This window comes from Arachis ipaensis, chromosome B3 (assembly GCF_059453495.1).
Source record: "Arachis ipaensis isolate K30076 ecotype BB chromosome B3, ASM5945349v1, whole genome shotgun sequence".
Classification (NCBI taxonomy): Eukaryota; Viridiplantae; Streptophyta; class Magnoliopsida; order Fabales; family Fabaceae; genus Arachis; species Arachis ipaensis.
In genome coordinates this window covers 95,575,262-95,647,350 of record NC_142438.1, presented here as the reverse complement: position 1 = coordinate 95,647,350, position 72,089 = coordinate 95,575,262, and the positions used below count along the sequence as shown (strand labels likewise).

General features: G+C 35.3%; 4 protein-coding genes across 4 annotated transcripts in view; all 4 read left to right on the top strand.

The window, feature by feature from the left end:
* The window catches only part of LOC107630661 (uncharacterized), a 9,745-nt gene extending 5,468 nt beyond the window's left edge, over window positions 1-4,277 (top strand). Inside the window, exons 4-10 of the mRNA XM_016333865.3 lie at window positions 1,079-1,779; window positions 1,912-2,150; window positions 2,237-2,440; window positions 2,529-2,621; window positions 2,712-2,816; window positions 2,933-3,334; window positions 4,065-4,277. Of these exons, the coding sequence (XP_016189351.1) occupies window positions 1,350-1,779; window positions 1,912-2,150; window positions 2,237-2,440; window positions 2,529-2,621; window positions 2,712-2,816; window positions 2,933-3,076 (1,215 nt within the window). The 5' untranslated portion in view covers window positions 1,079-1,349 and the 3' untranslated portion in view covers window positions 3,077-3,334; window positions 4,065-4,277. The remainder of the gene's footprint in view (window positions 1-1,078; window positions 1,780-1,911; window positions 2,151-2,236; window positions 2,441-2,528; window positions 2,622-2,711; window positions 2,817-2,932; window positions 3,335-4,064) is intronic.
* Window positions 4,278-13,832: 9,555 nt separating this feature from the next.
* On the top strand, window positions 13,833-16,221 carry LOC107633367 (putative methyltransferase PMT18). Its single transcript, XM_016337002.3, has 5 exons — window positions 13,833-14,519; window positions 14,598-14,808; window positions 15,021-15,318; window positions 15,420-15,884; window positions 15,987-16,221. Exons 1-5 carry the CDS (start codon window positions 13,833-13,835, stop codon window positions 16,219-16,221), a joined length of 1,896 nt encoding a protein of 631 aa, XP_016192488.3.
* A 16,244-nt stretch (window positions 16,222-32,465) lies between these two features.
* Window positions 32,466-44,952, top strand: LOC107630660 (SH3 domain-containing protein). The gene is made up of 27 exons (XM_016333864.3): window positions 32,466-32,672; window positions 32,765-33,028; window positions 33,344-33,403; window positions 33,511-33,603; window positions 33,814-34,042; window positions 35,481-35,587; window positions 35,863-35,928; window positions 36,225-36,325; window positions 36,819-36,913; window positions 37,057-37,077; window positions 37,825-37,920; window positions 38,010-38,130; window positions 38,250-38,387; window positions 38,500-38,690; window positions 39,036-39,310; window positions 39,951-40,052; window positions 40,250-40,426; window positions 40,613-40,801; window positions 41,051-41,292; window positions 41,376-41,522; window positions 42,711-42,930; window positions 43,177-43,305; window positions 43,395-43,526; window positions 43,861-43,917; window positions 43,997-44,176; window positions 44,261-44,320; window positions 44,472-44,952. The coding sequence occupies exons 1-27, from the start codon at window positions 32,667-32,669 to the stop codon at window positions 44,544-44,546; spliced, it is 3,573 nt and encodes a 1,190-aa protein (XP_016189350.1). The 5' UTR covers window positions 32,466-32,666; the 3' UTR covers window positions 44,547-44,952.
* A 1,874-nt stretch (window positions 44,953-46,826) lies between these two features.
* On the top strand, window positions 46,827-47,603 carry LOC148571655 (protein FAR1-RELATED SEQUENCE 5-like). The gene is made up of 3 exons (XM_088507303.1): window positions 46,827-47,119; window positions 47,222-47,284; window positions 47,369-47,603. Exons 1-3 carry the CDS (start codon window positions 46,827-46,829, stop codon window positions 47,601-47,603), a joined length of 591 nt encoding a protein of 196 aa, XP_088363429.1.
* The last annotated feature ends 24,486 nt before the right edge of the window (window positions 47,604-72,089 follow it).

Sequence of the window (72,089 nt, the reverse complement as noted above, 5' to 3'; positions counted from 1 at the left end):
GCGATAACGTGGAGCCTTACATGAGGTAAATTTGCACTTCTCATTAGTTCTATTCCTTAGACTAATCTTGGTAGTATTACATAATAATATACACTCCTTGTAGAGAACATTGTGAGCAACAAAAGCAAGACAAGCGGAAGCGGAAGTGGAACATCGTTAAAAATCAGAATGAAAACTTTATCGAGTGGTTTACGTGACGTGCCATGAAGGATGATGTTCCCGGTTGGATACGACAGCTGTCTAAGGGTCCAAATAAAGTTGCAAAATCATTTTCTGCTTATGTTGTCAACGGGTACAGATTTCATACTAAGCGGTGAGAAGTGATGCGGAAAACGCAAAATAGTGGTGTCACTGTGGTGGCTGAAACTACAAGCTTTGCGAGTGTTAAGGACAAAAAACCAATCAAGGCCAATATAAGATATTATGGTAGAATCATGGATATTATCGAGTTAGACTATTATAGCCAATTTAAAGTTGTGTTATTTAAGTGTGAGTGGTTTCTGGCTGAGGAAGATGATTATGGGTTGACATACGTTCATTTCAACAAAAGATGTTACCAAGATGAACCATTTGTGTTGGCAAGCCAAGCACACCAGTGCTTTTATGTGAAAGATCCATATATTCCCCAAAAGCATTATGTGATGAAAACGGTTCCCAGAGACTTGTTTAACATTGGTGTCCAATTACAGTTTGACCCTAATATAAGAGAGCCACATGAATCGGCGAATAGTCCGATACCCTTAAGTGATATTGGTGAGGTAGACTTGGTTAGACAGGGTGTGCGACCTACTATTGTTGATGTGACACCGAACAAGATCAAACCTAAAGACAAAGAAATAGTGTCTGATGATTTTGAAAGTGATGCTGAATTTGAGGTAGTGCACAAATTGTCCATGATGCTTTATTTTTTAACTTATTTTCTAATGCATTATCATGTTTATTTTCTAATGCATCACCACATGTTTGTTTACTTTATTTTCTAATGCGTTACAATGTTTCTTCTTTCTTTTAATTTTGGCAATGTTAGTATTGATGCTTTATTTGACTTCTTTTTTGTTTTTGTTTTTTTTTTATACAGTATGAACAATGAAGGAAATTTGAAAAGAAAAAGGTTAAGGACCCTGTCACAAATAGAGTCACAAAGAAGTCCCTTGAAGATGAGGAGTCCAGTCAAAAATTCAGGAAAAATTCAATTCACAAGTGCTTATTCCTTGCTAAAACAATTTTAAATAAAAAGGGAACATGTTTTAGCTGCATGTGGGGCTAATAGTAGTAAACATGAGACAAGGAAAAAGGGCAAGATACCAAAAAAGGTGCTGACAAGAGGTGACGATGAAGGTCAAAGCAAAATGGTAACCAAGAAGATAACAAACATCAGAGACGGTGAGGATCAAATCAAGATGCCAACAATGAACTCCAACGAAGAAAATCATTTAGTCAAGATGAAAGCCGTTGAACATGAGGATCAAGGTGGGAAGAAGCCGTCTAGGAAGAAGGTGCTAATGAAGAAATCAAAGGTGGAGGGTAATAAAGTCAAGATAAATACCAATGACGCTGAGGGTCAAAGCAAGAAGCCGACCAATAAGATGCCGATGAAGGAATCGAATGAAGAAGATGCCAACAAAGAAGAACATAAGATTGAGTCTCTTATCCCTGCTATGACTTTAGACGAATTTTTTGAAAAATATGGGATATCATTGGATGAAAATGATGAAAAATATGAATATGATTATGATGAGCTTAATCCAACCATTGGTGATAGTAGTGACAGTCAACTCGGTAATGCCTTTATCCCTTTCTTCAATAGCAAATAGTGAAAGGCACCAACCTAACTTTTATTCATTAGATTACTCTTTTATTCATTAGATTAGTATTTTTGTTAATATTTTCTAGTAACGACATTGGAAATAGGTACCAAAAAGAAAAAAGTTCGTGGTCCCACCCAACTCAAGCATATTCATGCTTTGGAGACACAAATAGAGTTAACATGGTACAATGGCAAACCCATAGGCCCAACAAAGACACAGGTTCAATTGTTTAGTCGGTTCTTGGGGACACTTGCAAGAAACTCTAATTTGGTCACATTGTTATATACTAATTGGCAAGCTGTGTCCATTGAGACTAAAACTTCAATGTTGGATTATGCAAAGGTGAGTCGATCATTCTCCTTTTTAAATTGTTTACAAATAGGCTTAGCATGTATGGTAAAATAACATTATTCGTTGTTTACTTGTAGTCTAAATATAACATTCCTAGTGATGCTGAGCCTTGGGTCATAGATACCATCGGAGAGGCATGGAAGCAATTTAAGAAACACATAAAGAAATATCACTATACACCGTACAACTCATTTAGAGAGATGATGAAAAATCGTCCAATGACTGTACCTGAACTGCATTTTCGAAAATTAGTTCAATTTTGGAGGCTTGATATCATCAAAGTAAGTTATTTTCACAACTCTCTTGGCTTTAATGATGGTATCGTGTATTTAACTAACTCTATTTAATTTTATATTGCAACAAATGTAGGTTATTTCTGACAAAAATCGTGAAAATAGATCCAAGCAAAAATGGAATCATCGAATGGGTCCAGTTAGTTTTGAATTAGTACGCGCTGAATTGGTATTTTTTTTGTGCTTTTTATTTCAAGTATTTTTGCATCTTTCATGTTATGTGTGTTTACTTAGTCACATGTTGGTGGTTTCTTTGTAGCGTGCAAAGAAGGAGGACAATGAAGATCCATCACAATCTGAGATGTTTGTTGTAACTCGTACGAGTAAAAAAGGAGAGACTGATTCAGGAACACAAGAGACAATTGTTAGTTTTTTAGTCTCTTAGAAAAGTACACCAAAAAAGAAATGTGTTAGCTATTTTTATTTATTCTAAAGCTGTTGGGTGCATGCATTTATTTTGATCCTATTTTTGTGTAATAGGAACATCTTCAAAATTTGAAAGAAGCAGGATACAATGATGATGAAGCAGTTCAAACAGTTTTCGGAAAGGAGAGACATGGAAGAGTTCGTTTCTATGGTCGATCAGTCACAAAATCCTCTCTTAAAAAGGAGAAGGAAATCTGACAAATGCAGCAACAACATAATGAAGTGGTTTCAACTATGGAGAAAAATCAAAATAACTTAACTTCCAAGTTGGACGGTTTAACAAACTTGATTAAAACATTGTTGCAACAAGTCAATCCTGGTATGAGTGCAGAACAAGTACAAGTAATGATAGAAGCTGCCCAACAATCTCCGCCTGACGCGAGTAGTGCACCAATTGATGTGCGGCGAAGCATTCCTCCTTCACTTGGATCGAACCATGTATCAAAGGATATGGAAGTAAGTACTGTTCAAAACTTCTAGTTAAATTAATAGTATGCTTTTGGTAAATGATATATCATGAATTTCAGTGGGATTGAGTTTACAAAGTTGAGTGGAATTAGTTTCTTCTGTTAAAAATTTCCTTTTGATTAAACTCCATGTTAGTGTTACTTGATTAGGTTGCTGTTTGACTAAGTTAGCTTAGTTGAATTAGGTGGTTAGGTAGTCAATTGATTTTGTAGTGGATTTAGGTTTGAACTCTGATATTTATTCTATCTGAAATTGGTTTTTCTGTGCTGGTAATGACTTGCCCTGTTCTAATTTAGTTTCCTGCTGCTGCTTCATTGATCTGCCCTGTGCTAAATTAGTTTGCTTCGTGCTGTTGATTAGGTTTAAACTGTTATTGATCCTATGTTGCTATTTCATTGTTTTACTTTTGTGCTAAACTGGTTTATATGATGCTGCTGCATAGTATTATTGCTGCCTTATTCTTGTGTTGGCTGCTGCTGGAATGTTTAAATTCTGAATTATTTGTGCAGTAGTGATAACTTTGATGAATTTATGAGTCTAAGCTATCACTACTGCTACATTCTTGCAATAGCTGCTGTTTGAAGTGAATGATGGTTGTGAAAAATTCTTGAGTCTTGTTGTGGATGAATGTTTCCCTTCTTTTGCTGCATATGTATTGCATTATCAAAACCATTTTTGCAAGATATCTAACATGTTTATTTCTTTTACGTACGTGCAGGAAGACATGATGTGATGAAGAAAATATGTCCCATACAAATATCACATAGGATGGGTCTTACAATGACCTTAGTTATGTAAATGTAATATTTTGATGTGTTATGTACTTTTTGAGGTATTACATATAATTGAAAAAATTTAACTCTATTTGGATTTGTGTTGTTTAGACTAAAGATTAAACATATCTATCTTATAATGAAACTTTTATGATTTAGATTTCTTGAATTTCTTATTTTTAGATTTATTTTGTGATTATTATCATTTTGGGATGTGATTATAATTTAAAAAAATTGAATCTCATAAACAACAACAGGCTATAGTCACCGTTTTAAAAAACCGTGACCATAGAGGCTATGGCCACGATGAAAAACTGTGACCATAGATAGGGCTATGGTCACGGTTTTAACAAGGGTGACCATAGACTCTATGGCCACCGTGAAAAACCGTGACCATAGATAGGGCTATGGTCACGGTTTTAAGGAGGGGTGACCATAGAGGCTATGGCCACGGTGAAAAACCGTGACCATAGATAGGCTATGGTCACGGTTTTAAGGAGGGTGACCATAGACTCTATGGCCACCGTGAAAAAGTGTGACTATAGATAGGGCTATGGTCACGGTTTTAAGGAGGGGTGACCATAGAGGCTATGGCCACGGAGAAAAACCGTGACCATAGATAGGCTATGGTCACGGTTTTAGGTGGGGTGACCATAGAGTCTATGGCCACGGAGAAAAACCGTGACCATAGATAGGGCTATGGTCACGGTTTTAAAGAGGGGTGACCATAGAGGCTATGGCCACGGTGAAAACCGTGACCATAGCCTTATCTATGGTCACGGTTTTAAGGAGGAGTGACCATAGAGGCTATGGTCACGGTAAAAAAACGTGGCCTAAAGTGTCAGATTTTGAAAATTGAAACCGTGACCATAGATCAAAAAACCGTGACCATAGACCTATGGCCACGAGAGAATAGGCCACGGTAAAAAATCGTGACCATAGGTCCAAAACCGTGACCATAGATCTATGGTCACTCTTTTTACTAGCTATGGTCACGGTTTTTTACCGTGACCATAGGCCTTTTTTTGTAGTGAGTGTTAGGTGGGAGACACCCCACCATGGTAAACTCTTTCCATTCTCTTGTAGATATAATCAATGAATAAATTGAGTTGCCATTGTAGGTAGTTTTTCTTAGTTTCTATACTCTTATACATTTTGTTTTGATTAATAGATTGCTTATTAGATTCATGATTTGTTTAGAATAGTTGTTGTTGAATAGTATTTTGCTTGGAGTGTAAGTTTTGTTTGTTTTGTTTTGGAAAATTTTTCAAAAACTTAAAGATTTTTGTTAAATTTGAATTTTAGTTGCTTTAGAATGTTTATATGTTAGAAGAGTGTTAAATTTTGTTTTTATGCTTCTAAAAAAAATTTCAATCTTAAGCATGCATGACGCTTACGCGTGGATTGCACTTCCGCAACTCCTGGTTCAAAAAACCCGAGAGTTGTGCAAGATTTGTGCTGGGAGCACAATCTCAATCCACGCGTAAGCATGCGTGACGCTTACGCGTGGATTGTCCCTGTTGCATCCACGCATAAGCATGGGTGACGCTTATGCGTGGATTCTCACCCTGTTTTTCTCCTTTCTTCTTCTTTCTTCTTTTCTTCTTCTTTCTTTCTACCTTTCTTCTTCTCTCTTCTTCCTTTCTTACTTCTTCTTTCTCTCTTCAAAAAAAACATATATATATATATATATATATATATATATATATATAAAATAAATAAATAAAATACTAAAAAAAAACTTTTTCTTTTCTTCCATTTTCTTTTATTGCATTTGCTTATTTTCATTCCTTGCATTTTAATTTTGTTTTTATAGCTTATTCTTATTTTATTTTCTAAGTTTCTTATTTTAATAAGGGTGTTGAATTCTCTTACTCAATTGTTGAGAATTTCTTGCACTGTTTTGGTACTTCGTGACTTGTTTAGCATTAATGGTCATACTTGTTCCACACAAAAGATTAGTGCTTTAGTCCTTTCTAATTCATTATTCTTTGTTTTTTGTACTTCATTATCATTGAGTTAGGATGGGACCAAATGCTTTCATACTTATCACTAATCTTGTTCGTGTCAATTCTCACGTGAACATGATGCAACATGCTCTTCATGTTATTCACTTATACTTTAACTTTCCTCTTGCATCAAGTATTAGTTGATATTCCCTTTGCCTATAATGCTTTCTCACTTACATGCGTAGCTAACATGTAGTGAGAAGCATAAAACACTAAATTCATCAATCAAAATTTTAAGAACTTAAAATTGTAAATATTGACAAAGCACTTGAACCAAAGGAAATGAGAGCAAAATTGATGTAATTAAAGAGGAATTAAAGAATACTTACAATTAGAGAAGCAAAATCCAAGATCAAACTTGCTATAAAATACTACAATGTAAATTGAAGTAAAAATCCTAAGAGAGAATTTGCTATCTACACTACTCCTACTCCTAATACTATGAATTACTACTATCTAAGTGAGCTCCCTTCTAATGTGTTGATATTCCCTTCATATAGCACCTCAATTTAGCCTCTAGCCTTCCAAAATTGGGCCAAAAGCCCTCAGAATTCACGCATCACGCGTTTCATTAATGAAACCACGTGCAGGGTCCTGTGCGTACGCACAGGTGCTTGTGCGCACGCACACTTTACTGTGTGTACTTTTCCTTGTTTTCTTCATGTATTCTCCCTTGTACATGCTTTCTTCCACTTCTGTCTAACCAATCTTGCCTAAATAACCTGAAATCACTCACAAAACATATCACAGCATCGAATGGCATGAAAGTAGAATTAAAATCACTAATTTAAGCACAAAAACGCATATTTTCACATTTAGATCCAAATTGGGAAAATAATACAAAAGTATGCTATTTTGGTACTTAAGTGTGAGTTTATGTAATGAAATTCATTCAAATCAAGTTAAAATATATCAAAAAATATGGACTCGTCAGTTATATTGAAACTAAATAAAACTTATTTAAATTCAAATAACACACCCTTAAAAACTAAAACAAAATTAAGTCCTAACATAAAAAACTAATTTAATGCTTTACCCATCTTGGAATATCTACTTTCTAAAATACATAAATTTTGGGAAGGTACAGTGATTTACTTGTAAAAAGAAAGTAATTCCTAAACCATGAGTTGGCTCAAAGGTGTTTAAACAACAATATCATTGAGGGAAGAGAAATCTGTGCCATTAATATATCGTAACGTATATAAACTAATTTACTCTAGCAATGAACAATGTATCTATCATTTTATATTATATTAAAACAATCTTATTAAATAATGTATTAGTTTTTAATATATGTTATTTATCATCGTTACTTCTGAAAAATAAAAGTAAACACTAGGTAGAAATTATGGTTAAAATATTTAAAAAATTGTTTTATAAATATCAAAAAATAATTATTAAATTAGTTATTATATAGTCACCAAAGAATTGTTATTATACATTTTATATATTTTAACAAGTGTAATAATTGAAAGTCCTAATTATTCTCATAATACTTAAAAAAATAATAAGTTCAAATATATGTGTTTTTTAAAGAATACAAAAGACAAACAATTCAAAACTTACTTTATTTAAAAATTAGGAAGATAACTAAAAAGATGAGTTAGAATTTTTAAATATTTTTCTTTTAACAAAATAAAAATCACTAGAATTAATAATATTTTATTAAAATAATTAAATTAATAATTAATTTTTAACAAAGTAATCTTTATTTAGTATTTTTAATAATTAATTTTTTAGTAATTAATTTGGGACTTAATTAATTATTTGTGTTGAGTTAGTGCTTACCTGCTTATTAGCAATTTCATGTTAATTAAAAAAGTAGAGAAGTGAATTATACTTATTGAATTTTTTACATTATTAAATTATATGCAAACTATTATACGCTCACAAAGTTTATGTATTTTAGGAAATAGGAATTGCATGTAAACCACTATGTCCTCCTAATAAGATTTATGTGTTATAGAAATTAGTTTAAAACCAAAATAATATTTATGTGTCATAGGAATTGCATGTAAACCACTATATTTACCCCTAGGCTTCAAAATTTGTGTTGTTTCTATTGTATGTAAATTTTGCTATTCTCTTTAGGTTAAAATTTCTTTACTAGTACATCATGCTAATCTCTTGCATTTTATGTGTATTTCTTGACATCCATAGAGTCTCCCACAATTTATATAGAATTAGTTTAAAACCAAAATGTAGTTATTTTCAAAAAATTATAATTAGATAATTTTAAGATAAAATTATGGGTAAAAAACCCAAATAAGCCAGGCTGAGAAACATATTACCCAAATCAGCCAAAATGAAAATTTTTTTAGCATTCAACCAAAGATCACTTTAATGTAATTCGAATCAATATAATTCGAACTACAATTGCAAGTAATTCGAATCAACTAGCTTCGAATTAAGAGCATAGAAATTTGCATGTAATTCGAATCAAGTTCTCTCGAATTACAATAGCATAATTCGAATCAAATCGATTCGAATTAGTAGGGAAAACGAGTTAAACATAATTCAATATATGTCGATTCGAATTAGTAAGAAAAATAAATCAAACCATAAAGTCTTTTTCTTATAGTTGCTAACATGGATAGCCCAACGCTGTCCCTGTCCCATATACTGATATACCTTCCATTAGTTTGAATAGTAAAACTTATTTTGAACAAAATAATAATAATAATAATAATAATAATAATAATAATAATAATAATAATAATGACGAGATTTTTTTTAAATATTAATGAGTTATTAATTTGAATTCCATACAATACACTTTTGTCCATTTTTAATAGCTCATAAATATTTTTTAATAAGCACAAGTACTATAAGTGTGTTTGGTAAAACAGCTTTTAAAAATTAAAAAAATATAATAAACATATTTATAACGAAGAATAATATTTTTTTTCAAATTTTAGAGACCAATAATTTAAATATTTATTTGATTTACTCTCTATATTAATAAAAATAGAGTTATCATTAGTCAATAATAAAACTTGTACTGATATGTTTATTACCCATTTATATATATTGACTCACTTATACAAATCACAAAAAATGAGACACATATCTCAAGTAAAATTATATGAAGATTGTGTTAGAATTTGTGAAGGTTAGGTTGAGAAATTAGAAATATATGAGGATTCCAATGGCAACATAATGACAGGAAATATGTGTAGAAAAATAAATGAAATATATTTTTAATTGTTTTGTATGGAATAAAATATTTTTTTAATTTCTAAATTATTAATGACTATATAGAGTACTTTATTTAAAATTTGAGTACCTAAGTCATTGGAACATTACAAATTTTTATAGTACTCCTAACATTTTTTAAGCCATTTTTTAAAATTTTTTTGCATAGAATAAAATATTTTTTGTAGTATAATTTAAATAAATTTATTGAAAAAATTTATTAAAAAATATTTATGAACTATTAAAATTGGACAAAAGTGTATTGTATGGAATTCGAATTCATTAATATTTTAAAGAAATCTCATTATTATTATTATTATTATTATTATTATTATTATTATTATTATTATTATTATTATTATTATTATGTTCAAAATAAATTTTACTATTCAAACTAATGGAAGGTATATCAGTATATGGGACAGGGACACAGCGTTGGGCTATCCATGTTAGCAACTATAAGAAAAAGACTTTAAGGTTTGATTTATTTTTCTTACTAATTCGAATCGACATATATCGAATTATGTTTAACTCGTTTTTCCCTACTAATTCGAATCGATTTGATTCGAATTATGCTATTGTAATTCGACAGAACTTGATTCGAATTACATGCAAATTTCTATGCTCTTAATTCGAAGCTAGTTGATTCAAATTACTTGCAATTGTAGTTCGAATTATATTGATTCGAATTACATTAAAGTGATCTTTGGTTAAATACTGAAAAAATTTTCATTTTGGCTGATTTGGGTAATATGTTTCTCAGCCTGGCTTATATGGATTTTTTTACCTAAAATTATTGTATATATGTAAATTGTCCGCAACAATATATACTTCCTTATGAATTATTGTTTCTAAGTAAATTTTAAACTTGTATTGATAATCATGAATAAACTATACAATTATACTATATACATATTTAAAATTAGTCACTAAATTAACTTTATACAAAATATATATTAAAAATATATAAAATAATATATATATATAATATTTTTATAATATATATTAATGTGTTCTGCACTTATATTAAGTGTTAGTAATATTAATAATTATAAATTAGTAATATATTATCTACATGAAGAGAAATACATAAAAGAAAGATTAGGGAGTTTTCTTGCAAATGTTACTGTGACATTGTTGTAAATATGATTTTTTTATTTTTTACCAGTCATTTTAATCTGTTCATCTTTTAAAATAAATTAATTGATATATTTATCAAATTATAAATTAATAGTTGACTTGAAGCATTAAAAATTAATATTTAAACCATTGCATATGTTTTTACTTTTTACCTCTTTAGCATGTTCTGGCGAATAAAAGTATTCCAACGAATAAGAGGTATTTTTTGTGAGATTTTTTAAACAATATGATATATAATAAAAAAGAATTTATTTTTTTTAAAGTGATAAAATTAATAAAGTGAAGAGTTAATCACTATTAAATTTATAATTTTTATAAAATATATTTTACTATTTTAATTTAAGAGTGATTAACTCCTCACTTGCTCACTTTACCAATTTTTTTTATTTTAAAAAGTTTTCATCCTTAATTCGAAAAGAGGCTGTGAGAGGATATGGGTCCGGAGGATGTGTCGGTTACTGGGTTGTAAAGAGGCTTCATTACCAGTCAGATATCTGGGCATTCTCCTGGGAGCAAATCCGAGACTGGTTAAGACATGAAAACCGGTGATTGATAAGGTGGAAGACAAACTGAGTTTGTGGAAAGCAAAAACTCTTAACAAAGCAGGTAAGCTGGTCCTAATTAAGGCGGTGCTTAGTAGCTTGCCGATTTACTACCTCAATTTATATAAGATGCCAAAGACAGTGGCAGAGAAGCTGATTTCCCTGCAACGACGGTTCCTGTGGAGTACTGAGGATGGGAGATACGGGGTATCGCTCGTGAAGTGGGAAGTGGTTATGGCTCCAAAGAAGGCAGGTGGGTTGGGAGTTGGGGATGCGGTGATTCGAAATACTGCATTGCTGTTTAAGTGGTGGTGGAGGTTCTCGAAAGAAGACTGTCCCTTATGGAAGAAAGTGGTGTGCTCTTGTAATAATATGCATCCTGCAAGAATGGTGGGAGGACAGCCTACTCCCACGCGAGGGGGTCCTTGGAAGGATATATGCCAGCTACAAGTTAGTAAGCCGGGGCTGAGAGATCAGATGATCAGTGGGTTGTCGATGGAGTTAGGGAATGGCAGAACAATCCGATTCTGGGAGGATAGATGGCTACCGGCTGGAGTATTGAAAGATATGTTTCCTAGGCTTTTCTCGGTCTCAACTCTTCATGAATCTGTGACAGCAGACTGTGGCTTTTGGGATGGGCTAGTGTGGATTTGGAGTTTCCAGTGGAGGAGAGAGTTGTTCCAATGGGAGTTGGACTTAGTACACCAGCTTCATGAGATCTTACAGTCATTCAAGCTTACAAATGGGAGGGAAGATAGTGTGGTATGAAAATTTGATAAAACAAGTGACTACTCAACAAAATCCTTTGTGCGAGTGATGCAGGAGGAAGTCCTACCGGAGGAGGTTACCAGCTATAGCTTCACTAGTGCTGTTTGGAAAGGATTTGTCCCCCCGAGAGTTGAACTCCTTTCTTGGTTTGCGTTAGTCGGAAGGGTCAACACAAAGGATCGACTGTGCAGATTACGGGTTATTGACCAGCAGGACAATAGGTGTCTTCTCTGTGGTAAGCCTGTGGAAACCGCGTATCATCTGTTTCTTAGTTGTGAGATTACATGGCAGGTGTGGTGTGCTTGACTAATGGCCTTTCAACAAAGGTGGAGCTTTCCGGGTACTTTGAAGGAACATTTTGAGAGTTGGACGAGCTTTCTAGGAAGGAAGGTAGATAGGAAGAGATGGTTCACTGGATTCTTTGCTGTTATCTGGACAATTTGGCTAGAAAGGAATGACAGGCTCTTCCGAAATAAGAGCTCAAGAGTAGGGGACATTATCAACAGATCGTTTACGTTCTACGAAGAATGGAGTGGTGCTGAGCCCTTTGGGTGTTGATGGCCGGGTCACAGTGTCTAGGAGTTGTATGTTATCTTGTTTTATTCTTACTATAACTTTGCTATCTGCTCCACTCTGCTGTGTTGAGCTCCCTTTGATTCAAAAAAAAAAAAGTTTTTATCCTAAAAAAATACTTTTACACCTAATCCATTCACTAAAAATTTGACCCATTAATATCTTATGAAACTGATGGTTGCTAACATTTTTATTATAAAAGAATTAGCTAAAATTAATTTAAAAATAAGATAAAAATAATGTTAATTACTAAAATTTTTTGTACAGTAATTTTTTTAATTACCCAAAATATATATATAAGAAAAACACCTATCAAATGGCTCTTCATCAAACTCTTGTTTAGCATGTCCTTCCATGTCAACACTTATTTGCAGAGCCATTTTTAAAGTTAGCGGATCTTATCTTTTTCTTTCTTACTAGAGGGTTGCATCTGTCATTTGATGAGGGACTACAAAACAAAAATTTTATTGACAATTTGATCGTACAAGTAACATTAAAATTCCAAAAAAGTACATGGTATACCCAATAAATTTTCTATAATATAACGATTTATATTGGTAGTTGACGTAAACATTTTGACACATTTTAGGAACAAGACAAGACAAGAGTGATCCGCAATCCATATAGAATGGGTGAAAGAAGAGTAATCTGAGGCTATAAAATCTCGTATTAACATTGTGTATATCTTTCTTTGCCATATTGACTAGATCCAACTTAACGTCTTTCTTTTCAAGCCATAACTTGTTTCATGTCTCTCGATCAACTACAAGTTAGGAAACATGCAAAAAATAAATATTAATAGATAACTGACTAACTCACTACACCTTCCTTTACTGTCTACCTTTTTTCCTTTTCAGTTTTATTATTATTTTTTTTTTCTTCTTCACAATCAATATCATCATATCCCTCTAACATTACGTCACTTTCTTTTTCTTTTCCGTTCAACCTTTACTTTTGAACATAAAAATTATCATGTATGAATGAGTGAAGATTACATTCAAGAGTGTAATTTCCACTTAAATCTGAGGTATTCCCTTTTTAATCACGTCTACTATGCTAATTAATTCACTGGTAATATTATGTCAAATGCATAGAACAGTGCATGGTTCGTGCAACTTGGGCATTACAACTTTATGGTTTTCCTCCCGAATTAAACTATGAGGAGTGCTAGGAGTAAGCAATTTTTATGATTTATAGCCAACAAACAACCATCAATGATAATTTTAATGGTGTGAGATTGGTGTGAGATTTCATCCAATAGCTCACTTTTCTTTGCTGGTTATATACTGACCAGAATTCAATGAAGTTGTTGGTCCCTAGACTTTTCTTTCAACTAGAGTATAATTGACGCATCTCAAATGCACGAAGAAAGAAAGAAAAAGATTATAGTTGTTGTAGCTTTCATCTGTCTAAAAGTTGTGAACATGGACTAATGTTATTTGTTTATTTGAAAATTTATTCAGAGCACAAAACTAAAGGGAAAAAAATGGCCAAGGATTACAATGGATCTCCGAAACATCATGGTCCGCTTGATGCTAAGAGAAACCGAATCACATGGATTCTAGGGGTTAGTGGGTTATGTATCTTGTCATATATAATGGGTTCATGGAAGAGTACTCCAACACCAACCACAGGCCAATATGACACAGTCGCAAAAGTGGGTTGTGAAGGAGGATCATCATCTTCAGCTTCCAAAGCATCACCATTTTCTTCTTCAAATCTAGACTTTGAAAGTCACCATCAACTTGATCTCAATAGTTCTTCAGGAGTGCAAGAATTCCCACCATGTGACATGAAATACAGTGAATATACTCCGTGCCAAGATCAAACGAGAGGGCGGAGATACGACCGGAACATGTTGAAGTATAGGGAGAGGCATTGCCCTGCAAAGGATGAACTTATGTATTGTCTTATACCTGCTCCACCAAATTATAAGCCTCCTTTCAGGTGGCCTCAAAGCAGAGACTATGCTTGGTATGATAACATCCCTCACAAAGAGCTTAGCATTGAGAAGGCCATTCAAAATTGGATTCAGGTCGAGGGTGACCGCTTCAGATTCCCTGGTGGAGGCACCATGTTTCCCCGTGGTGCCGATGCATACATTGATGAAATTAATGAGCTTATTCCCCTCAAGAGTGGTCATATCAGAACTGCAATCGATACAGGCTGTGGTGTAAGTTGAATCAATATATTTATCATCATACTTTTTTTATTCATGTCCAAGTTAATACTTTCTTTATAACACGTAAAGGTAGCAAGTTGGGGTGCTTATCTTTTGAAACGGGACATCATAGCAATGTCATTTGCACCAAGAGACACACACGAAGCTCAGGTCCAGTTTGCATTGGAGAGAGGAGTTCCTGCTATGATTGGCATCATGGGTTCACAGAGGCTTCCATACCCGGCAAGGGCATTTGACATGGCTCATTGTTCTCGATGTCTCATACCTTGGGGCAAATATGGTATTCTCATATTATCATGGTCCACTTGTTGCTATAATGCTACCGATAATTTCATTAATTTGTTATTTGCCAGGCATTACAATTTAGAACTTAGGCAATCATGTATTGTGACATTAATCAAGAATGACTGAAAATGTGTAACATCTTTGCTTGGATTCCATTTTTATCTGCATGCATGTTATAAGTAACATCTTTAAATTGGATTGTCACAGATGGACTATATCTGATTGAAGTGGATAGAATCCTGAGGCCAGGAGGTTATTGGGTTCTTTCTGGGCCACCTATTCGATGGCAGAAACACTGGAAAGGATGGGAGAGAACTCAAGAAGATTTGAAGAGAGAGCAAGATGAAATAGAGCGGGTAGCAGCAAGTATTTGTTGGAAGAAACTTATTGAGAAGGATGATCTTGCAATTTGGCAAAAGCCTATCAATCACAATGAATGTGTTAAGAGCAGAAAGGTTTTCAAAACACCACACATATGCCAAGGGGACAATCCTGACATAGCTTGGTTGGTACTTGTTTGCATTGTAATAACTAATAAGTTCATGTATGATTGTGTCTTGGCTTATTTTCTCACTTGTGTTCATACCATTTTTCTTTGTTTCAAAGGTACAAAGAATTGGAAAAATGCATAACTCCATTGCCAGAAGTTACAAGATCAGACAAAGTGTCTGGGGGAGAGCTTGAGAAATGGCCTAAGCGAGCATTCACGCTTCCTCCTCGGATTAGCAGCGGTTCCATTCCGGGTATCAATGCGGAGAAATTCAGAAGTGATAATGATATGTGGAGGGACAGGATAGCTCGCTACCGGCGTCTTGCTCCTCTCACCCAAGGAAAATATAGGAATGTGATGGATATGAATGCTTATCTTGGTGGATTTGCTGCAGCTATGTCAAAGTATCCAGTGTGGGTTATGAATGTGGTTCCACCAAATTCAGACCATGACACTCTAGGTGTAATTTATGAACGAGGTTTTATTGGGACTTACCATGATTGGTGTGAAGCTTTCTCAACTTATCCAAGAACATATGATATGATCCATGCCAGTGGCGTTTTCAGCATATATCAGGATAGGTAAGTAGCATACATTTGAACATATGATATGATCCATGGCATTAATTAATCGTGTGTTTCTTTGACTGATATGATATGTATGGTAATTCTTGTGTGTGGAAGGTGCAACATTACTCTGATACTATTGGAGATGGACAGAATTCTAAGGCCAGAAGGTACTGTGATATTAAGAGAAGGAGTGGAGCTTCTGGTGAAGATTAAAAGCATTACTGATGCAATGAGATGGAAAAGTAGTATAACGGATCATGAAAGTGGACCTTTCAACCCAGAAAAGATTCTTGTTGCTGAAAAGACTTACTGGACTGGGGAAGCTAATGAGAATCAATCTCAAAACTAATATGTAGTGTTGTTATTACCACATCTTTGTTCGCCTTTTTTTGTTTTGACCTCTTAGAGAAATTAAAATAGATAGATACTTACTTTGGCAGTTTTCCTTCTTGCCCTCTTCTCGTTTTTATTAGATTGCACCAATTAAAGACACTTTAACACTCAGGAAGATAATTGCAGAATGATGCTCTCTGATTAAAGACAAGTGTTCTTTAATGTGGAAAAAGATGGATCATTTCTTTTCACATCAAACACAAAACACCAAGTGAATTTACGGTAGCTGGAAATACCCCAAGAATCACCAAACTTGTATATTTAAATTACCAATTAAGGATATCTATACAACTCATCAGCTTCAAGTACCGGTTCCATAAAGGAAAAGTAACTCAAAATTTTATATGTCGTTCTTGAAGCACATTAATGGAAAGGAATCATATTTAAAATTAAGTAAAATTCACAACATTGATTAAATATATTATTTTTAGAGTAATTACCTAAATCAGTCCCAAAAATTTTAAAAGCGGACATTTTAGTCCTCAAGAAAAAGTAATACACAGATTAATCTCTAAAGTTTTATTCCGGCAGACAAATCAGTCCCCAATTTGCGGACATTTTAGACTCAACAAAAATTAATACACAAATTAATCCCCAACGTTTTTTTCTGTGAGACATAATAGTCTCCGATCCATTTTACTTGTACTATATTTCGACCTTTATTATTATTACTTAGCTTTGTGCATGTGGACGATGACACTAGCATATTAATACACTCTTTTTGTTAGAAACAAGGAAGGTGAATAATGATGTTTTGAAATCCAAATCAAAACATTTTCTTTTAATACAAATATATTTTTTAAAATAGGCATTTTTTATTATATTAAATACAAAAATATCAAATGATTTCAACTTTGAATTTTTTGTAGAATAATCTTTATTATTATTATTATTTTGTTTTCTTTGGATGAAAGATTATTATGTCTAACGAAAAAAAACGTTGAAAATTGATCTGTGTATTAATTTTTTTTAGGGACTAAAATGTTCGCTTTTAAAATTTTTGGGGACCGATATGGATAATTATTTTGTCGAAAAATGAACTGAGAATTAATTTGTCTGCTGGAATAAAATCTTGGAGATTAATCTGTGTATTAATTTTTCTTAAAAGTTAAAATGTCAATTTTTAAAATTTTTAAAAATTGATTTAGATAATTATTCTTATTTTTATCTGAAAATTATATTACAAATTAATTCCAAAATATTAAAATTAAGTTTAAACCAAACAATAATTAATAATTAATTAACATATATGAACACAGGTTCTGGCACCCTTATGAATTGGGTCTAAAGAATTAAAATATAGGTTTATCGAACGGTTGAGTTTAAGAAAATAATAACCATTATTGGAGGATAACTAAATATTATTATTTTGGGTTAAAAATTAAATTAGGCTTAATAACAAGTTAATTAGGTTCAATAGTAGTTTAGGCTGGTAAGCATTTATTTATTCACTAATAGCTCAAGAGAATAGTTGCTTATCATTAACCATAACAATGCATTTTGATTGAAACTAAAATAGTTTTTTTCTTTTTTCTCTACCCACGTGATTACTTTCAAGAGTAAGCAAGAAAAAGTAACTCTGATCAAGACTCAAATAAATAAATAAAAAAAATGATTACCAAAATCAAAAAATAAAAGGAAAAGAAGAAAAAAGTCAATTGATAAGACTCAAAAGTAAAGATCACATTCGAAGATGATTCAAAAAATTATTTTATCTTTATGCTTCATTGTTGCTTGTTCAGAATGTCTTTTTTTTTTCATGCACTAAACGAAAAGTTTAAAGAAAATAGAGATTATGAACTCTGCTACAAATTAAGGATCAAGAACTAAACATGGAGTCAAAGTCTTGATGAATGGCTCAAATCCTTGAAAAAATTAAGTTTTAAGCTTTAGAAACTTTACTCTTCTATTAACGGAGTAAAGGGCCAGAGATTGATTCAAGGAGTGAGCACATAAGTTTGGGTCTTCATAACTTTCAACCTAACCCTTTTTCTCCTTCATGAATTTACATTAAATTTTCTATTCTTTAGTGTTCATCTTTCTTTGTTTCTTTTCAATAAAAAAAAAAAAAAACATTAACGAAGGTATCAGTAAAAGCCATTGAGAAAAAAAAGACAAAGAGAGTTATCAAGAAAAAAAATCAAAAAATTATGTCAAAACTCTTTTGTATATTTTTCTGTTTTGAACACATGATTTTGAGGAGATTCTCTTGCTAAGTTGGATAAGCACTTAGTGGTTGCAAGTTTAGGGAGTGAACCTAGCCAAATCTAGCTTGATAGAAAATAGATTTGTTTTAGATAGGATCGGGTTGAATTTTAGAGAAATTGGTATTTTGTAATCTTTGTAAAAGATAGTGAAAATTCTTCCATTATTGTGGGGGAGAATGGATGTAGGTCACATTGCACAAGATGATTGAACCATGATACATGGCTGTGTGATTTTTTTTTCTTCTCTACTCTTCTTCTGTTTCACTTCGTAAAGAGACAAAATAAACGTGTCTCCTGCATTGCATATTTTTCGGAAGTCACAGCTATAACACCCTACCACACAGAGCTTTACGCTTAAGCCATAAAATAAAGGTGGTGTAGTATTACGACTTCTAAAATAAAATATATACATAATAATATTGAAAGAAAGAAAAGAAAATTACCTATTACTCTTGTACCAGCAAAACCATTATCATTAAGACCTATGACTATGCCACAGGTTGTAAAAGCATCATTATCATCATCACCATCTAAGAGCTCTTTAATTACTACTAATAAATTCACATTATTACAACCATCAGATCTCTATAATACTCAATCCTTGAAAGAACAATTTTCTTACTATGAAAAACCCAATCCTATTAAAATATTAACCATCGAAAAAGAGTGGTTCAAAAAAGATAGGAAAATCCTATACAAGACTATTTTTTCAAATACTTTCTATTATATTCCTATTAACCCACAAAAAACTCAAAAATTCTATGAATTCATATTAGTAGACACCGGATCTGTTGAGTTGACACATTATAGAGATTCCAACACCAAACAGCCCATTTATTCAAAAATAAAAATCATGAAAATATTATCTCTACAAGAATGGGAATTACCTCCATATCAGTCTAAAAATTTCTCTTTGAAATTTGAACCTCAGAGCTATCCCTATTATGATTACCAAGAAGTATGGAATCATATCTTATTCCTATCACCAAGTCCCCATTCTTGGTTCATTTGGTTCAGAAATGGAATATCATTGCAATTTTTGAAAATGGTTCCAATCATGGTTCCAGAATTTTAGACCAATAGAAGCATTCTTCCCAAAAGAAGCCAGCCTGGCGTATGAATATTTTAAAAGCAAGTCATCATTCTTACAAGAGTACAAATTCATTTCATTTATAGCAGTTATGGGAATAAGCTGGATTATGACTTGGGAATATGATTCAGTAGCATATGAAGAATGTTCAAGCATACAATATTTGGTAAGAGTAATAAAAATAAAGTGGTAGAACAAATATGATATAAATTTGCTAAGAAAAAGAGCTATTGATCAATGGTTAACAACGTCACAAAAGCGTCCTGCAATAACAGCCTCAAGCACCACCAATGAGCAAATAGCTTATAAAAAAGAGACAATTCTTAGCACAGAAGCGACAAATTATGGCAGCCCTAGCGGCAGCAACCTCAGAGGAAGATATCCAAAGCTCTCTACAAGCAATACAAGCCGTACCTCTTGGAGAAGACGAAGAGGTCCAGTCAAGCCCGGTTCATTACTATCAAGACTCCCAAGTCCCATTTGAAATGTAGTAAAAACTGTATATGAAATTCATGTAAAAAATCTAATCATAGAGAAAATGATCTCAGTAAAAAAAAAGGCACACAGTAAATGTTGGCAAACAGTAAAAGCAGATAGTAAATGTCGACAAAATAGTAAATGTCGGCAAACAGTAAAAGCAAACAGTACTATCGGTAAATAGTAGCCAAATAGTAATCATTTGGGGTCTATAAATACCTAAGGCCTCATTCATTCCCAATCATCAAATACTTGAAAGCTCAAGAACTCTCTCTACTTCTATGTCTTCTTACTTCATAAAATTCTCTAAATATTTGTAATTATCATCAAATTTGTATCAACTTTGCAAGCAATAATAGTACAAGTTCATTTCTGTAAGCTTACTATCTTATGCTCTCTTTTCTTATAATTTCTTTATTATCTTAGTTATTATTTCTATTCTTATAAAATGAAAGAGTTTCAAAAAAGACTTACTTCTTTAAAGCTTGTTAGAAGAAAAATGAAAGTAAGAGAAAGAAGGAAAATAAGAGAATTAATAACTGAATCTTCAGAATTAACAGTAGAGATAAAGAAGATAAATAAGAAAATTATTAGAACTAAAAAGTTTCTACAACAAATTAAAACCATAAAATCAATAAAAACCATTAGAGAAAGCACCAAGAATAAACGTATTCATCATGTTAGAAGGATGCATTATCTTCATGTGCAAAGTATGATACATTTTCATGCTATACAATCACAAATACAAGTAGTAAATGTCCAAATGATACAACCTGATCTTCAACCTTTACAAGATCCTACTTTACAAGTACAAGCTCAACTATATATTATATATATATATATCCAAAACTTAATACCCAACATACAAAATCAAAGAATTAGCTAGAGTTCAGGACTCTCACTTTATCCAAGTACCAATGAGGCAAGATTGAATATTTTTTTCGAACTAATTAGATCCTATAACATAAAAAGACCACAATCTCAACACCCACGTGCATAATTTTCAAAAATCATGGGAATTGAGAGACTAAGATGTGAGATGAGATTTCTTATCGGAATTAGTTACCGAACTTTGTAGAGCTTGATGCCGCAGACGCGTGGCCGCAAACGGTGCGGTGATCGGAACTCGGAGCGAAAAGATATGGGTGATTGAAATCAAAGCAAGGGTTTTGAGTTCTTCTTCCCTTCTCCAAAAATGTTTCCAGTGAGAACGAAGAGAAAGGAGGAAGGGAAGTTGTGTTCATTTAAGTGTTGTTGGGTTGAACTGGACCTTGGGCCCAGTTTGTCGGGTTCGGTTCGTTCGGCCCAATCTTGAGACAAATTTTTTGAAATTAGTATCAAATTCTTGTTTTAATTAGCTCTATCTTATTTTACTATAAAATTTATATTTCTAATTTTTTGATTAAAAATAATTTATTGATTAATTATTCGCTAATTTCATAGAGTTTACTAGGGATGTGCATGAGCCGGGTGAAGTCGGGTTTGATGTGATCCAGATCCGACCCGAAATATATACCGGACCTATTTGTTAGACCCGAACCCGACCCTAGACCCGATGAAACCTATATACTTTCGGGCCACGATTATACCGGGTAAAAACCGGGTGAAAACCGGGCCGTTAATATTATATTACCTTGATACCTTCTTGTAAGTTAGCATGTAAAAATATCCAAATTTTCAAGACTCCAATCATTATTTGACATGGTAAAATTCACTTAGAAAAATATAATAAGAACCAACTCTTCTCTAAAATTAAAGCATAACCATAATCAATACTAATATTGCCTAATAACACCAAATATTTAAATCAATACAAATAACACAAGATTATGAATTAGTTTAAAGTCTTATGCATTTTAAACATAAAATATTAACTTATAGTCTTATATATAATGACTAATAACACAAAATATTAAGGTTTACAACACTTAAATTTCACATAATAATCCATCACTAATAACACAAAATATTAATTATGTATGATGACCGGGCCACCGGGCCGATTTCGGGTGACCCGAGCTATGGCTCGGACCCGACCCGAAATAATGACCGGGTCTATTTTTGAGACCCATACCTGGCCCTAGACCCGATGAAATCACACCAAATTAGCCCCTAAAGTGTTCGGGACCGGGCCGGGTCTTCGGATCGGGCCGGGCCATACACACCCCTAGAGTTTACAACATATATTCAAAAATAAAGAGTTGCTTTATTCTTGAATGCATCGTGAAGAGACAAAATAAAATTGTCTCCTGAATCTCAACTTAACAGACGTATCAGCAACTAAATTCCTATTTTAATCAGAAATAAAAGCAAAAAAAATTTTAAAAAGGATGCCATAGATTTAACCTTTGTTTTCTAGGCCATTCACAAACCTTCTATTGGTATCAAAATATTGGTTTTAAAAAGGTCAAACTTTACAATTTGAAAAAAAGATCCAAAATGGCTAATAACATGGGTTGGAATGTCGTAACTTATACACTTATTGAAGGTCAGTCCAACAATAAACCTTTCTTTTTTTCAATGGCAAAAATTACAACTACTAGAAGAAAAGAATATTAGTTTGATTTTAATTTTACTATTTCATCCCATTTTATTCAAATAATTTAAAATTACAAAATATTCAATTTAAAATTTAAAATTTAAATGATTATAATTTTAATTAACGATTTAATTTAATCTAATAAAAATAAATGTACTCGTATTATTGTACTATGATACTAATATATTTACACACACTAAAATAATAGTACAAACAATAATTAGATCACTTATTTTTATTAAATATAGAATTCTTTTAATTATCAAATATTCATCGAATATTTGTATTCATACTCAAAAAATTTTAAAATATTAATTGGATAGTGCTTATAATTAATTATATGAATATAATAAGATGACTATATTTTTTATTAAATTAAATTAAATTATTAATTTAAATTATAATTATCTAAATTTTAAATTAAATATTTAATAATTTAAAAAATTTAAATTATTGAAATCAAATTGAATAAAATAAAAAAATAAAAATCAAACCAACACTTTATATCGACCCATCAAAAGATTTTGTACATATGAATATAATAATGAGTATAATTAATGAAATAAAATTGTTAATTTAATTTAAAATTTAAATTATTAATTTTTTTAACTTAAATATTTAATTAATTGTATGAGTACAATATTAATACAATAATACGAGTATATAATATTATAGTCAATTTATTACAGTAAAATACATATCTCAGAGACCCTTGCATTAAACTTGTTATGCCCATATTCGGATGTATCTAGGATTTTTTTTTTTATATATGATACACCGTATTTGATTTATGTTTTAAATTTTTTTATATGTACTCAAAATATGTACGTGTATTTAAAATTATAAATTCTCTATCTAATATATGTGAGATATATTTTCAAAATATGTGAAAAGCTATTTTGAAGAGTTACATCTCTTCATAAAGTTGTGACTTAATCAAAAGTTATGCCTGTCAAAAGGTTGCAACTATTTGAATAGTTATACCTATTGAAAGGTTGTAACTATTTGAAAAGTTGTGTCTGTTGAGTACGTAGTGTTGAGAATAATACACCATTTTCCCTTGAGAAAATATCTTTTATAGAGAAATAAAATAGACACAATCACAACACAAGAATTTAACGTGGAAAACCCCAATTACTGGAGAGAAAAAAAAAAACCACGGCCGTTGTCAAATGACAATCAAAGAATATCACTATGTGAAAATTGTTACAACACATAGACTTCTTTCTCTCTAACACCGGCACCCCAATACACCCACACTCTCAAAGCAAATATTTAACTACACCTCACAACACTCTCTAATCAAAGAGTATAGAGGAAAAGAAAAGTCAGATACAAGTTTTAAGTGTTTCCGACTGGTGCAAAAAATATGGAGAACTTAGCCTCATATTTATAGCCTAGGCCACCCACTCCATTTGCTATCCTAAGCAATGTGGGACTAATTCAACCAAATCCTAATAATCTCCACCTTGTTTGAAATAGTCACACATCTTCAGCTTCCATAGTCAACACCGACAATTCTTTGCTGCCATTGTCTATACCGACAATCATAGTTCAGAGAACTATCATACTCTACCATGAAAGTATACTCACTTGGAATTAGACCACTCCAAACATTTCGCCTTGGTACAGATCGAAACCTTGCTGAAAATTCATGGTGTAACTTCCAAATTGACTTTTCCTGGAAGTTCTTCAGCCATCGACATAATTCCGCCACACACCTTGCATCTCAATGCCAACCAATGTCCGTGTGTAATTGTGGACCCAATTGCCACAACTTATCCTTATCCATGGCAGTGCGGCAATACCATGAGGATACTTCTCCTTCAACGCCTTGTGCAAACCTGATTGTATCAACACATCCTTGACTTGTATTTGCCACAAGCCAAAATTGATTCTTCCATCAAATTTCTCTATTTAAGCTTCACAGCACTTGAATATCCTGACATTGTTGCAACCGTATACTGGAATAGTATAACTCAACTGTAGACCGTGCACTAGGAAGGGTCCCAGGAAAGAGAGGTGGGTCACAATGGACACACTTAAATACTAAGTCTCTCCTTAGCCAGAACCTTTCCGAACTGCACTCTCACAGTGTCACACTGCCTTCCAGCAACAACAACAGCAACCAAAGATCAACCTCAAGCCACAGGACAAAATTCTTTTCTAATGTGGAAGGTCAGACTAGGCTGCAACCACAGAGCATACTAAGAATAAATCCCACCGAAACGAAGCTCTGATACCACATGTTGGGAATAATACACCATTCCCCCTTGAGAAAATACCTTTCACAGAGAAATAAAATAGATACAATCACAACACAAAAATTTAACGTGGAAAACCCCAATTACTGGAAAAAAAAAACCATGGCCGTTGTCAAATGACAACCAAAGAATATCACTATGTGAAAATTGTTACAACACATAGACTTCTTTCTCTCTAACACCGGCACCCCAGTACACCCACACTCTCAAAGCAAATATTTAATTACACCTCACAACACTCTCTAATCAAAGAGTATAGAGGAAAAGAAAAGTCAGATACAAGCTTTAAGTGTTTCCAACTGGTGCAAAAAATATGGAGAACTTAGGCTCATATTTATAGCCTAGGCCACCCACTCCATTTGCTATCCTAAGCAATGTGGGACTAATTCAACCAAATCCTAACACGTAGCTGCATGTACTCCGTCTCTATAAATTTCCCTCATTTCATTATTGCTAGTGAATCCATCTCAACACTTTCTTTATGCGCAAAAGAAAGAATAGAGAATATTATTCTATAAATTATCATTTAGTGTAAGGCTTGACTGTGTGAGTGCATAAATAAGTCAAGTGTTCTTCATTGTATCCTACAGGAAATTCGCCAATAACCCATTTTGCGCACCATTGGTGGGGCGAATCAAGCCTAAAGGAAAGTGTGTGTAACACACGCCTTGAAGAATTGCGCTATTTGATTCACTATCTCCTTCTCTCATAACTCACAATCTTTAGGCTTAATTCTTCACCAATAAAACAAAAATAGTCACCGCATCAATTAAGGAGATGACGTCGGATTTTGTCAAGTTAGAAAGATTTGATGGTAAAAATTTCATACTATGGCAAAAGAAGATGCACTTCCTTCTCACAACACTAAAAGTGGCATATGTTCTTACCATACCAAGACCACCAGAAGTTGAAGGGGAGGCCATTGTAGAAACACGAGCCAGGTAAAAATGGGACAACGATGACTATATATGCACCGGACACATACTCAATGGCATGGCTGATGCATTATTTGATGTCTACCAAAATGTTGCGAGCGCAAAAGAATTATGGGACAAATTAGAGGCAAAATATATGGCCGAGGACGCAACAAGTAAGAAATTTCTTGTCACTCACTTTAATAATTATAAGATGGTTGATGGTAGATCTGTCATGGAACAACTGCATGAAATTGAGCGTATTTTAAATAATTTTAAGCAACATAACATGCACATGGATGATACCATCATTGTATCTTCAATTATTGACAAACTCCCTCCATCATGAAAAGAATTCAAAAGAGTTATGAAACATAGAAAGGATGATGTTTCTCTTGAGCAATTAAGTAATCACCTTCGTCTTGAAGAAGAGTATCGTAAACAAGACGATACTAAAGAGCAAAGTGCTCATGCTAATCTTCACGTAATGGAAGATGAAAAATCCAACAAGCCCAACAAGAAGAGATACCAAAATTTTAATAAATCTCAAGGTAACAATGGTGATTTTAGAAAAAATAAAAAGAAAAGAAATTGTTTTCATTGTGAAAAACTAGGACATTTTAAGAAAGAATGTCGTTTCTTAAGAAAAAAGAAAGAAAAGAATGACACAGCAATAAAAGATAATCTTATTGCTGTAATTTCTGAGATCAACATGATTGAAGACATTGGATCATGGTGGATAGATTCTGGTGTAACTCGACATGTATGTAAGAATAGAGATTTTTTCAAGACATTCAAAGAAGAGAATGGGATTATTCTGTATATGGGAAATGCATCAACTGTTCAAGTAATGGGTAAAGGAACGGTGAAACTTGAATTCACTTCTGGAAGAGTACTGACTCTTACTGATGTATATTATGTACCCGAAGTCAGAAAAAATTTAGTTTTTGTTCCTCTACTTAACAAGTATGCGTTTAAGTCTGTATTTGAAGGAGGCAAATTTATTCTGTCTAAGGGTGGAGTGTTTGTGGGTAAAGGATATCTATGTGAGAATATGTTTAAATTGAATATTGTAAATACTATTAATAATAATAATGTTTCTGTTTATATTGCTGAGTCCTTTGATTTATGGCATAATCGTTTAAGACATGTTAATTTTCATAAATTAAATGATATGATAAAATATAATCTTATTCCAAAATTAGTTAAAAAATTAGATGTATGTACAACTTGTATGTTAACTAAGATAACAATACTTCCTTTTCAAAGAGTACAAAGAAATTCAAAGTTATTAGAATTAATACATTCTGATGTATGTGATTTGCATGGTTGGCCTACTATAGGTGGAAAGAAATATTTTGTAACTTTTATTGATGATTTCAGTAGATATTGTTACATATATTTGATGCATTCTAAAGATGAAGTCTTGGATAAATTTAAGATTTTTAAAACTGAAGTTGAATTACAACATGAAACCTTTATTAAGTGGTTGAGGTCTGACCGTAGAGGAGAATATTATAATCCTAGTTATTTTGAGTCCACTGGTATTATTCATCAAACCACTGCACCATATTTTTCACAACAGAATGGTATTGCTGAAAGAAAAAATAGAGTGTTGGAAGAAATGGTTAATGCTATGCTATCTTATTCTGGTCTAGCAAAAGGTTAGTGGGGTGAGGCTATGTTAACTGCCTATTATATTTTAAATAGAATTCCTAATAAAAGGAATAAAATAACTCCATATGAACTTTGGAAGAATAAAAAGTCTAATCTTAAATATTTTAAAGTTTCGGACTGTAGAGCAATAGTAAAAGTTTCTGAACCTAAAAGAAAGAAATTAGGAGAAAGAGGTATAGAATGTATTTTCTTAGGATATGCTGAGAACAGTAAAGCTTATAGGTTTGTAGTTATTGAATCTAATGAATCATACTCTGCTAATACAGTTATTGAATCAAGAGATGCAATTTTCTTAGAGGATAGATTTAATTCAACTCCAAGACCTGAAAGTAAAATTCACTTAGAAAAAGAAGAAAATGTAGAAAATAAGCCCGTTGAAAATATTGAACTTAGAAAAAGTAAGAGAATAAGAAAAGCAAAGACTTATGGACCAGATTTCTTTATGTTCCTTGTGGAAGGGACAGGAGAATCAAAAGATAGCATTGCACCTATATGCCTTCATATGGAAGGTGATACTGAGACCTATGAAGAGGCTATAAGGTTTCGAGATTCAGATTTTTGGAAAGAAGCAATACAAGATAAGATGGACTCAATAATGAGAAATAACACTTGGAAATTAGTGGATCTTCCTCGTGGGTCAAAAGCCATTAGTTCTAAATGGATTTTCAAAAAGAAAATGAAAGTAGATGGAACTGTTGATAAATTCAAAGCACGGTTAGTTGCTAAGGGGTTTGCACAAAAAGAAGGAATTGATTACTTTGATACATATGCACCAGTAGCAAGAATTGCTACAATTAGAGTGCTTATAGCACTTGCTTCAATCTTTAATTTTGTCATTCACCAAATGGATGTTAAAACAACTTTCTTAAATGGTGAACTAGACGAAGAGGTGTATATGAAGCAACCCGAAGGATTTATAGTTGCTGGTCAAAAAAATAAAGTGTGCAAATTAGTTAAGTCTTTATATGGATTGAAACAAGCCCCTAAGCAATGGCATAAAAAATTTGATGAAACTATTCGTGCTAATGGATGTAAAATAAATGAATCTGATAAATGTGTGTATAGTAAAGTTAAAAATGGTAAATGTGTTATGATTTGTTTATATGTTGATGATATGCTTATCTTTGGTACTGATTTAGAAGAGGTAGAAAAAACTAAATATTTTTTGTCTAGTAATTTTGATATGAAAGATATGGGAGCTGAAGATATAATTTTAGGAATTAAAATTGTTAGAGATGGTCATAATTTAGGATTATCTCAATCTCATTATATAGAAAAAATATTAAAAAGATTTGATGAGTTTGAAGGATATTCGGTGAATACTCCTTTTGATCCAAGTATTAAATTAGTACCTAATACAGGTTCGTCTGTTTCACAAATTGAGTATGCAAAAATAATTGGATGCTTAATGTATGCTATGACCTGTACTAGACCAGATATAGCATATGCTATAGGTCACTTAAGTCGGTATACAAGCAATCCAAGTAAAGACCATTGGCATGCTGTCTGAAGAATATTAAAATATTTGAAAGGAACAATAAACTGTACTTTGCTGTATAGGGTGAACCTTCTGTTTTAGAAGGATATACAGATGCCAGTTGGATAAGCTATACAGAGGATCATGCATCAACAAGTGGTTGGATCTTTACCCTTGGTGGGGTGCTGTTTCTTGGGGATCCAAGAAACAAACTTGCATAACGGACTCTACGATGGCTGCAGAATTTGTTGCTTTGGCAGCAGCAAGCAAGGAAGCTGAATGGCTTAGAGATTTATTACATGAAATTTCAGTTTGGCCAAAACCAATGACACCAATTTCTCTACATTGTGATAGCCAAGCAACATTATCAAAGGCTTATAGCCAAGTTTATAATAGAAAATCTAGGCATATTGGAGTAAGACATAGCTTTGTTAAAAACCTTATTGGTAATGGAGTTATATCTATAAATTTTATAAGGTCAGAACAAAATCTTGCAGATCCTTTGACGAAAGGATTGACAAGGGATTTTGTGTTTAAAACATCAAAAGGGATGGGACTAAAATCCGTATTTTAAATAATTACCAATGGTAGAAACCCAACTCACACTTGAGTAACGTCAAGTCTTGAGTTCAATGCGGTAAAGTACACTATTAGAGTAATTGCAAGTACTCATAATTATTTCTTTCATCCCAAGGTAAAAAGTACTTGGAACCATAATGGTATAAAGGAACAGAATGAGCTTTGCTTTTAATAGACCTATAGCAAGTATATTATTGCTGAAGTATTTAATTATGGAATACTTTTGATAGAGTCTACCTATATGAGTGTGAACTGAAGTCGGTTCTTAAAGTTAAGATTTTACTCTTAGAGCACTCATGAAAGGATACAAGACACAAGGCTATGTAGTATACTAAATGTGTCATATTTAATATAACATCTAAATGATACCGAAATTTTATGTGTCATCAGTGCACGCTTGTTCATATGAGTTAAATGGTTCAAAGCTTGACTACCATTTTAAATTCGGATGAGTGAATACCACTGGTTATTAGGTAAAGGTTCAAATCGCAAGATACCTCTACTGAAAGCATAAAACTTCCAGAATAATAGGATTGAAAAGAAATTTTGAAAATGGTGGGGGATTGTGAGATATATTTTTAAAATATGTGAAAAGCTACTTTGAAGAGTTACATCTCTTCATAGAGTTGTGACTTAATCAAAAGTTATGCCTGTTAAAAGGTTGCAACTATTTGAATAGTTATGTCTATTGAAAGGTTGTAACTATTTAAAAAGTTGTGTCTATTAAGTACGTAGCTGCATGTACTCCGTCTCTATAAATTTTTCTCATTTCATTATTGCTAGTGAATCCATCTCAACACTTTTTTTATGCGCAAAAGAAAGAATAGAGAATATTATTCTGTAAATTATCATTTAGTGTAAGGCTTGACTGTGTGAGTGCATAAAGTGTTCTTCATTGTATCCTACAGAAAATTCGCCAGTAACCAATTTTGCACACCATTGTATATTGGTGGGGGCGAATTAAGCCTAAAAGAAAGTGTGTGTAATACCTTGAAGAATTGCGCTATTTGATTCACTATCCCCTTCTCTCATAATTCACAATATATATTTCGATAAATATTATATTTATTTAAGAGTAGTTACCTAAATTAGTCTATAAAGATTTTAAAACTGGACATTTTTGTCTTAAAAAAAAATTAATACAAAGATTGATCTCCAAAGTTTTATTTCGGCAGACAAATTAGTCCTCAGTTCATTTTTTGACAGAGTAATTACCCAAATCAGTCCTCAAGAATTTTAAAAACGGATATTTTAATTCCCAACAAAATTAATATACAAATAAATTCCAACATTTTTTTTGTTAGACATAATAGTCCTCTATCCAAAAAAAATATTATTATTATTATTATTATTATTATTATTATTATTATTATTATTTGTACAATATTACTACACCATAATTTTTTTGTATTTTTTAGAAAAAAATAATGATAAATTTATTCATTAGATTTTTATGTATGTATTTCTAATTAATATAAAAAGTATATATATATACACACGTACATAGTCACTCAATAATAATAATAATAATAATAATAATAATAATAATAATAATAATAATAATAATAATAATAATAATAATAATAATAATAATAATTAGAGATTATTCTACAAAAAATTTTAAGTTAAAAATATTTGATATTTTTGTATTTAATATAATTAAAAGATGTCCTACCTTAAAAAATATGTTTGTATTAAAAGAAAATATTTTAATTTGGATTTCAAAACATCATTATTCACCTTACTTGTTTCTAACGAAAAGAGTGTATTAATATGTTAGAGTCATGTCCACATGTACAAAGCTAAGTTAATAATAATGCTTTGAAATCTAAATTAAAACATTTTTTTTTAATACAAATATGATTTTTAAAGTAGGACATCTTTTGATTATATTAAATACAAAAATATTAAATAATTTCAACCTTAAATTTTTTTTTTGTAGAATAATCTCTAATAATTTTATTGATTATTATTATTATTATTATTATTATTATTATTATTATTATTATTATTATTATTATTATTATTAGAAATATATACATAAGAATCTAATAAATAAATTTATCATTATTTTTGTCCAAAAAATACAAAAAAATTATGGTATATTATTATTGTGCAATTAATAATAATAGTAATAATAATAATAATTATTTTATTTTTTTAAATGGAAGACTGTTATGTCTGATAGAAAAAAACATTGGAAATTGATCTGTATATTAATTTTTTTGGGACTAAAATGTCCGTTTTTAAAATCTTTGGGGACTGATCTGAGTAGTTATTCTGCCGAAAAATAAATTAGAAACTGATTTGTCTGCCGAAATAAAATCTTAAAAATTAGCCTTTGTATTAATTTTTTTTGAGAACTAAAATATCTACTCTTAAAATCCTTAAAAACTAATTTGGATAATTACTCTATTTTTAATATTTTAAGTGATTTATGTTTTCGCCAATTTTTGAAGTTTGCTAAGAATAAAAATATTTCGGTAAGAAAATGCGGATCAACTATTGCTGATTAAGTGGCCAGAAGTCTTAAATATATTTGGGCCTAAATGTATTTGAGCCTCAAAAGTAAAAACCATTCAACGCAACATAAACATTTATCATTAAATACAAAAAAAAAAAAAATTCATTTATCATTTTATCGTTTAGTCTGGCTATCGTAATTTACTAACAAAGATAAATGTTCGATATTATTAAGATATAGTTTAAAATTGTTAAGCGCTATTCTATGTTCTATGTTATTATTAACATATAAAATATTTGTACTTTACAAAATTTTTGACATAATAAGTGATTGGCTCAATAAATTCAATTCATGTGATGATACATTATTAAATAATTAAGTAAAATAATGCAATTAATAATTTAAGTGCAATATCATAAAATTCAAAATGTTTAACACATTAAGGTTTGTGAGAGATTTTGATAATATGAAGGAGGTGTTAACTTTAAATATCTTGTTTTCGTCTAATAAACAAATCATTAATGTTTTTCTTTCATAAAAGAAAAAGAAAAAGAAAAAGATTTTTGAAAAAAGGAAAATAAAAAAAAAAAACAATGCCGGAAGTCTTCCATTTTCACGGTTGGCGTCCCCCTCGGTGACGAAGTAGTAGAACACCCAGAAAACACAGCGAAAGAAGGTTCTCTCTCTCTCTGCGTTCGTTCACAGCTCAACGAATGGCGGTAAGTCTCATCAAACACGCTCTTACTCGAAAATTAGAACAAGTTCTACGCTATGGTTCTTCGCGTTTCTCAACTTACCATGATTTCCTCAGGACTCGTCTGGAACAACGCTCATGGATCTGATTACGGCGGACCCTACGCCTACGCAGACATCGTCTTCGGCGTCCTCTGCAGTGGCGTCTCCGGCATCGGCGTCACCGGCATCAGGTCTTCCCACGGCGCTGGGTAAGCCCGGTGGGGAGAAGAAATCGAAGCGAGCCGCATTGATGCAGATCCAGAACGATACCTTTTCTGCTGCCAAAAATGCTTTGAATCCAGTTAGGGCCAATCTTATGCCGCAAAAACAAAAGAAAAAGGTTCCGCGATTTCGTCTCTTTACCTCTCTTTCGTGCTTTGCCAAAGTTGGCGTTTCTAGTTAGCGAATTTGCTGTGCGCATCGTAGATCAGTTAGTGTTGAGTTCATAAATATTGGTTTTGTACATGTACTTGAATGCTCTGTGGTCTTATCAGCTCGTGTTTAGTTCATGAGATGCAAAACTAGTGTGTCTCTTTGGAAATCGGTAGCTGATGATGAACATAGAACTGGAACTTTCTTTTGATCTTTTTTGCGCCAGAAGATAATATGTTGTGCTTTGCGTTTGGTCTTTGAATTTTGCTCTTTCTCCCTCCAGCCAGTTTCATATTCACAACTTGCGAGAAGTATCCATGAACTAGCTGCCACTTCTGATCAGGTAAGTATTGCAACTTTGTTCTTTCTTTCTTCTTCTTCTTAAACTTAATGTTAGAATTTTGAGGGATATTTGCTGATGCTTTATTCTTGATGATAACTCGACTCCAGAGAAGTTCTCAGCGGCAATTAGTGCAACATGTATTTCCAAAACTTGCCGTATATAATTCTGTGGATCCTTCGCTCGCTCCCTCTCTTCTCATGGTATGCTTTAACTACCTTGAACTTGAATACTTTTACATACATGTGATTCCTTGTTTTTGGATGGGCCTACTGCTGAATTGCACCGACATCGAAATGTAGAATATTGTGTCTTACTGAATTTTCCTTATGCATTTATTTATATTTTGCTTAATTTGTTTGGAAAAATCATATAGCTTTGCTGTTTATTTTATTTTATTTTTTATTCTGTAGCTTAATCAGCAGTGCGAAGATAGAACTGTGCTACGATATGTCTATTACTACCTGGCTAGAATCTTGTCTGACAATGGCTCCCAAGGTTTGACCGCAGGCGGTGGGATACCCACTCCTAACTGGGATGCATTGGCTGACATTGATGCAGTTGGAGGTGTCACTCGAGCTGATGTTGTGCCACGGATAGTAGAACAGCTTATTGCCGAAGCCACAAATGCTGAATCTGAGTGTGAGTAATTAATCACTTTTGTTTGTTAGCGTAATACTTTTAAATATGGCAGAAGGTTGCATTCTTTCATGTTTTTTGTCGATGAACTCATTTGTTCTACCTCAAAATTGATAGCTATTTTACTCTTTGTTGTTGCTGTTAATTTGAAATTTTTTTTGTAGACAAATTACTTAGAACTCTTAAGGAGTTGTTAAGTTTCTAATTAACTGCAGTAATTGTGGAGAAGAAATTTTTCCATAAGAGGAAATATTATTAATACAAAGAGAAGGGTACTACGCATATGAAATAGAGAGATCCCTTTATATACAGACCATAACCTTACACCACGTAGACCTTAGAAGCAAGATGCTTAATATCTTTCAATGAGACCTGCTTGGCTAAAGGCCCTCTGTTAAATTTAAAATGCGAGTTATTCTAAAACCAAATACAGTAAAGAATGGCATAAACACTTATGAAGTGTACAAAACATAGGAAGCAATGAGACTGAAATGCATTTATGAAGTGTACAAAGCCTAGAGGCAGTGAGACATTGCTAGGGCTAAGGTGGGGTATATTTTTGCATAAATTGTTTATGGAGATTATAGCATTGAGAAGGCTTGATGCTTGGAAAGGAAAACAAAAAGAGAGAAAGGGGGGGGGGGGTGGTTCAGAGCATTGGATGTTTTCTTTTTGGCCCTCGTTTGAAGGCAATGTTTGGATATAAAGAAAATATTATTAATACAAAGGGAAGGGTACTACACATATGAATAGAGTTTAGAGAGATCCCTTTATATACAGACCATAACCTTACACCAGGTAGACCTTAGAAGCAAGATGCTTAATATCTTTCAATGAGACCTGCTTGGCTAAAGGCCCTCTGTTAAATTTAAAATGCGAGTTATTCTAAAACCAAATACAGTAAAGAATGGCATAAACACTTATGAAGTGTACAAAACATAGGAAGCAATGAGACTGAAATGCATTTATGAAGTGTACAAAACCTAGAGGCAGTGAGACATTGCTAGGGCTAAGGTGGGGTATATTTTTGCATAAATTGTTTATGGAGATTATAGCGTTGAGAAGGCTTGATGCATTGGAAAGGAAAACAAAAGAAGGGGGGAGGGGGGGGGGGGTGGTTCAGAGCATTGGATGGTAGATATTATGCTCTTTGGCTAATGAACTTGCACGTGATTGGTGGGGTTTTAAAATACCAAACTATCATGATGGATGCACCATTTTATATTTTAATTGTGAATAGCTATCGTATATATTTCTGTTGAATCAGGACATCCTCATCCACTCAGATACCAATGGAGTCATTATTTTTCATAATCATAAACACGTTTAGCCTGTCTAAAAATCAAATTGTCCTCATTTAATGGGTTTTAGTTGTTGAAGCATGTCCTCATTAATGTTTTCGGGTTAATCTTTTGATCTACATTCAACTTGTGTTTTGAAGTTCATGCTCGAAGACTCCAATCCTTGAAGGCACTTACATATGCTCCTTCATCCAACTCTGAAGTATTGTCCAGATTGTATGAAATTGTTTTTGGTGTACTAGAGAAGGTTTGTGCTTCTCCGTTACCGTCATTATCTTTATAAGATATTCAGTGTTGCTTATTCATTTCTAATTTGTCGTAAAGTCAGCTCCATGTTGAATTAGTTGTTTGGAAATGTTGGTTTGTGCTTGAAAATTGAGCTCACCCTTAGATTTCTAGCTTCTATTTTGATTTGGTTCTGGTTCCGTAGTCATAAATAGAGGCCACTGTTTACTTTCTTTCTAACAATAATTTGTTTCTTTATAATTAAGATGTGACATTATGGTGCTATTGACATTTTAGGTTGGCACTCCACCAAAGCGAAAGAAAGGCATACTTGGGGTTGGGACTAAAGGTGGTGATAAAGAGGTAAAGATTATTGGCTTATATGTGACTATCTGTATACTTCTTTAATTTCATTAACTGCTGGTACTGAAAAATTCTGCATCTAATAACCATCTTGCGGAATTATTTCCTATCAGGGATCTTTTTACCTTTTATTCTTACCTCTCTCGTAAGTTGTAACGTAATTTGTGTATAGGTTATGATGATATGCCAACATTTTATGCTTATTTTCAAAATATCAAACAAAAAAGTTAAAATATCTTATATATTAGTTTAATCTGCAGTCCTTTTTATATTTCCTTATATTCTTGATGACATAGTCTATCATCCGAACCAATCTGCAATTTGCTGCCTTGAGTGCTCTAAGAAGACTCCCTATCGATCCTGGGAATCCAGCATTTCTCCATTATGCTATACTAGGGTAAGTTGATCTCATATCCAGCATTTACTAGCTATTGCTCATGTTTGAACCTTAGAGAAGTTAGGATTTTTTGGGCATAGTTCCATATAAAGTATATCATTTCTTAGTTTTGACACAGTACTTCCTTTATCTTTTAATGAAGTACTGTTTATCAAATAAGCCAAGACTTTTTACTCCCTAAAAAAATTTAACTTTCTACTCTTATGGATTTTCATTTAAATGTATGAGTTGTTTGAATCGTGATGTATGACTGATAGGGTTTTCTGTATCCTTATATCTTTACTCTGATTATGAAAATTCAAGAAGCACAGCTTAGAGGATCATGATAGTTCATGGCCTATCAGCCTATTTTTGTATAGCAACTTTTTGCTTCATGCTTTACATTTATTTGGACTTACCAACCTACCATTAATTGCATAGTTTATTGGTTTTCACATTCTCCCTTTGTAGTTTGTGATTTATAGTCATAAGTACTGAACGAAGTTGACTTCAGGATTTCATCTTCTGATCCGGTTGCTGTGAGGCATGGGCTGGGAATTGTTTCTGAGTTGGCTACAAGGGACCCTTATGCTGTAGCAATGGCATTAGGTAACAGTTTAGATCTTCAGAATAGTTTTGTATAAGTGGTGTTCCATCGTCATCGTCGTTGTTGTTGTTGTTGTTGTAATTTTACTATAATGTTGGAAAACAATCCTCCTTCAATCTAATACTCTCTGAATATTCTTCTGCAGGAAAGCATGCACAGCCTGGAGGTATGCTGGTCAGATCTTTTATTTGTTTTTCCTTCATTTCTTGTTGGTTGTTTGAACATGATATAGGATTTGATATCTTCTTTATTCAAGGAGAGCCAGTTATTCACCTATAACCATAGTCGTTAATATTACAGGATACAGGGTAGTTATAAAAAATTTAATACTTCAGTAGAATTGGTTGTATCGTGATATCATTGCAATACTTTTACCAACAGATTAAGAGATTTGAATATGAAAAAAATTCAGGAGATTTAAGTATAAATTTAAACATAGTATTAACAAAGAAGGATTGGAGTTGGGGAGTTTCATGTACCTAATTTTTCACATTGAAGGGTCTCACGAGTAGTAATGACATATATATATATATATTTTTTTTTTGTCTATAAGTATAGCATGCATATACTACAATGCTGTATTACACAAAAATAAATAAATGCAACATTACGTTCGTTAAAAGTTACAAAACTGGTACATATTATGGCACGTCGACACAATATGATACCTATGGCCTATAATACTTAAGAGGTGCCTTGTAATTTATAGTTTAGACATTAATTCTGGCATCTAATATACCATGGAATCAAGATATACATCTACCTAATCGCATACTCACTCGATCACTGCCATTATAAGAAATGAGGCTTTGCAGGTTATAATAATTGTGTTTTATGTTGTTCCTTGCAGCTAAATTGCTGGCTAATGTTGTTTTCTTTTCCTTTTTTTTTACCCCATGGGTGTACATTGCAGGGGCTTTACTAGATGTTCTCCACTTGCATGATGTTCTTGCTAGAGTTTCTCTAGCTAGGTTATGCTGCACAATATCAAGAGCTAGATCTTTAGATGGTTGGTGTATTGAAAATGTTATGTTGATTAATTAAATCTGATCCATGGGATGTTTTGGATAACTAAATGTGTTTTGCTTTACTATACAGAAAGATCAGACATTAGATCTCAGTTCAATTCAGTGCTCTATCAACTTCTGTTGGATCCCAGTGAAAAAGTCTGCTTTGAGGCAATTATTTGCGTACTTGGAAAATATGATAACTCTGAGAGGTGATTTATGACATGAAATTAGTCTCTGCATTTGTTATAACGATAGTTCTTGATTTGATTGGCTTGGCTGTAAATTTTATGAAAACTACAATGTTTAACATATTGTTTATATTTTCTAGGACTGAGGAGCGTGCTTCTGGGTGGTACCGTTTGACCAGAGAGATTCTTAAGTTACCGGATGCATCTTCCAAGGAAAGTTCTAAAGATAAATCTAAGAATAAACGTCCGCAACCTCTTATAAAACTTGTAATGAGAAGGTTCAGAAACTCATTTGTTTATTTTTGCCTGCATTCTATTTCATTTTGTTGAACTCTGAAGTTGTCAAAATTCTCTGAACTTATGAACAGTGTGTCATTTAATGCTTTTCAGGTTAGAAAGTTCTTTCCGTAGCTTTTCTAGACCCGTGCTTCATGCAGCATCTAGAGTTGTCCAGGAGATGGGGAAAAGTCGAGCTGCTGCTTTTGCTTTGGGCATGCAGGATATTGATGAAGGGACACATATCAATACATTTGCTGAGGCTGCTGATCTTAATGATTCAGATGAAAGTACACATCCTGAAAGTAATGGACATTTATTTGTTAATAGTACATGCTTGCATATTTGGGCATTTTTTCTATTACAAAAAATTCGATGATAGATATAGATATGTAGTTTCAAAGGTTCTCCACAATCGAATATCTTTGATAGAGATAATAAACCAACCTGGAGCCTTCATTTAACAGTTTTATTTATTTATTTTTTATATTTAACAGAGCTGTCTCTAGCATAACGTTTTTGTTGCATGCTTATAATATATAGTCTTACACAAGGATGTGATTGGTGCACAGAGTAGATTAATGGATTGTCTACCATGTATCTGGAACTACTGTCATCTAATAGTGTAATTAATTGATGCTTTGGTGTAGGTGTTCGAAGAACTTCTTCAATATCTAACAGTGTAAGTGGTGGCAGAGATACCATCGCGGGTTTATTGGCTTCATTAATGGAGGTCGTACGGACAACAGTTGCTTGTGAATGTGTTTATGTACGAGCGATGGTGATCAAGGCACTAATCTGGATGCAAAGCCCAGTTGACTCATTTGATGAGCTTGAATCTATTATTGCCTCAGAATTGTCTGATCCAGCTTGGCCAGCAGCACTGTTGAATGATGTTCTACTCACTCTACATGCTCGGTTTAAGGTAAACAGACTATCTTATGGATATTATATCCACCTTCTCGTGCACAAAACAGGTTTAATCAACAAAGCACTGATTGAAGGATGATCACATTCTATGGTTGAATTTCAGCCTAAACGGAGGATAAAAATCTCATAAAATCATAGGAAAGATTTATTGATTGTTTTATATCTAATATGCCACTTCACACAAGGGTCATATAGACTTGAACCTTTGACAGTGCCTAGGAATTAGGATCAACCTTCGTTGTGCTGAATTCAACTTCATTTAGAAGAATAGGTTACCAAGTAGCTAATTCTTAATCACTTTGTCAAAGATAACTCCTGTAAAGTTGTTAGATGAAAGCTTATACATGGTTTTATATCTCAAACTCCTTGTTCCTTTTATTACTTTATTAATTTAATTAGTACACTTTGTTAGTTGAGTTATCCTTTGTTGAAATACTTCCAAACTTTTTTCTTTTTCTTTTGGCCATCATCATGATCCATGCGCTGAATAAGGGTAAACAAAAGATGCTTTTATTGAGGGAATGAGCTTGGATAGTGATCTTTTGCAGCATTCATTTTGAAGTTGCACAGCAATGCCTTTATTCATGCATAACGGAAAGCATAGATTTTGCATTAACAATATCTTTTGTTTGAAGGCTTCTCCGGATATGGCTGTTACGCTTCTTGAAATTGCAAGAATATTTGCTACTAAAGTACCAGGAAAGGTTGATGCTGACGTGCTACAACTGCTTTGGAAGGTAAGTTTGTATGCTTTTTACCTTGATGGCGTTTTTAAATCTGTTGTGGCAAGCAGCTCTGTATAATGGAGTAATGAAATGGTGATAATGATTAAGGAGAGGTAAACTCAAGTATGAATACACATAAAACTGTGGTTGCATGCATGCTCATTTTGACTTGAATGAATAATTGACTAAGTATAGTAGTTTGTTTTCAGACTTGTCTTGTTGGAGCTGTTCCTGATGGGAAACACAAAGCTTTAGAAGCAGTCACTATTGTTCTTGATCTACCACCTCCACAACCTGGATCTATGCTTGGTCTTACTTCAGTGGATAGGGTGTCTGCATCTGACCCAAAGTCTGCTCTTGCTTTACAAAAATTAGTCCAAGCAGCTGTAAGCATTGTCTGATGGTAGATTATTATTATTATTATTGTTGTTGTTGTTGTTGTTGTTGTTGTTGTTGTTGTTACATTCAGTTATCAGCATCTGTAGAGTTGCTCCATCATTCATAAGCAAGATCCATCACTCAGTTATTTTTTATATTTAAATTCTCAGTTTTCTATCATCTTATGCTTTTAGGTATGGTTCCTTGGAGAAAATGCAAATTATGCTGCTTCTGAATATGCTTGGGAATCGTCTACTCCACCTGGTACTGCACTAATGATGTTAGATGCCGATAAAATGGTTGCTGCTGCTAGTTCTCGTAATCCTACTCTAGCTAGTGCTTTGACTAGGCTACAGAGGTGTGCATTTAATGGCAGCTGGGAGGTATATATCTCCTGTGGTTTCCCTTTTGTTACCTGTTTATTACCCCTCAGATTTGACTTTATTATCTAAATGGTATTGTACATTTATACTAACATCATGAAAAAGAATGATATATTTTATTTTTATAGCTTAGTGTTGGTTGGCCTTCCCAAATTATTAGTCTGATACTCTGATTCAATTCTATGAATCTTCACTAAATGATTATTCATTTTGTTGTGTAACTTAAATTCTTGTTAAATGGATGTGCAGATTCGAATTATTGCTGCTCAGGCTCTTACAACAATGGCAATCAGATCTGGTGAACCTTTCAGGTTACAGATTTATGAGTTTCTGCACACTTTGGCACAAGGTGGTCTGCAGTCACAGTTCTCAGACATACATCTCAGCAATGGAGAAGATCAAGGAGCTAGCGGTACAGGCCTTGGAGTTTTATTAAGTCCAATGATAAAAGTGTTGGATGAGATGTACAGAGCGCAAGATGATTTGATCAAGTGAGAACCATATCTTAATTTTGTGCTTGCTTCAGTTTTATTGATGTTGATTAATAATGCTGTTGAACTGTGGTTTTGAATAGGGAAATACGCAATCATGACAATGCTAAGAAAGAATGGACTGATGATGAATTGAAGAAACTATATGAAACCCACGAAAGGCTACTGGACCTTGTTTCATTGTTTTGCTATGTTCCAAGAACAAAGTATCTTCCTTTGGGTCCAATAAGGTACTAAGTTGTTTACAGTGCACTCTCTAACGGGTTGATCGTACATTTTTCTTGTCACAGTGGTAGCCCCTTAGTTTTTGTAGGCAGTGGAGTTTCGGTTTTCTAGTTTCTTCCACTTTTGGTCTTGCTCATTTAAAACTTTAAATCCTGAGTTTATAAATTATAATGCATTGAACCACAATAACAATAGAGCCTTTTCCCACCAAGTGTAATTGGCTATATGGATCATTTGATGGCATTAGTCCTATCTTAAGTTTATTATGCATTTGTAAAAGCTAAAACTTATCAGCTAGCACATCTATAGAGGTCTACTCACTGGTCTTTGATAATTTGTTATAGTCTTAGCAGAGTTGAGAGGTCTCCCAAATACCCCCCTCTATTTTGTAATTCTTTGTGATACATCAATTAGCACTAGAATTCTGATACCATTTCTAATGAGCTAATCAAATTTGAATGCTGTGCTATATAATTAAAACACTCCTAATATGCTTGGTGAAGCATCATTTAGCTGCCTGAGATAATCAATCGAGAAATATTTGAATATTTTTATGTTGTCTTTTACTGCAAGAAACCACATGGAAGATCCAGTATAGAACTCTTACGTTGCCCCCAGCCTTTTCCATGTAGAATTGGCACTTAGTTTTGCTTGGTCAATTTTGGGGTAACTTCTTTTGACTAGTTTATGAAGTTTTCATTCAGGGCACTATAGGCAGGCAACCTTTGCGCCACGTGCATGCATTATGTAGAGATAAAGCTCTCAGATTTATTATAAAGATAACTTTCAGACAAGAAAATCCCAATATTTAATTTTTAATACAATAACAACCAAGTCTTTTTTACACTCGATATTTAGCTAGATAAATCAAATGATGAAAACTTATTTTGCGCAGCCAAGCAGAAAAGAAAGCAGATTTCATAAGTTGATTTTTTTTGCTCTAATTACTTTCATTAGTATAGGAACAAGATAACATCACTGCATCAAAGTTTTGTTCAATACTTATTTTGCTATATCTTTATAGGTGAAAAATATCTTTCTTCTTTAAAATCCTAAAAACAGAGAAAACCTGAGTTTTGGTTCCATGTCATATTTTAATCATGGTGTTTTGTTTGAACTATATGAAATGTTTATTAGCTATGGTTGTATTAATGATATTATGTCTAAAACGTTTTCTTCCAAATTTCTTTCAGTGGCAAACTCATCGACATCTATCGTACACGCCACAATATTAGTGCATCAACTGGTTTGAGTGATCCAGCTGTTGCAACTGGTATATCTGACCTCATCTATGAATCCAAAGCAGCAGCACCTGCTGAGCCTGATGGACTTGATGATGACCTAGTAAATGCTTGGGCAGCGAACCTTGGAGATGATGGCTTGTGGGGAAACAATGCACCAGCAATGAATAGGGTATGAGTTGGTCAAGTTTTATCTCTCGTGTTTTCCTTATTTTGGTCATAGAATTTTACTGATACTTTTGTCAGTAGCAAAGTATGTTGTCCAGTGGGGAAAAGAAAACAGCAAAGTGACACCCTTCTATAATTCTTCAGAGTTACGCTAAATGACTTGACTTTAATGATCTTTATGGTTGCTTTGTTGTATACATATTGGTTGAATTTAAATGGATAAAAAACTTATGCTTGTTTTTGGCATTAGGTAAATGAATTTCTTGCTGGCGCTGGAACAGATGCCCCAGAAGTTGATGAAGAGAATATGATATCTAGGCCTTCAGTTAGCTATGATGATATGTGGGCAAAAACACTTTTAGAACCTTCTGAGATGGAGGTAAGAATAAGACAGTTTTTTTCCTACTCAGAACGTCTTGAGCATTATTTATGGTATGGAACACTTTAATAAACTCCTTGGGATAACAGGAAGATGATGCAAGATCATTGGGATCATCGTCTCCAGACTCAACAGGATCAGTTGAAACTTCAATATCATCCCACTTTGGCGGAATGGGTTACCCTTCACTATTTAGTTCCCGACCATCATCACAAACTACGGTAAAAAAAAAATACCATGATTAAGAATCAATGTATATTGCAACATGTCCCATGCTTCTATTTTGATGCTATTTTGATCTTTTCATATTTTTGTTTGATATTTTTATTTTATTTTATTTTATCTTTTGGGTATCAATGTATATGTCAGTATGGGATTGATATTTTTTTTAGTTGTTAGTGGTGGTTCACGGGTGAGGATAGAAGGGGTATCATGGGAGGCTTAAACAGAGATTCATCGGCTTTTTTTTTTATCTCTGGACTGTCATTGAAAACCTCCTTTTTTTGTAACAATAAAATAAAAGTTACTTATGGAAATCCGAATAATTAATGGCAGGACAAGGCAGCAAGCCGAGGTAGTGGTCCCTCTACATATGAGGGTTATGGTTCTCCGGTAAGATCCCTTTAGCTTTTCTAGTTATTTCTTTGTTCCTCCAATCTTGGGTTAGATATTAAATCCAAGTCCTTTTCAGATAAGAGAAGAACCTCCACCATACTCATCCCCTGTCTTGGGAAGATATGAATCATTTGAGAACCCCCTAGCGGGAAGTGGATCTCAAAGTTTCGGGTCGCCAGATGATGAACGAGCTTCGTCTGGAAATCCACAATTCGGATCTGCACTTTATGACTTCACAGCAGGAGGAGATGATGAAGTAAGTTGACTTTAAAACTTTTCTGGTAGGATTTATTATTTCTGTGGCAGGTGGAGATAATTAACTCTTTTTTGCCCCTGGCAGTTGAGTTTAACGGCCGGAGAAGAAGTTGAGATTGAGTATGAAGTAGATGGCTGGTTTTACGTAAGTCTTCTCTCTCTATACTTGTCCGAAATAGCAATTTAGAATTTAGATAACTAGCTAGCATTTGCTTTAACTTCGGCCCATCTTATATGGGAAAGATTAATTGTGCTCGGAAGTCTGCCTGATGTTGATTCCCTCTTCCTTGCTGCAGGTTAAGAAGAAACGTCCTGGCAGGGATGGCAAGATGGCTGGACTGGTCCCTGTTTTATATGTTAGTCAATCGTAATTTTGTACGTAGAATATCTTGCGATTTCCATTCACGGTGAAAAGGGCTCTTGTCATTGCCTTCATCCAAAGGTTCATCATGCTTCTGTCGTGTGCCATCCTGGTTTTTCTCATCTGAAAATGGTTACCAATATATATATGGTACCCTGGTCTGCTTTCTGTCAAGTTGTATGAATGTATGCTATCAGAGTATGATTTTTCATCGCTAATTGCTTGAGAGTGTGTAGTCATTCGTCCTAGGGTTTTCTACTTACTAATTAGTAATTACAGGTATTGTATGCGGCATCTATTCTTTATTTTTATTTTATTTTTTGGGTCATGAAGTACCGTCCAACGGAGCTATTGAATGAGATTGTTTCCTCTTTTACAGAGGAGCTCAATATATCATAAGAATTCCATTGTGTACATAACTACATATTCTGCAGTTATCATCTTCCAATCTGTTAATGGCTAACTATACTAATTGCGACCAATAACAACCCCAAATATACTAGGGTTCTTTTGTCTTTCCATTTTTCTTCTTCCCCCTCCTCTTTTTTTTCTTCCTTTTCTTTTTCTTTAATATACTAGTTGATTTTTGAGGCTGATGCAGCCGACACCAATGGTGCACTGTTTCTTCCTAATCACGTTAGAAGCACCCCTCTTCTGCTGCAACCTCCATTGCTGACTTCCTTTTTGCCATCACTGGTGCTTATAAAATGAGTCCTTCTAGTTCGTGCTTCCCTGTTAGTCAGTCGTAGATGAGGTGGAAGGTAAGCACCACCGTAATTGAAGATTCAGTCAGCCAAGGAATTCTAATTGATTTAATTAACAACGTCAAATTGATTTTAACAGTCAACATTAGACGCCCACTTCCAATAGCAAACATCCCCACTAAAGCCATACCATGTTTATTTTCCTCACCCCTTATTTATACAGTAAAACATAATTTAGATTTTGTCAACATCAGTGCCATATTCTGCCTCAGAAGTTAGAACAACGTGCAACTTTTGGAATTTAATCATTCGGATGAGAAGGGAAATTCCACTGGCCAACCACCGAGTCACTGACCCATTTTTCAAGTATTATTAACCCGTAATCAGTACCGGTTCAAAACTTAGTTTTTTTTTTTTTTTTAAATATTATCTTTTCTTAACATGTGTCATATAGATTCAGATGATAATAGAAAATAAGTTTAATTATTCTACAAACCTCTGTAGTTTTATCAAATTTTTAATTAAATTTTTATACGGAAAAACTTTACATTCATGTAAAAATTATATGAATGGTATCCAAGTAACTTTCACTCCACGCCTCCCACACTCGTTTGTTTTACACGCGCCTCTTATAACGTATATAACGTAATCCTTATTTTGCGTGATCAACATTTCTCAACGTAAATCTTCTCATACAACGTAAACCTTTTTCACGTTCTTCTTCTTCTTCTTCAACCTAATTAAATTCGTTGTTCTCCTCTTTCGTGTTCTTCTTCTTCCTAATTAAATTCGTTGTTCTCCTCTTTCGCGTTTTTCTTCTCTGCATTATGGATCTGCATTGATTTAACGCAATTAGCTTCGTCGTTCATCTTCTTCTTCGTTTTCTTCTTCGATCTACACTTTTGAATTGAAACAATGAATGAATCAACTTCAAATCAGTTGAATGAGTGCGATTTGGACGATTCTTCTGAAACGCATCAATTTGATGAGGTTTGGATTATTGAATTTTGAATCGAATTTAATGGAATGAAATTGCTAATTTTATTTGAAGTGAATTGAATGGACTGAGGTGATCTACATCTGAATTGAATTGAATTGAATTGATAATATGTAAATGTGAGTAAATGTAAGTAACTTTTCGGTTCGGTAAGTACTAAAGAGGTGATTCAGCATGTGCATGTGTTCGGTTCGGTATCCAGAAAGGAGTCTAAAAAAAATTAGACGAATATATTCTGTTTTGTTCCCTAAGCACTATATAATTGTTTCACCGTAATTAAGATTTCGGTTCACCATAACTAAGATTTCAGTTCACCGTGCAGACCGACTATGTTGTGGATGAAAAATTTGTCCCAAAGGTGGGAATGATTTTCAAGACACTAGAAGAAGCTAGAAAGTTCTACAAACATTATTCCAAACTTGCCGGTTTTTCCACCAAAATAAGGAACACGACTCGGGACGGAGATAAGATTAAGAATCGACTAATTATATGCTCTAGAGAGGGGAGGTTGAAATCAAAGATATCTCCAACTTTGAAGACAAACCCTTCAGCTGGGTTAAATTGTCCGACCAGAATTTACGTACATATAATGAAGGATGTTGGTCTTTGGACAATTTTCAAAGTTGTTTTGAATCACTCACATCCTTGTTGTCCAGACCAGGCTGAGATACTCAAACAACACAGGGAGCTTAGCATGTTCGTGCGTCGCACTATTGAAACCCACGAGGAAGCTAGAATCAGACTGAGCAAAACTTACCAATCATTTGTGGCAGCAGCTGGCAGCCACCGTGAACTATGTTTTATAGAAAAAGACGTCAGGAATTACATTAGAAGGGAAGTACGAAATATTTCCGAAGAAGACGATGCCAAAGAATTTGGGAAGTACCTAGTAAGAATGAAAGAAAATAACCAAAATTTATTCTTTTAGCTCAACCTTGAAGGCGATCATTGCATTAAACATGCATTTTGGGCTGATACAAGAAGCATGGCTGCATTTGATTATTTCGTAGACGTGGTTTCATTTGACACCACGTATAACACAAATAGGTATTCGGTTCTTTCAAATATATTTTTGATGTTCAGTGAGTGTATATATTTCGGTTCACCACCGTGTGCTTGTTATTTATGCAGGTACAATTTGGTTTTAGGTTCTTTTGTGGGCGTGAATCACCACGGCCAGTCGAAACTTCTTGGATGCGCGCTGATGAAAAATGAGGACATCCAATCATTCAAATGGCTATTTGAGTGTTGGCTACGTTGCATGGGAGGGAAGGCACCAAAAGGTATTCTTACCGATCAATGCGCATCGATTCAAAGGGCAATTGAGCTGTGCATGCCAACAACAATTGACCGCTGGTGCATCTAGCATATTATGAAGAAGATCCCAAGAAAATTAAATGGCTACAAGGGACACAACGAAATTGAACAAGAGATGAGCCATATTGTTTGGAACTCGTACACAAAAGAAGTATTTGGCAGAAACTGGATCGATTTCCTTGGAAAGTACGGCCTCGGAGGCAATAAGTGGCTTTCAGGTAATTGAGATTTCAATTCGAATTATTTTTATGCTCATATATTTTTTCCCAAAGCATGCACTGTTTTCGGTTCACCAGACCTTATAAGTTTGGTTTGGTTTACAGAGCTGTCCGAGGATCGGCATATATGGATTCTGGTTTACTTGGATCACCACTTTTGGGCCGGGATGAGCACACAAAGGAGCGAGAGCATGCATTCATTTTTCAACAAGTTCATCACACGGAATAGCTCCTTGAGATAATTCGTGAAGCAATACGACAATTGCCTAGCAAGCAGAGAGATAATTCGATGCTGCAGATTTTTACACCGTGATACCATGCGCAACAAAATCAGCAATAGAGGCACAGTTTCAACATGTATATACCCATGAAAAGTTTAGGGAAGTTCAAGCTCAATTAAGAGGTAAAGTGAACTGTATCACAAGATCAATGCATTCAACACTAGGTTTCACAACATATGAAGTCATAGAGCAGGTTTCCAACTCCACATTCAACAAGTTTGTCGTCACCTACGATGTAGTATCACGAGATGTAAAGTGCCATTGCTTGCTGTTTGAGTCTAGGGGCATATTGTGCCGCCATTCCCTAAGCATCCTAAGCTTTGAGCGACTGGATAATGTGGCACCGAAATACATATTGGAACGTTAGAGCAAGAACATAAAGAGGAGGCATACACACATCAAGAGCAACCAAGATAAACCTCTACTGGAGCCAAGAAGTAAGAGATTTGATGAATTGGTGTTTTGGTCGCACAATATATGTGAATTTGCATCCGAGTCTGAAGAGTTGATCAGAATTTTGCACCGAGCATTTGACAAGGTCATGGCTGAGATGGAAGAATATCAAGAGAGAAGGAAAGGAAAAAGTTTGTTAACCCATGAAGAAGCGACATTAAGCAATGTGAATGATCTTCAAAGCCCACCACGTGTCAAAACAAGAGGTCGGCCCAAGAACAGACTTGGATCAAACTTGGAAAAAAAGATCTCAAATGCCATGAAGAAAAAGAAAAAGACAGCTCCAAGTGAGGTAAAATTGACTTGCTTTTGATTAGTTAAAAATTCAATATTGTTCATTTTGCTAATATACAATTAATTATGTATTTTGTAGTTGAACCTTTTAAACTCCGGATCATCGATTCAGTCAAGCTCCACTCTTTACAATGCACCAGATATGAATTATCCAAGAGAGGATTGTACAAGTTCTAGTTTTTATTAATGTAAATTTTTGTTCACCCATGAGCAAATTTCGGTTCACCATGCTTATAGTAGGGTTAATTTCTGAATGTTGTTAGTCTTTAATGAATAGTCACTTTTTTTCTGAAATTCTATATTGATATATGAAGTTTTTCGATTCGTCTACTGTATTAATTTCTAAGTTGAATAATTAGAATTTGTTTTGAGATATGGGAATCAGGTGTACTGCTAGTTACATTTTCTGTGTGATTAATTAAATAAAAATTATTAAAAAAAATCTAAAAGAGTAATATAATTATTTTTAACTTACATTAGTGGAGTTTTAAAACTCTTTCTTGGATGGATTTTTAGGGTTTAGGGCTTTAGGTCTAGGATTTAGGGTTCAGGGGAAGTATTTAGGGTTTAGGGTTTAGGGTTTAGGGTTTATGGGTTCAGAGTTCAGTGTTCAGGGTTCCTTGTTTAGTGTTTAGGGTTTAGGGTTTAGTGGTTCAAGGTTCAGGGTTTAGAGTTTAGGATTTAGGGTTCAGGGTTTAGGGGTTCAGTGTGTTTCCATATTTTCGGTTTGCCAAGTGTATTAATTTTGGTTCACCGTGTTCAGGATTGAGGGTTTAGGGGTTCAGGGTTCAGGGTTTAGGGTTTTAGAAGTTAGGGTTTTAGGGGTTCAGGATTTAGGATTTTAGGGGTTTAGGATCTAAGGTTTAGGGTTTTAGGATTTTAGGGTTTATGGGTTCAGGGTTTAGTGTTCAGGGTTCTGGTTTTAGTGTTTAGGGTTTAGGATTTAGGGTTTAGGTTTTAGGGGTTCAGTGTGTTTCCAACTTTCGGTTCACTAAGTGTATTAATTTCGGTTCACTTTGTTCTTTTGGAATTCGTAATGTATTGGTAAATACAGTGATTACAATCACTAAGAACCTGGAATAAAACAGCAGCCAGGCAGTTCCAACAGATATATAAATTAACATCTTAGATGAGTAATCCATCTTGAATCAAATATAAATATTAACATTAACATTTACATTAATATCCACATATATACATTTGATGTAAGCATTTTTTTGCTTTTTAAACAAGTTAAACAAAATATTGTTAATTACAAACACAACCAATCATAGTATATGCTATTTACTATCTAAATTCCCAGATGTATATTGACAATAAGGGCTGGAGAGGGTAGCAGATGGCTTCGGGAGTCTTATTACTTGAGATTCCCAAATCACTTGGTCTCTAATTTTGTTCATTTCATGGAATAGAAGGTGCGGACCATATTGATACCTGAAGCTATCAATCTCTCCCTACATTTCAATTGAAAGGAATTAGTTACATAAGAAATGAACCCAACTGAAATCAGAAAAGAAAGAAGTTTATAAAGTACTAACTTGTGTCCAAGCTCTATATTTATATCTCTTCTTGCTTTTGATATTTTGTGGTTCAATTGTTTCGAGTCATTTCATGACGTATATTTCACAATCATAGCTAAGCAAGAATTGAGTATAATACGATTAATAGTATACAGAATAAAACATATTAAAAATAGCACTATAGAAGAGAAAGATTCTTACTTTGTACGTTGACCATTTAGTAGGATATACTCTGCTTCTACTCCCAGTCCATCCTCCATTAAGGGTTCCGCCCCAGCATAAACCCTCATATGAGAAATTATTAATCCCTGAAAGGTATGCAAAAATTGAAAAAAATAAATCAACAACACTCAACCGAACTCATTTCATGTACTGAATAATTTGAATAATTTACAAGAAAATAACTTACAACAAATTTGTTCAGTTTCTTCCTGGAATCATGTATATCTTCTGGCAGCTTATTGACAGAGTCAAGCACGTAGAATTTCTTTTTGTTGACATCGGCAATCCACAACCACCAATGCGCTCCATTGCAAATTGGCACAAATAGCTGAAGTTTGGGAAAATAAAATATTTTAGTCAAAACAATAGCAAACAAGAGAATTATCGAAGAGTTTTTAGAAATTACAACTTACAAATGGATGCGATGCAAGTTTTCTTTTGTCAAGAAACTGGCGGTGGTGGGCATACTATTGAATATTGAACCGGTAGGCCTTGTTTGTACTTTTATCAATGTAGGACTCATCATGTGTTCCCAACATAAAATTCTGCAAAAAGAATATCACTTAAATCACATTTGCACTGAACCGAAAACAATTCAAGCACCAAACCGAACACAATTCATGTGCTGAATAATACTTAAAACCATTCAATTATCATGAGTAAAGTTTTATTCATGCAAAAGAACTCAACAAAACACATAACAATCAGGTGATTCAATATTAAAATTCCCACTCAACCGAACAGCAATCAGGAGTGAATAAGAAATTTAGCTTACCACAATATCCAGCGGCACAATGTATATTGTTTCTTGATACCGCTTAACTTTTGTTTTGTTGAGAATCATGCTATGTATACTAACCACCTACAGGATGAAAATTTATGAGATATAATATAAAAGAGTGTTTAAAAAAAATCATTAACGTTAACACAATTGGCAAAAGATTTACCATGGCATGCACTTATTCTTTGGGCATTAGAGACATGAAATATTCTCTTAATCCCTCGTAGAGTGCCTCATGTTTCAAGACAAATACTGGTTCATATTCATTGGTACCATCTTTTGTCTGTTTCACATGTGTCATCCAATGATAACACTTTTCAATCAACTTATTCGTGATTTTTGTATTTTTCTCTGGGGTTTTGTAAACTTCAGAAGCTGGTAAGGTTGGTTCTGAAGATGTTGCTTTCGCAAACTTTAATGCTGCTATCACTCTAGCATCTACCACCACCTCTTCCAAGATTTCAAGCTTTAAAACAGTCGGTTGAGAGGGCTCACTTGGTTGAGATGCTGGTGGACTTATCCCAAGGCTAAAGGAAGGCCTTTCATCTTCCCTTTCCCTAGGTTGAGCAGCACTGCAAGATGATAGATATTTAATAAACATATTAAACAAGAATGATATTTAATCATTATAGTGTACTGAAATTCAAACAAATAGTGAACCTAAATTCAAACTTACAGTGAACCAAAATGATATTAAACAAAAATGATATTAAAGAAAAGCAAGTAACGTACCTATTAAATGATGACAAGATTAGAGTTTGTTGTTCTGATTGCCGTGCCACCAGAGGTTCTTGGGATTGTTGCTTTTGTTCTTCACCAGAAACATCATAGACATCGTCATCTTTGAAAATCTCTTCAATAACAGAACTCGTAAGAGAGACCGTAACATCCTGCTTTTTGGGTTCTGGAGGGTAGCTATAAGAAACAGAAGAGAGTCCAAAGATAACAACACATTAAATTAATTTCTGGTTTCAACTGAACCATAATTAAACCATGTATAAGCAGTGATGCACCACTATTTCGTGGTACATTTTATGCATAATTGAGTGGATTTTATCCACTAAACTCACACTTATTCATATAATTCGCATGTTTTACATTTTTCTTCCTAAATTTGTGCTATGATTGAAAACATGCTTCTTTGGCCTTAACTTTGCTAATTTTAATCCTCTCTTATTACCATTCGATGCCGTGATATGTGTGTTAAGTGTTTTCATGGTTTATAGGGTAGGAATGGCTTAGAGGATTGGTGCACGGAAATCGTGATTCACACTTTTCACATCTCCGCACAACTAACCAGTAAGTGCACTGGGTCATCCAAGTAATACCTTACGTGAGTAAGGGTCGATCCCACAGAGATTGTCGGCTTGAAGCAAGCTACGGTCACCTTGTAAATCTCAGTCAGGCGGATTCAAATGGTTATGAGTTTTGATAATTAAAATATAATTAAAATAGAAAATAAGATAGAAATACTTATGTAATTCATTGGTAGGAGTTTCAGATAAGCGTATGAAGATGCTTTGTTCCTTTTGAACCTCTGCTTTCCTGTTGCCTTCTTCCAACCATGCGTTACCTCCTTCCATGGCAAGCTGTATGATCTTCTCGGATGAAAACAATTCCATTTGTGCTGTCACCGCATGGCTAATCATCTGTCGGTTCCCGCTAGCGTCGGAATAGGACCATTGTCCTTTTGCGCACTGTCACTTGCGCCCCACATTCGCAGGTTTGAAGCTCGTCACAGTCATCCCTTCCTAGATCCTACTCGGAATACCACAGACAAGGTTTAGACTTTCTGGATCTCAGGAATGCTGCCAATGGTTCTAGCCTATACCACAAAGACTCTGATCTCATGGAATGGAATGCTCTGTTGTCAAGAGAGGCAACCATGCGTCGTGAACCAGGAGGCTAAGAGATACACACTCAAGCTATTGCAGATAGAATGGAAGTGGTTGTCAGGCACGCGTTCATACGTGATAATGATGATGAGTGTCACGGGTCATCACATTCATTAGGTTGAAGTACGAGAGTATATCTTAGAGAAGAAGTAGGCATGAATTGAATAGAAAACAGTAGTAATTGCATTAATTCATGAAGAAGAGCAGAGCTCCACACCTTAATCTATGGGGTGTAGAAACTCCACCGTAGAAAATACATAAGTGAAAGAAGGTCTAGGCATGGCTGAATGGCCAGCCTCCCAAAGAGGGTTCAATCATCAAAACATGATTAAAAGATAAAAGACTCAAGATACAATAGTAAAAGGTCCTATTTATAATGAACTAATGGCCTAAGGTTTACAGAAATAAGTAAATGATGCAGAAATCCACTTCCGGGGCCCACTAGGTGTGTGCTTGGGCTGAGCATTGAAGTTTTTTCATGCTTAGGCTATTTCTGGAGTTAAATGCCAGCTTTGGTGCCAGTTTGGGCGTTTTACGCCAGAATTCCTTGGACTGACTTTGAACGCCAGTTTGGGCCATCAAATCTCGAGCAAAGTATAAACTATTATATATTGCTGGAAAGCCCAGGATGTCTAATTTCCAAATCAATTAAGAGCTTGCCAATTGGGCTTCTGTAGCTCTAGAAAATCTACTTCGAGTGCAGGGAGGTCAGAATCCAACAGCATCTGCAGTCCTTTTTCAGCCTCTGAATCAAATTTTTGCTCAGGTCCCTCAATTTCAGCCAGAAAATATCTGAAATCACAGAAAAACACACAAACTCATAGTAAAGTCCAGAAATGTGATTTATATTTAAAAACTAATAATTATATACTAAAAACTAACTAAATCATACTAAAAACTTCCTAAAAACAATGCTAAAAAGCGTATAAATTATCCGCTCATCACAACACCAAACTTAAATTGTTGCTTGTCCCCAAGCAACTAAAAACAAAATAGGATAAAAAGAAGAGAGTATACAATAAATTTCGAAAACATCTATGAAGATCAGTCTTAATTAGATGAGCGGGGCCATTAGCTTTTTGCTTCTGAACAATTTTGGCATCTCACTTTATCCTTTGAAGTTCAGAATGATTGGCATCTATAGGAACTCAGAATTCAGATAGTGTTATTGATTCTCCTAGTTCAGTATGTTGATTCTTGAACACAATTACTTAATGAGTCTTGGCCGTGACCCTAAGCATTTTGTTTTCCAGTATTACCACCGGATACATAAATGCCACAGACACATGACTGGGTGAACCTTTTCAGATTGTGACTCAGCTTTGCTAGAGTCCCCAGTTAGAAGTGTCCAGAGCTCTTAAGCACACTCTTTTTTCTTTGGACCACGACTTTAACTGCTCAGTCTCAAGCTTTTCACTTGACACCTTCACGCCACAAGCACATGGTCAGGGACAGCTTGGTTTAGCCGCTTAGGCCAGGATTTTATTCCTTTTGGCACTCCTATCCATTAATGCTCAAAGCCTTGGATCCTTTTTCTACCCTTGCCTTTTGGTTTAAAGGGTTACTGGCTTTTTCTGCTTGCTTTTTATTTTTCTTTCTCTTTTTTTCGCTTTTTTTCGCAAGCTTTTGCTCTTCACTGCTTTTTCTTGCTTCAAGAATCAATTTTATGATTTTTCAGATTATCAATAACATTTCTCCTTTTTCATTATTCTTTCAAGAGCCAAGAATTTTAACATTCATAAACAACAAATTCAAAAATATGCACTGTTCAAGCATTCATTTAGAAAAACAAAAAGTATTGCCACCATATCAAAATAATTAAACTATTTTAAAATTTAAAATTCATGTACTTCTCTTTCTTTTTCAGAAAACATTTTTTCATTTAAGAGAGGTGAAGGATTCATAGAACATTCATAACTTTAAAGCATAGACACTAGACACTAATGATCATGTAATAAAGACACAAACATAGTCAAAACATAAAGCATAATTTTTGAAAAACAAAAAATTAAGAGCAAGGAAATTAAAGAACGGGTCCACCTTAGTGATGGCCGCTAGTTCTTCCTCTTGAAGATCTTATAGAGTGCTTAAGCTCCTCAATGTCTCTTCCTTGCCTTTGTTGCTCTTCCCTCATGGCTATTTGATCCTCTCTAATTTCATGGAGAATAATGGAGTGCTCTTGGTGCTCCATTCTTAGTTGTTCCATGTTGGAACTCAGTTCTCCTAAAGAGGTGTTAATTTGCCCCTAATAGTTTTGTGGAGGAAAATGCATCCCTTGAGGCATCTCAGGGATTTCTTGATGAGGGACTTCCTCATGCTCTTGTTGAGGTCCATAAGTGGGCTCTCTTATTTGCTCCATCCTCTTTTTAGTGATGGGCTTGTCCTCTTCAATGAGGGTGTCTTCCTCTATGACAACTCCAGCTAAATTACATAGGTGACAGATGAGACGAGGGAAGGCTAACCTTGGCAAAGTGGAGGTTTTGTCAGCCACTTTGTAGAGTTCTAGAGATATGACCTCATGAACTTCTACTTCCTCTCCAATCATGATGCTATGGATCATGATAGCCCGGTCTATGGTAACTTCAGACCGGTTGCTAGTAGGAATGATTGAGCGTTGGATGAACTCCAACCATCCCCTAGCCACGGGTTTGAGGTCAAGCCTTCTTAGTTGAACCGGCTTGCGTTTGGAGTCTCTTTTCCACTGAGCTCCTTCCACACATATGTCCATGAGGACTTGGTCCAACCTTTGATCAAAGTTGAACCTTCTAGTGTAGGGGCGTGTATCTCCTTGCCATTGGCAAGTTGAATGCCAACCTTACATTTTCTGGACTGAAATCTAAGTACTTTCCCCAAACCATTGTAAGCCAATTCTTTGGGTTCGGGTTCACACTTTGATCATGGTTTTTGGTGACCCATGCATTAGCATAGAACTCTTGAACCATTAAGATTCCGACTTGTTGAATGGGGTTGGTGAGAACTTCCCAACCTCTTTTTCGAATCTCATGTCGGATCTCCGGATACTCATTCCTTTTGAGCATGAAAGGGACCTCAGGGATCACCTTCTTCCTGGCCAAAACTTCATAGAAGTGGTCTTGATGGACCTTTGAAATGAATCTCTCCATCTCCCATGACTCAGAGGAGGAAGCTTTTGCCTTCCTTTTCCTCTTTCTAGAGGTTTCTCTGGCCTTAGGTGCCATAAATGATTATGGAAAAATGAAAAGCAACGCTTTTACCATACTAAACTTAGAAGGTTTGCTCATCCTCGAGCAAAAGAAGAAAAGAAGGGAGGAGAATAAAAAGAAAATAGAGGAGATGGAGAGGTGTGAGTGGTTCGGCCAAAGGGAGGAGATAAGTGTTTGTGATGTGTGAAAATGAAGGAAGGATGAGGGGTTTATATAGGAGTGGAGAGAGGGGTAGGGTTCGTGTATTAGGGGTTGGGTTTGGGAGGGAAAGGTTTTGAATTTGAATAGCAAGGAGGTGATTGGTTAAGAGGTGATGGGGAAGAGAAATGGAGGTGATTGGTGAGGGGTATTTGGGGAAGGGTGTTATGGGAAGGTGTGAAGAAGAGAGAGAGAGAGAGTTGAGGTAGGTAGGGATCTTATGGGATCCACAGATCTTGAGGTGTCAAGGATTTCTCATCCCTGCACCATTTTGGCGTGTAAACGCCCCATGGAGTGCCAATCCTGGCGTTAAACGCCAGGTTGCTGCCCATTTCTGGCGTTTAACGCCAGCTTTTCTTCCCTTTCTGGTGTTAAACGCCAATCTTGTGGCCTTTTCTGGCGTTAAACGCCAGTCTGGTGGCCTTTTCTGGCGTTAAACGCCCAGAATGGTGCCAGGCTGGGCGTTTAACACCCATTCTGCTACCCTTACTGGCGTTTAAACGCCAGTAAGCTCATCCTCCAGGGTGTGCTGTTTTCAATGCTGTTTTTGATTTTAGCTTTTGTTTTTGTGACTCCACATGATCATCATCCTAAAGAAAACATAAAATAACAATAGAAATTTAACATAGATAAGTAAAAATTGGGTTGCCTCCCAATAAGCACTTCTTTAATGTCAATAGCTTGACAGTGGGCTCTCATGGAGCCTCACAGATACTCAGAGCATGATGATGGCCTCCCAACACTAAACTTAGAGTTTGAATATGGGGGCTCTGTTTGACTCTGCATTGAGAGAAGCTTGTCATGCTTCTTTTCCATGTGTACAGAAGGAGATTCTTTAGCTTTAAACACAAGGTAGTCCTCATTCACTTGAAGGACCAATTCTCTTTTGTCAACATCAATCACAGCTTTTGCTGTGGCTAGTAAGGGTCTGCCAAGGATGATGGATTCATCCTTATTCTTTCCAGTGTCTAGGATTATGAAGTCAGCAAGGATGTAAAGGCCTTCAACCTTTACCAAGACATCTTCTACAAGTCCATAAGCCCGTTTCCTTGAATTGTCTGCCATCTCTAGTGAGATTCTTGCAGCTTGCACCTCAAGGATCCCTAGTTTCTCCATTACAGAGAGGGGCATAAGGTTTATACTTGACCCTAGGTCACACAGAGCCTTCTCAAAGGTCATGGTGCCTATGATACATGTATTAAGAATTTTTCCAGGATCTGGTTTCTTCTGAGGTAATGTCTGCCTAATCAAGTCATTCAGTTCATTGTTGAGTAAGGGGGGTTCATCCTCCCGAGTCTCATTACCAAATAACTTGGCATTCAGCTTCATGATTGCTCCAAGGTACTTAGCAACTTGCTCTTCAGTAATATCTTCATTCTCTTCAGAGGAAGAATACTCATCAGAGCTCATGAATGGCTGGTGCACGAAATTGGAAATCACAGTTCTTCACAAATTCGCACAACTAACCAGCAAGGACACTGGGTCGTCCAAGTAATACCTTACGTGAGTAAGGGTCGATCCCACGGAGATTGTTGGCTTGAAGCAATCTATGGTTATCTTATAACTCTTAGTCAGGAAAACAATAAAATAATTCACTTATCAAATTTGATTGCAAGGAATAAAAGGGCAGAACACAAATTATACTTGTATGCAATGATGGAGAATATGTTGGAGTTTTGGAGATGCTTTGTCTTTTGAAATTCTGCTTTCCTCTGTTTCTAATTCACGCACGCATGTCCTCCTATGGCAAGCTATGTATTGGTGGATCACCATTGTCAATGGCTGCCATCCATCCTTCCAGTGAAAAGGGTCCAGGTGCGCTGTCACCGCACGACTAATCATCTGCAGGTTCTCAATCGTACCGGAGTAGGATTTACTATCCTTTTGCGTCTGTCACTACGCCTATCACTCGCGAGTTTGAAGCTCGTCACAGTCATTCAATCCCTGAATCCTACTCGGAATACCACAGACAAGGTTTAGACTTTTCGGATTCTCTTGAATGCTGCCATCAATCTAGCTTATACCACGAAGATTCCGCTTAAGAGATCTAAGAGATATTCATTCATTCTACAGTGGAACGTAAGTGGTTGTCAGGTACGCGTTCGTGGAGGAATGATGATGATTGTCACGTTCATCACATTCATATTGAAGTGCGAATGGATATCTTAGATAGGAACATGCATGTTTGAATGGAAAACAGAAATACTTGCATTAGTTCATCGAGACACAGCAGAGCTCCTCACCCCCAACAATGGAGTTTAGAGACTCATGCCGTCAAAAGGTACAAAGTTTTGATCTAAAAATGCCATGAGATACAAAATAAATCTCTAAAAGTTGTTTAAATAATAAACTAGTAACCTAGGTTTACAGAAAATGAGTAAACTATGATAGATGGTGCAGAAATCCACTTCTGGGGCCCACTTGGTGTGTGCTGGGGCTGAGACTTAAGCTTCTCACGTTCATGGGCTGTTTTGGGCGTTCAACGCCATGTTGTAACCTGTTTCTGGCGTTGAACTCCAACTTGTAACTTGTTTCTGGCGCTGGACGCCAGACTACAACATGGAACTGGCGTTGAACGCCAGTTTATGTCATTTATCCTTGAGGAAAGTATGAACTATTATATATTGCTGAAAAGCCCTGGATGTCTACTTTCCAACGCAATTGGAAGCGCACCATTTGGACTTCTGTAGCTCCAGAAATTCCATTCCGAGTGCAGAGAGATCAGAATCCAACAACATCAGCAGTCCTTTTTCAGCCAAATTAGATTTTTGCTCAGCTCCCTCAATTTCAGCCAGAAAATACCTGAAATTACAGAAAAACAAACAAACTCATAGTAAAGTCCAGAAATATGAATTTTGCCTAGAAACTAATGAAAATAAACTAAAAACTAACTAAAACAAACTAAAAACTATATGAAATTAACCCCCAAAAAGCGTATAAAATATCCGCTCATCACAACACCAAACTTAAACTGTTGCTTGTCCCCAAGCAACTAGATAAATAAAATAGACTACTAATAAGTCAAGAAGCAATAATATCTCAGAGTTTTTGAGTGAAGCTCAGATTCTAATTAGATGAGCGGGACTAGTAGCTTTTTGCTTCCGAATAGTTTTGGCATCTAACTTTATCCATTGAAGCTCAGAGTGATTGGCATCTATAGGAACTTAGAATGCAGATAGTGTTATTGTTTCTCCTAGTTCAATATGTTGATTCTTGAACACAGCTACTTTTATGAGTCTTGGCCGTGGCCCTAAGCACTTTGTTTTCCAATATTACCACCGGATACATAAATGCCACAGACACATAATTGGGTGAACCTTTTCAGATTGTGACTCAGCTTTGCTAAAGCCCCCAATTAGAGGTGTCCAGGGTTCTTAAGCACACTCTTCTCTTTGCTTTGGACCTTGACTTTAACCGCTCAGTCTCAAGTTTTCACTTGACACCTTCACGCCACAAGCACATGGTTACGGACAGCTTGGTTTAGCCGCTTAGGCCAGGATTTTATTCCTTTAGGCCCTCCTATCCACTGATTCTCAAAGCCTTGGATCCTTTTTACCCTTGCCTTTTGGTTTTAAGGGCTATTGGCTTTTTCTGCTTGCTTTTTCTTTTTCTTTCTCTATTTTTTTTTCTGCAAGCTTTTGTATTCACTGCTCTTTCTTGCTTCAAGAATCATTTTTATGATTTTTCAGATTATCAATAACATGTCTCATGTTCATCATTCTTTCAAGAGCCAACATATTTAACAGTCTTAAACATCAAATTCAAAAGACATATGCACTGTTCAAGCATTCATTCAGGAGACAGAAAGCATTGCCACCACATGTAAATAATTAGAATTTTTCTTAAAAAAAACTCGAAATTTATTGCCTCTTATTCTAAAGAAATTCTTCTATTTTATTCATGTTTAATGATGATGATAAAATTAAATTATAGCTTAATTGGAGATAAAATCAAAAATATAGATACTAATTACTACTATATAATTCCTAAGGTAAAACTAAAATAAAAACAGTTATCACAGAGTTAAGGCTAAGATTGGAATTTAACAACCTGTGTTCTGGGAAGTGGATGTTCCTCTAATCTGCGGGGTGCTTGGTCCTTCAAGAGATAATTTCTGGCGCTTCAATTTCCTTAAATCACGCCCTTGCTCCTCCTGTTCTTTAAGCAAATAGCAAAGAATGCTACTTTGTTCCTTCTGTTCTTTCTTTATTTGTTCCATAGCTTCTTGCATCTTGGTAATAGATGTTTCAAGATACTCCCAGTATTCAGATTGAGGGATTTCTGGGAGAATTTCCTGTGTTCTCTTCTTGATGGGGTCATCCTGTGCTTGTTGTTTTTCCATTGATGCTTTGGTGATTGGCCGCTCAACTGAGATATACTCAGTTATTCCCATCCTTACTCCAGCGTCCTTGTAGAGCATAGAAATCAAGCTTGGATAAGCCAATCTGGCATCTTTGGAATTTTTGTTTGCAATTTTGTAAAATTCAGTTGGAATCATTTGATGAACTTCCACTTCTTTTCCCATCATGACGCAATGGATCATCACTGCTCTTCTAATAGTGACTTCAGAACGGTTGCTAGTGGGCAGCAGAGAATGCCCAATGAAGTCCAGCCATCCTCTGGCGACTGGTTTGAGATCTTCTCTTTTGAGTTGATTTGGGACACCCTTCGTGCTGGTGGTCCACTGGCTCCAGGGATACATATATCCTCTAGAATCTTATCCAGGCCCTTGTCTGTTCTCATCATTCTCCTATTGAAGGAGTCTGGATCATCTTTCAGCTGAGGTAGCTTTAAGATCTCCCTGATCTTGTCAGGGTGGGTATGAACAATCTTTCCTCTGACCAAGGTCCGATAGTCATAGAGAGCAGATCCAGATAGTCTTTGCTTGTCTGTTTGCCACATATTAGCATAGAACTCCTGGACCATATTCCTTCCCACTTTTGTTTCAGGATTAGCTAGGATCTCCCAATTCCTGATTCGAATTTGCTCCTGGATCTCCGGATATTCGTCTTCTTTTAGATCGAATCTAACTTCCGGGATCACTGATCTTAGACCCATTATTTTGTAATAATGGTCTGAATGTTCTTTAGTTAAGAAATTCCCTTGATTCCAAAGTGGTTTTGGAACACTCTCTTTCTTGCCTCTTGGAGTGGGTTATTTTCCTTTAGGAGCCATGATCTTAGTGGGTATGGTTTAGTGATCACGGATAAACACACCAAACTTAGAGGTTTGCTTGTCCTCAAGCAAAAGAAAAGAAAGGAGAGAGATAGAAGGAGAGAGTGTAGGATGGTGGATGAGAGGAAGGAGGCCGAATGGGTTTTTAAAAGGGAGGGGGGTTTTCAAAACTAGGGAGAAAGATAAGATAGAAGATATGATTTTAAAAAAATAAGTATGATAAGAAAAGATATAATTTAAAATTGAAAAGATATGAAAGATATTTGAAAAAGATAAAATTGGATTTTTGAAAAAGATAATATGGAGATTTGAAAAAGATATTGATTAGTTGAAAAGATTTTTGAATGAAAAGAGATAGATTTGTTTTGAAAATTTTGAAAAAGAGTTGAATTGGATTGAAAAAAAGGATTTGTGCTTATGGATTAAGATACATTTAATATTTTTAAAGAAGGGTTTTTAGAAATTAGGGATTTTAGAAATCAGGGTTTGTAACATGTTTATGCAAGAAATCATGAATTGAAACATGAAAATTAAGATTAAAATAAAAAATATTAAGAAAAAACGAATTTACCTCCTCCCCACCATCCTGGCGTTTGAACGCCCAAACGCTGCATGTTTTGGGCGTTCAACGCCCAACTGCTGCTTCTCCTGGGCGTTCAACGCCCAGCTGTTGCTTCTTTCTGGCGTTGAACGCCAGGAACTCCTTTGTCACTGGGCGTTTTTCTGAACGCCCAGGACGCTGTAAATCTGGCGTTGAACGCCCAGAAGGAGCTTCTTTCTGGCGTTCAACGCCCAGAAGATGCTTTTTTCTGGCATTTAACGCCCAGATGGCTATCCTTACTGGCGTTCAACGCCCAGTGGATGCTTCTTTTGGGCGTTGAACGCCCAAAACAGACTTTTACTGGCGTTTTCTTGCCAGTGAGCTCTTTTTCTCTGTTTTGTGTGCAGAATCCTTCTGTAACCCTGTAAACTTATACAATTGACTCTTTACCTTAGTATCAATGAACTTTATATAAACAAATAAAATCAAGAATAGGGCAAAATGCTTAGAGGAAGTGATGCCCCATGGCTGGGTTGCTTCCCAGCAAGCGCTTCTTTATTGTCTTTAGCTGGACCTTGCTGAGCTTTTAATTTAGCTTCAGTCTTGAGCACTCTTGCTCAATATTGCCTTCAAGATAGTGCTTGATTCTCTGTCCATTAACAATGAACTTCTTATCAGAATCAATATCTTGAAATTCCACATAACCATATGGTGATACACTTGTAATCACGTATGGTCCCCTCCACCGGGATTTTAGTTTCCCGGGGAATAGCCTGAGTCTAGAGTTAAACAACAGATCCTTCTGTCCTGGTTCAAAGATTCTAGATGACAGCTTTCTGTCATGCCACTTTTTTGATTTCTCTTTATAAAGCTTGGCATTTTCGAATGCAGTGAATCTGAATTCCTCTAGCTCATTTAGCTGAAGCAATCTTTTTTCTCCAGCTAATTTGGCATCAAAGTTCAAGAATCTGGTTGCCCAGTAGGCTTTATGTTCCAGTTCCACGGGCAGGTGACATGCCTTACCATATACAAGTTGGTATGGAGAGGTCCCTATAGGAGTCTTGAATGCTGTTCTGTATGCCCATAGAGCATCATCCAAGCTTCTTGCCCAATCCTTTCTATGGGTATTTACAGTCCGTTCTAGGATTCTTTTTAGCTCTCTGTTAGAGACTTCAGCTTGCCCATTAGTTTGTGGATGATATGGAGTTGCCACCTTGTGGCGAATCCCATACCGGACCATGGCAGAGTAAAGCTGTTTGTTGCAGAAGTGAGTGCCCCCATCACTGATTAGTACTCTAGGGACCCCAAACCTGCTGAAGATATATTTCTGGAGGAACTTCAGCACTATTTTAGTATCATTGGTGGGTGTGGCAACGGCCTCTACCCATTTTGATACGTAGTCAACTGCCACCAGAATATAAGTGTTTGAGTATGATGGTGGGAGAGGTTCCATGAAGTCAATTCCCCATACGTCAAACAACTCAATCTCCAAGATTCCTTGTTGAGGCATGGCGTAACCATGAGGTAGATTACCAGCTCTTTGGCAACTGTCACAGTTACGTACAAACTCTCGGGAATCTCTATAGAGTGTGGGCCAATAGAAGCCACATTGGAGGACCTTGGTGGCTGTTCGCTCACCTCCGAAATGGCCTCCATATTGTGATCCATGGCAATGCCATAGGATCCTCTGTGCTTCTTCTCTAGGCACACACCAACGGATTATTCCGTCTGCACATCTCTTGAAGAGATAGGGTTCATCCCACAAGTAGTACTTTGCATCAGTGATTAATTTTTTCTTTTGTTGCCTGTTGTACTCTTTGGGTATGAACCTTGCAGCTTTATAGTTTGCAATGTCTGCAAACCATGGTGTTTCCTGAATGGCAAATAATTGCTCATCCGGAAAAGTCTCAGAGATCTCAAGAGAGGGTTGGGATGTCCCTTCTACTGGCTCTATCCGGGACAGATGATCAGCCACTTGGTTCTCTGTCCCTTTTCTGTCTCTTATTTCTATATCAAACTCTTGCAGAAGCAACACCCATCTGATGAGCCTGGGTTTTGAATCCTGCTTTGTGAGTAGATATTTAAGAGCAGCATGGTCAGTATACACAATCACTTTTGATCCTACTAAGTATAATCTGAACTTGTTAATGGCATAAACCACTGCAAGCAATTCTTTTTCTGTGGTTGTGTAATTTTTCTGGGCGTCATTTAAAACGCGGCTAGCATAATAAATGACATGCAGAAGCTTGTCATGCCTTTGTCCCAATACTGCACCAATGGCGTGATCACTAGCATCACACATTAGCTCAAATGGTAATGTCCAGTCAGGTGCAGAAATAACTGGTGCTGTGACCAGCTTGGCTTTCAGCGTTTCAAACGCCTGCAGACACTCTGTGTCAAACACAAAGGGCATGTCAGCAGCTAGAAGATTGCTCAGAGGTTTTGCGATTTTTGAAAAATCCTTTATAAACCTCCTATAGAATCTTGCATGCCCCAGAAAGCTTCTGATTGCCTTAACATTGGCAGGTGGTGGTAATTTTTCAATTACCTCTATTTTTGCTTGATCCACCTCTATTCCCTTGTTTAAAATTTTATGCCCAAGGACAATCCCTTCAGTCACCATAAAGTGACATTTTTCCCAGTTTAAAACCAGGTTGGTCTCTTGGCATCTTTTCAAAACCAATGTCAGGTAATCAAGACAGGAGCTGAATGAGTCTCCATATACTGAGAAGTCATCCATGAAGACTTCCAGAAATTTTTCCACCATATCAGAGAAAATAGAGAGCATGCATATCTGAAAGGTTGCAGGCGCATTACACAGCCCAAAAGGCATCCTTCTGTAAGCAAATACTCCAGATGGACATGTGAATGCTGTTTTCTCTTGATCTTGGGGATCTACTGCAATTTGGTTGTAGCCTGAATAGCCATCCAAAAAGCAGTAATAATTATGACCTGCTAGTCTTTCTAGCATCTGGTCTATGAATGGTAAAGGAAAATGATCCTTTCTGGTGGCTGTATTGAGCCTTCTGTAATCAATACACATGCGCCACCCTGTAACTGTTCTTGTAGAAACCAGTTTATTTTTTTCATTATGAACCACTGTCATGCCTCCCTTTTTAGGGACAACTTGAACAGGACTCACCCAGGGGCTATCTGAAATAGGATAAATAATTCCAGCCTCCAGTAATTTAGTGAGCTCTTTCTGCACCACTTCCTTCATGGTTGGATTTAGCCACCTCTGTGGTTGAACCACTGGCTTAGCATTGTCCTCCAATAAGATCTTGTGCATGCATCTAGCTGGGCTTATGCCCTTAAGGTCACTTAGGTAGCGTTTGGTGGAGAGACAGAGACGGAAAGACTGAGACTGAGAGACAGAGACTAAGAGACAGCGATTGAAATAAATCTCAGTATTCTGTTTGGTGCAAAATGGGAGACATGAATTGAAACAAGAATGAAACTCTAATTTAATTTGCACAAAGGGTAAAATTGGAATTAATTAATTGAAATGAAAGTATTTTAGGTATAAAATGTTATTAAAGTTTCAGTCTCTATCTCTAAAAATTCCAGTCCTCTGTGTCCCTACTTTTTGGAGGTACTGAAATACTGAAATTTTAGAGACAGAGACAGAAATTTTAGTACCAGTCTCTGAACTAACAAACACGATACTGAGTCTCAGTCTCTCAGTCTCTGTCTCAATACCTCAAAACAAACGCTACCTTATGGACCACCCAAGAGCTGTCTTGTGTGTCCTTAGCACTTGAATTAGTGCTTCCTCTTCCTGTGGATTTAAAGCAGAGCTTATGATCACTGGAAAAGTATCACCTTCTCCCAGAAATGCATATTTCAGGGATGGTGGTAATGGTTTGAGCTCAGGTTTAGGAGATTTTTCCTCTTCCAGAGGAAATTTCAGAGGCTCTTTCATTTCCTCTGAATCCTCCAAATCAGCCTGAACATCTTTAAAGATGTCTTCCAACTCTGATTCGAGACTCTCAGCCATGTTGATCTCTTCTACCAAAGAGTCAATAAGATCAACTTTCATGCAGTCTTTTGATGTGTCTGGATGCTGCATGGCTTTGACAGCATTCAACTTAAACTCATCCTCATTGACTCTCAGGGTTATTTCCCCCTGTTGGACATCAATGAGAGTTCGTCCAGTTGCTAGGAAGGGTCTTCCTAGAATGAGAGTAGCACTCTTGTGCTCCTCTATTTCCAGCACTACAAAGTCAGTGGGAAAGGCGAATGGCCCAACTCTGACAATCATGTCTTCAATCACGCCTGATGGGTATTTAATGGAGCCATCAACAAGTTGGAGACATATCCTGGTTGGTTTAACTTCTTCAGTTAAACCAAGCTTTCTGATAGTGGATGCAGGTATTAGGTTGATGCTTGCCCCAAGATCACATAAAGCTGTCTTGGTGCAATTCTTCTAATGTACATGGTATCAGAAAACTCCCAGGGTCTTTAAGCTTTTCAGGAAAGCTTTTCAGAATGACTGCACTGCATTCTTCAGTGAGGAGAACTCTTTCAGTTTCTCTCCAATCCTTCTTATGACTCAAGATCTCTTTCATGAACATGGCATAAGAAGGTATTTGCTCAAGTGCCTCTGCAAATGGAATCTTTATTTCAAGAGTCCTGAGATAATCTGCAAAGCGAGCAAATTGCTTATCCTGCTCCTCTTGGCAGAGTTTTTGAGGATAAGGTATCTTGGCTTTATATTCCTCAACCTTAGTTGCTCTAGGTTTATTTCCTACAGAAGTGGTTGAAGAAGCCTTTTCAGATGGGTTGTCATCAGCACTTGTGTGTGTCTGATCCCTCACTAGCAATGGAGTACCAGAGTTAGAAGTTAGAGTGACGTTAGACGCCAGCTCCTCATCTGTTCTTGGCGTCTGAACGCCAGAACTGTGCTTCTTTTGGGCGTTCAACGCCAAATCCTTGCTTGTTTCTGGCGTTGAACGCCAGTCCTGAGCATGGTCTGGGCGTTCAGCGCCAGCCTTCCACCCAAGTTCTGGCGTTTTAGCGCCAGAATTATTTTTCCCTGGGCTCTTACTGTCCTTAGGTGGATTTTGGGTGGTTTGCTCATTTCTTGGCTTCTTGCTGCCTTGAGGTGGGGGTATTTAATGTCTTTCCACTTCTTAATTGAACTGCTTGGTATTCTTCTGTTATTTGTTTTGACAGCTGCTGCTTTGTTTGCTTCAATTGTTCTTTCATATTTATATTAGCCATCCTTGTCTCTTGTAGTCTATCCTTGAATTCGGCTAACTGCTTTGTTAGAAAGTCCAATTGCTGATTGAATTCAGCAGCTTGTTTTACAGGACTGAGTTCAGCAGTTACTGTTTTAACCTCTTCTTTCATGGAAGGGTCATTGCTTAGGTACAGATGCTGATTTTTGGCAACTGTATCAATGAGCTCTTGAGCTTCTTCAATTGTCTTTCTCATGTGGATAGATCCACCAGCTAAGTAATCTAGAGACATCTGAGCTCTTTCTGCAAGCCCATAGTAGAAGATGTCTAACTCAACCCACTCTGAAAACATTTCAGAGGGGCATTTTTGTAGCATCTCTCTGTATCTCTCCCAGGCATCATAAAGAGATTCATTATCTCCTTGTTTAAAGCCTTGGATGTCCAGCCTTAGCTGTGTCATCCGTTTTGGAAGAAAGTATTGATTCAGGAATTTTTCTGTCAGCTGTTTCCATGTCCTTATGCTGGCCTTAGGTTGGTTATTTAACCACCTCTTAGCCTGGTCTTTTACAGCAAATGGAAACAGTAATAATCTGTAGACATCCCGATCTACTTCCTTATCATGTACTGTGTCAGCAATCTGTAAAAATTGTGCCAGAAACTCTGTAGGTTCTTCCTGTGGAAGACCGGAATACTGGCAACTTTGCTGCACCATGATAATGAGTTGAGGATTCAACTCAAAGCTACTGACTCCAATAGAGGGTATGCAGATACTGCTCCCATATGAAGCAGTAGAGGGGTTAGCATATGACCCCAGAGTCCTCCTGGACTGTTCATTTCCGCTTAGGTCCATGATGGAGAAAGGGAGATGATGTAAAATAGAAAAAAAATATTTTTATTTATTTAATTATTTATTTATTTTGAAAACAAAATAAATTAAAATAAATAAAAATGGGTGAAGATTTTCGAAAAAAATGAGGAGAGAGAGAGTGGTTAAAAAATTTTGAAAAGGATATGATGATTTTTGAAAATGGTTTTAAATTTTGAAATAAAAATCTGAATTTTAAAGGTAAATTTCGAAAATTTGCTTTAAAATAGAGAGAGAAGATATTTTTGAATTTAAAGAGGAGAGAGAAAAACAATAAGATAGCACAAGATTTAAAATTTTTTAGATCTAATGCTCCTTGTTTTCGAAAATTTTAGAGGGAAAACACCAAGGAACACCAAACTTAAAAATTTTAAGATCAAGACACAAGGAAAACTCAAGAACACTTTGAAGACTCACAAGAGCACAAGAACATGAAGAAAGAACACCAAACTTAAAATTTTTAGAAAACCAAACTAAAATTTTCGAAAAACAAAGAAAAATCAACAAGAAAACACCAAACTTAAAGTTTGGCACAAGATTTAATGTAAAAATTATTTTTGAAAAAGAATTTTAAAAAGAAGGTACCCAATTTACCAAGAACACAGACCAACGCTCTAGCCAAATGGGCAGTAAATGTAACACTTGTTTTGAAAAATATTTTTAATAACTAAGAAAAAATAAATTATTTATTTATTTATTTATTTATTTTTTTTAAAAAGAATATAAAAGACTCTGACCTAAAAGACAAAATTTTCCTAATCTAAGCAACAGGATTCACCGTTAGTTGTTCAAACTCAAACAATCCCCGGCAACGGCGCCAAAAATTTGGTGCACGAAATTGAAAATCACAGTTCTTCACAAATTCGCACAACTAACCAGCAAGTGCACTGGGTCATCCAAGTAATACCTTACGTGAGTAAGGGTCGATCCCACAGAGATTGTTGGCTTGAAGCAATCTATGGTTATCTTGTAACTCTTAGTCAGGAAAACAATAAAATAATTCACTTATCAAATTTGATTGCAAGGAATAAAAGGGAAGAACACAAATTATACTTGTATGCAATGATGGAGAATATGTTGGAGTTTTAGAGATGCTTTGTCTTCTGAAATTCTGCTTTCCTCTGTTTTTGATTCACGCACGCATGTCCTCCTATGGCAAGCAATGTGTTGGTGGATCACCGTTGTCAATGGCTACCATCCATCCTTCCAGTGAAAAGGGTCCAGGTGCGCTGTCACCGCACGGCTAATCATCTGCAGGTTCTCAATCGTACCGGAGTAGGATTTACTATCCTTTTGTGTCTGTCACTACGCCCAGCACTCGCGAGTTTGAAGCTCGTCACAGTCATTCAATCCCTGAATCCTACTCAGAATACCACAGAAAAGGTTTAGACTTTTCGGATTCTCTTGAATGCTGCCATCAATCTAGCTTATACCACGAAGATTCCGTTTAAGAGATCTAAGAGATATTCATTCATTCTACAGTGGAACATAAGTGGTTGTCAGGCACGCGTTCATGGAGGAATGATGATGATTGTCACGTTCATCACATTCATATTGAAGTGCGAATGGATATCTTAGATAGGAACACGCATGTTTGAATGGAAAACAGAAATACTTGCATTAGTTCATCGAGACACAGCAGAGCTCCTCACCCCCAACAATGGAGTTTAGAGACTCATGCCGTCAAAAGGTACAAAGTTTTGATTTAAAAATGTCATGAGATACAAAATAAATCTCTAAAAGTTGTTTAAATACTAAACTAGTAACCTAGGTTTACAGAAAATGAGTAAACTATGATAGATGGTGCAGAAATCCACTTCTGGGGCCCACTTGGTGTGTGCTGGGGCTGAGACTTAAGCTTCTCACGTTCATGCGCTGTTTTGGGCGTTCAACGCCAGGTTGTAACCTGTTTCTGGCGTTGAACTCCAACTTGTAACTTGTTTCTGGCGCTGGACGCCAGACTGCAACATGGAACTGGCGTTGAACGCCAGTTTACGTCGTCTATTCTTGAGCAAAGTATGGACTATTATATATTTCTGGAAAGCCCTGGATGTCTACTTTCCAACGCAATTGAAAGCGTGCCATTTGGACTTCTGTAGCTCCAGAAATTCCATTCCGAGTGCAGAGAGGTCAGAATCCAACAGCATCAGCAGTCCTTTTTCAGCCGAATTAGATTTTTGCTCAGCTCCCTCAATTTCAGCCAGAAAATACCTGAAATTACAGAAAAATACACAAAATCATAGTAAAGTCCAGAAATATGAATTTTGCCTAGAAACTAATGAAAATAAACTAAAAACTAACTAAAACATACTAAAAACTATATGAAATTAACCCCAAAAAACGTATAAAATATCCGCTCATCAATGGCAACAGTAAGTTCAGTAGAATCTCTATGGTCTCTGTATGAGCCTCAGATTCCATTGGTTCCTCATTAGGGAACTTCTTGGAGACTAGCGGACGTCCATTGAGGTTTTCCTCACTGGAAATCACTGCCTCTTCCTCCTCTGTGCATTTGGCCATATTGGTTATATTTATGGTCTTGCACTCTCTCTTTGGATTCTCTTCTGTATTGCTTGGGAGAGTGCTAGGAGGAGTTTCAGTAATTCTCTTACTCAGCTGACCCACTTGTGCTTCCAAATTTCTAATAGAGGACTTTGTTTCATTCATGAAACTTAGTGTGGTCTTAGATAGATCAGAGACTATGGTAGCTAGGCCAGAACGACTCTGCTCAGAGTTCTCTGTTTGTTGCTGAGAAGATGATGGAAAAGGTTTGCTATTGCTAAACCTATTTCTTCCACCATTATTGTTGTTGAAGCCTTGTTGAGGCTTCTGTTGGCCCTTCCATGAGAGATTTGGATGATTTTTCCATGAAGGATTATAGGTATTTCCATAGGGTTCTCCCATGTAATTCACCTCTTCTATTGCAGGGTTCTCAGGGTCATAGGCTTTTTCTTCAGAAGATGCTTCTTTATTACTGTTGGATGCAGCTTGCATTCCAGTCAGACTTTGAGAAATCATATTGACTTGCTGAGTCAATATTTTATTCTAAGCCAGTATGGCATTCAGAGTATCAATCTCCAGAACTCCTTTCTTCTGAGTTGTCCCATTATTCACAGGATTTCTTTCAGAAGTGTACATGAATTGGTTATTTGCAACCATTTCAATGAGTTCCTGGGCTTCTTTAGGCGTCTTCTTCAGATGAAGAGATCCACCAGCAGAGTGGTGCAATGACATCTTGGACAGTTCAGATAGACCATAATAGAATATGCATATGATGCTCCATTCTGAAAGCATGCCAGAAGGACACCTTCTGATCAATTGCTTGTATCTTTCCCAAGCTTCATAGAGAGATTCGCCTTCCTTCTGTCTAAAGGTCTGGACTTTCACTCTAAGCTTACTCAATTTTTGAGGTGGAAAGAACTTTGCCAAGAAGGCTTTGACCAGTTTTTCCCAAGAGTTCATGCTTTCTTTAGGTTGTGAGTCCAACCATGTCCTAGCTCTGTCTCTTACAGCAAAAGGGAAGAGCATAAGTCTGTAGACCTCAGGGTCAACCCCATGGGTCTTAACAGTGTCACAGATTTGCAAGAATTCAGCTAAAAACTGATGAGAATCTTCTAATGGAAGTCCATGATACTTGCAATTCTATTGCATTAGAGAAACTAATTGAGGCTTAAGCTCAAAGTTGTTTGCTCCAATTGCAGGAATTGAGATGCTCCTTCCACAGAAGTCA

Excerpts from the sequence above, each read along its gene's own strand:
- LOC107633367 (XM_016337002.3), top strand. The coding sequence starts at position 13,833 with ATGGCCAAGGATTACAATGGATCTCCGAAACATCATGGTCCGCTTGAT. Across the intron at positions 14,809-15,020 it reads CATACCTTGGGGCAAATATG|ATGGACTATATCTGATTGAA; the intron begins GTATTCTCATAT and ends GGATTGTCACAG. Across the intron at positions 15,885-15,986 it reads TTCAGCATATATCAGGATAG|GTGCAACATTACTCTGATAC; the intron begins GTAAGTAGCATA and ends TGTGTGTGGAAG.
- LOC107630660 (XM_016333864.3), top strand. Across the intron at positions 35,588-35,862 it reads TTTTTGGTGTACTAGAGAAG|GTTGGCACTCCACCAAAGCG; the intron begins GTTTGTGCTTCT and ends TTGACATTTTAG. Across the intron at positions 44,177-44,260 it reads CAGCAGGAGGAGATGATGAA|TTGAGTTTAACGGCCGGAGA; the intron begins GTAAGTTGACTT and ends TGCCCCTGGCAG.
- LOC148571655 (XM_088507303.1), top strand. The coding sequence starts at position 46,827 with ATGAAGGATGTTGGTCTTTGGACAATTTTCAAAGTTGTTTTGAATCAC. Across the intron at positions 47,120-47,221 it reads GATGCCAAAGAATTTGGGAA|CATGGCTGCATTTGATTATT; the intron begins GTACCTAGTAAG and ends TGATACAAGAAG. Across the intron at positions 47,285-47,368 it reads ACCACGTATAACACAAATAG|GTACAATTTGGTTTTAGGTT; the intron begins GTATTCGGTTCT and ends TTATTTATGCAG.